Source organism: Zeus faber, assembly GCF_960531495.2.
Source record: "Zeus faber genome assembly, chromosome: 3".
In the NCBI taxonomy this organism is placed as follows: domain Eukaryota; kingdom Metazoa; phylum Chordata; class Actinopteri; order Zeiformes; family Zeidae; genus Zeus; species Zeus faber.
Genome location: NC_137190.1, coordinates 6,769,992 through 6,834,991, shown reverse-complemented (window position 1 = coordinate 6,834,991; position 65,000 = coordinate 6,769,992). Strand labels below are relative to the sequence as shown.

General features: G+C 44.4%; 4 protein-coding genes across 5 annotated transcripts in view; 1 reads left to right on the top strand and 3 right to left on the bottom strand.

Annotated features, from left to right (window-relative positions):
• Positions 1–9,415, top strand: part of slc7a6os (solute carrier family 7 member 6 opposite strand) — a 10,530-nt gene extending 1,115 nt beyond the window's left edge. Inside the window, exons 2-5 of the mRNA XM_079998199.1 lie at positions 546–881; positions 5,851–6,054; positions 7,306–7,438; positions 8,441–9,415. Coding sequence (XP_079854325.1) covers positions 546–881; positions 5,851–6,054; positions 7,306–7,438; positions 8,441–8,574 — 807 coding nt within the window. The 3' untranslated portion in view covers positions 8,575–9,415. The remainder of the gene's footprint in view (positions 1–545; positions 882–5,850; positions 6,055–7,305; positions 7,439–8,440) is intronic.
• Positions 9,416–13,254: 3,839 nt separating this feature from the next.
• On the bottom strand, positions 13,255–19,237 carry slc7a6 (solute carrier family 7 member 6; the record flags this gene model as incomplete). Of its 2 annotated transcripts, XM_079998223.1 has the most annotated exons (9): positions 13,255–13,340; positions 14,183–14,366; positions 14,883–15,032; positions 16,023–16,119; positions 16,544–16,647; positions 16,889–17,012; positions 17,144–17,288; positions 17,590–17,715; positions 18,829–19,237. In XM_079998223.1, 9 exons carry the CDS (start codon positions 19,235–19,237, stop codon positions 13,273–13,275), a joined length of 1,407 nt encoding a protein of 468 aa, XP_079854349.1. In that variant the 3' UTR covers positions 13,255–13,272. The 2 variants fall into 2 exon arrangements, with proteins under 2 accessions (XP_079854349.1, XP_079854348.1); XM_079998222.1 differs by lacking the exon at positions 13,255–13,340 and having other exon boundaries at positions 13,839–14,366.
• Positions 19,238–29,082: 9,845 nt separating this feature from the next.
• adgrg1 (adhesion G protein-coupled receptor G1) lies at positions 29,083–41,689 on the bottom strand. Its single transcript, XM_079997062.1, has 14 exons — positions 41,601–41,689; positions 40,632–40,897; positions 39,709–39,895; positions 39,171–39,219; positions 38,751–38,865; positions 38,121–38,243; positions 37,287–37,403; positions 36,929–36,971; positions 36,633–36,739; positions 35,682–35,797; positions 35,256–35,515; positions 34,664–34,763; positions 32,641–32,915; positions 29,083–30,601 (listed from the first exon to the last, which is right to left on the bottom strand). The coding sequence occupies exons 1-14, from the start codon at positions 41,662–41,664 to the stop codon at positions 30,447–30,449; spliced, it is 1,977 nt and encodes a 658-aa protein (XP_079853188.1). The 5' UTR covers positions 41,665–41,689; the 3' UTR covers positions 29,083–30,446.
• Positions 41,690–58,656: 16,967 nt separating this feature from the next.
• LOC307228326 (synapse-associated protein 1-like) overlaps positions 58,657–65,000 on the bottom strand; it is a gene marked incomplete at its 5' end in the record, with an annotated part of 7,492 nt that continues 1,148 nt past the window's right edge. The window contains 6 exons of the mRNA XM_079997964.1: positions 58,657–59,887; positions 60,182–60,329; positions 60,767–60,816; positions 61,826–61,998; positions 62,092–62,231; positions 62,572–62,645. Coding sequence (XP_079854090.1) covers positions 59,757–59,887; positions 60,182–60,329; positions 60,767–60,816; positions 61,826–61,998; positions 62,092–62,231; positions 62,572–62,645 — 716 coding nt within the window. The 3' untranslated portion in view covers positions 58,657–59,756. The remainder of the gene's footprint in view (positions 59,888–60,181; positions 60,330–60,766; positions 60,817–61,825; positions 61,999–62,091; positions 62,232–62,571; positions 62,646–65,000) is intronic.

Sequence of the window (65,000 nt, the reverse complement as noted above, 5' to 3'; positions counted from 1 at the left end):
TTACAATTATTCAAACACCGACGGACGCAGCCATCAGGAGCAATGAGGGGTTAAGTGTCTTGCTCAAGGACACTACAGCATGCTAGCAGGAGGAGCCTGGGATCCAACCAGCAACCTTTAGATTACTAGACCACCAGCTCTACCTCCTGAGCTACCCCCCCTCCCCCCTAAAAATCAAAAACTGAAATTTCTCATTTACATAAGTATTCCAGCCCTTTGCTGTGGCACTCCAAATTGTGGTCAGGTGCATTGGTCAATAAGATATCTGTTGGGCGGAAGCGAGGTGGCATTTATAATGTGATTATTTTTTTTTTTTTTGAGATTTCAGTTTTTGACTTTTAATAAATTTACAAGAATTTCTAAACATGTTTTCACTTTGTCATTGTGGGTTATTGAGTGTAGATTAATGGGCAAAAATGGCATTTTTATCCATTTAAAATGACATCTACAACACAAAGTGTGCCAAAAGTGAAGGGGTCTGAGTATTTTCTGAAGCCCCTGTATGTGTATATAGAAGTAATAAGCTCCTTCCCTTCTCCTCCCAGGATGCTCCGGTTCAGAGGCAGGTGCGTGAGGCTCTGGCCCGGCCCCGTGTTGCGCACGCGCTGCGTCCCTCCGCCGGCAGTTCCCACCGCATCGCAGGGGACCTGCGCAGCGCCAAGTGGAGCGCGCGGCGGGAGGAGCGCTACCGGATACTCTCCAGCCACCGCAGCGGGCTGCCGGAGCCGGCGGAGGCCCAAACCCGGCAGACTGACGTCGCGGGGGACACAGAGGACACGGGCAACAAGCAGAAGCAGCAGGAAGAGGGCCGGGCCCTCGGGGGCGTGCAGGTGGTGGATCTGCTGCACGAGGACGCGGCCGCGCCGGACAAGACTGGAAAGGTGAGTGAGTGGGACCACAACATGCACCTCAGCGTCCCTTAAGGACCTGAAGCACCTGGCAACTTTCAAATGGAATTTAGGCCATAACATGGAAACAGAAAATAAATCTAGGTCCTCTGTTTCATCAATGTTTGGTAATTTTATTGCAAGTGCAGTTCAATTCATACATAGATCACAAGATTTTTTTAAATCAATTTAAATGGATCACAATAACCCAAACCGCACGGATAAAATAATAAATACAAATTTAATACAGATTTATCTTCACTCCTCTCCAGCAACCTAATATTATCATTTTATGTTTACATTTTTTAACCCTGTCCTTGGGTATATTATATAGGTATTCTTCAACTGCTGCAACTTATATTCTAAAGCAAACTCCATGGCCTCCTCCTTTTTAGATTTGAATGGTGTTGAATTCACTCTGGAATACTGTCATCAGATTCTGGATTTTATTTTGAATTTCTTCCACTGCAAACAAACAGCGTATCACAATTAATGCATAGATTACCGTTGCCTGTACTGTATTATACACTTCAAAAAGTAATCCGTAGTATATGGTAGAGATGGGAGGTTCGACTCTCTTTACTGACTCAAGTTTTTATGAGTCACTCACTAAAGAGAGTCGGGTTTTCGAGTCACCAAGTCAGTGACTCGGGTGACTGGGAAATCCCTCTCCAGCCCCAGCCCCCAGAGCATGCGCGCCAGAGGCCTCTGCAGGCCTCGAATAGGATAAAATAATTTAATGGTGTGGCTGTTCAAGACTTTCCAAATGTTATCGGACCAAATGGATCAAATTGTGATCTTGAAACGAGTCATTTCGCGGGGGGTTGTGAAATGAATCCACCATTTTCCAGCCGCTCCTTTTCCCATGATTGTGTGCGGGGGGGGGGGGAAATGCTTTTTACCAAGTCAAATTGGCCTCAAAGCCCGCCGCTGTTCCTGGGGACTTGCGCAGAAGAAGCCCTCAACCAATCAGAGCCAATCTCACTGACTCACAAGTCAGACTCAGAGCTGCTCAGCTCGATTTACAGCCGAGTAACAAGACATCCGGTCACTCATTTTCACCCGCTGAACCAGCCGGTTCCACCCTCTCCCGGTCTCCACTGGTCCACACGATCCATCACGGGCTCGCCGCGGGAAAATGATCCATCTCATTGTGATAAAAGATTGAAAGACCAAGAGTTCTCAAAGGCAAAATATAATTTTCTTTTAATCAGTTTGAATTAAATAAATTTTATGGCTAGTGATTTGTATCCCGTGACTCGAGCGAGTACTGAGTTGAAGCAAGGTGGTTCCTTTTCCACAAATACAGTAAGTATGAATAGTGTGAGTGAGACGTGGCCTGGCTAGTAAATTCCCGAGTCAAATTCCTGATCGTGGGCGATAGTGGCGCCGCCCCTAGCGGTCGCCTGCGCCGGCGCTCCGGTTACTTTCTTACTCTTTAGTATTTTTTTCCTTTTTTTATCACAATGTTCGCCAGAAAAACATCAACAATTAACTCATACGACCGCGATGCACTCATGGATATAAAAATTTCCCTAAACGAACAACTTCGGGACTTTTTATCCGTGGGAGCAGAGTGGCCGGCGGAAATCCTACGCGGGAACACTCGCAACAACAACTACAACAAAAATGGAGTCGCTGTTCCACGAGCGGGCCCACAGAGGAAGCACCGAGGTAAACGAGGCGGCATTCGGGTCAGAATGAGGACGCAACCTTACCGTCCACCTCTGCCAAGCATCCTTCTTGCTAACGTCCAGTCCATGGAGAACAAGATGGATGAACTTCGAGCGAGGATTCAATTCCAGCGAGACACGAGGAACTGTTGCGTCCTCTGCGTCCTCTATGGCTGAACCCACTGGTGCCGGATGAAGCCATACGTCCAGCCGAGGCCTTCTCCGTGTTCCGCGGCGACAGAACGGGAGAGTCGGGGAAATCCAAAGGTGGAGGCGTCTGCCTAATGGTAAACAACCGCTGGTGTAACGCCAACACCACCAAATTCCTCTCCCACTCCTGCTCGCCGAACCTGGAACAGCTGACCATACTATGCCGTCCATTTTATCTCCCCCGGGAATTCAGCACGGTCATCAATACAGCCGTTTATATCCCACCGCAAGCGGACACCGACGCAGCTCTGTCGGTTCTGCACGATGTGTTGTGCGGATTTCAGAACAGACATCCCGACGCGGCTGTGGTGGTGACTGGGGACTTTAACAGGGCCAACCTGAAAAAAGTTCTGCCGAATTTCCACCAACACATGACGTGTGCCACCAGGGGAGACAGAACTCTGGACCATTGTTACACTCCTTACAAGAACGGATACAAGCCCGTGTCGCTTCCTGCTTTCGGGAAATCAGATCACGCCGCGATCTCGCTGCTTCCTGTTTACAGGCCTCTGATCGCGTGGGATCTGGTGATGACGAGGGAAGTGAAGCGGTGGACGGACCAATCGGAGGCTGCGCTTCAGGACGCTCTGACTGACGTAGACTGGGACATGTTCCAAACAAGTTCAAGTGACGTCAGCGAGTTTACGGAGGCTGTAGTGAGTTTTGTGGCTACGCTGGCGGATGAAATCGTTCCCACGGTGAAAGTTCGGATATTTCCAAACCAGAAACCATGGGTTGATAAATCCATCCGCTGCGCTCTGAATGCGCGCACGGCCGCTTACAACGACGGTCTTGTATCTGGTAACATGGACAATTACAAAGCCGCGTCGTACAATCTGCGGAGGGCGGTGAGGGACGCTAAACGGACGTACAGAGACACCGTGGAGCTGCAGATGGAGCGGGGGGACACAAGACGCTTGTGGGAGGGGCTGCGAACAATAACAAACTACAAGAGCAGCTCCTCCCCAGCCACGAGTGCGGACGCCTCCCTGGCCAACCAACTGAACTCCTTTTATGCGCGGTTCGAGTCTGGCAGCAACACCGCTAGCTCGCCGGCTAATTGGAGTTACACCGCTGGGGATGAGCGCGCACTCTCAGTGTCCGTGCACGAGATCAGGAGGGCTTTGATGCGGGTGAACACCAGGAAAGCTGCGGGCCCAGACGGCATATCTGGACGAGTACTGAAGACCTGTGCTAACCAGCTAGCTCCGGTGTTCACCACAATATTCAACATCTCCCTGGCTGAATCAGTGGTCCCGTCCTGCTTCAAGAGGTCCACCGTCGTTCCTGTCCCGAAGATCGCCTCTCCAACCTGCCTGAATGACTACCGTCCGGTGGCCCTCACCTCGGTGGTCATGAAGTGTTTCGAGAGGCTGATTAAGGATTACATCTGCGCCTCCCTCCCCCGCACCTTGGACCCGTTGCAGTTTGCGTACCGGCAAAACAGATCCACGGATGACGCGGTCTCCCAGGTACTGCACACCGCGCTCACACACCTGGATGGCCAGAAGGGGGCCTATGTGAGACTGCTGTTCATTGATTATAGTTCAGCTTTCAACACCATAGTTCCCACCAGACTGGCTGTCAAGCTGATGGAGCTAGGATTGAATGGTCCGCTGTGCACCTGGATCCTGGACTTCCTCACAGGCCGCCCCCAGGTGGTCAAGGTGGGGAAGTACATGTCAAGCTCCCTCACCCTGAAAACAACGGACTGTTTCAGCTGCTGCGGTCAGGCAAGCGCCTCCGCAGTCACGCAGCGAGAACAGAGAGACTGAGACGGAGTTTCTTCCCTCAAGCCATCAGAACTGTCAACGCTGACCTCACCAGGGGTCCTAACTGAGCCATACACTAGGCTCCACTACCTACTGTACTGTATGTAGCATACTGTACCGCATACTGTATCACTGTTCAGGGTTGTTCGTGATGCCGTATTGCTGCGCCGTACTGTTGTATACTGTGCTGTATTATCCCAAACACTACTCCCTCTATTCACATTCACATGCCACTTTAATTCACATGCCACTTTAAATGCACATATCTGTATATACATAGGCATATTCCTTCTATCTATTCCATTTTATTTCAATTTATTTTTATTGTATTTTATTCTTTATATTTTTATCTTATTCTATAAGTATTCCACTTATTGTATTACGTTTTAGGAGTCAGTTAGTCGGTCTATTAGAAAGAAATTTTTCTACTTTTTATTTTATTTTTAATTTTTTCCTAGGACATATTGTGTGCTATCACCGGGTGCGTTGCATTACATTTCACTGCATACATGTATGGAAGTATGTATATGTATGTGACAAATCTTGAATCTTGAATCTAGTAGCAGGTAGGAGGGTTAGTCAGTGAAGGGGTTAGTGGAGACGAGGACTAAAAAGTTGTTTGTTTCGAACGATTCTTTCATGGCTCGTCATCGCTAGTATATCGCCAGGCTATGGTTCTGGAAAACTAGACCCTGGACCATCACACATTTCCAATCAAATTGAAATAAATACACCAACTATATTCTTTTTCATTTTCATCATTTCTCAGTGTTTGGTACGTTGGGGTGCATGACTCATTTTAAAGTTATTCGTTCATGTTTTTCTCCAGAGAATGAAAACTTTGCACTCACTCTGGGATATTTGCCAGGATCGCTCACAGATACAAATACTGAAAAATTTAGGTGATCACTGATTTTGAAAACCCTGTTTTTGTTTTCATTAAATGTTTCATTTGTTGCTCCATTTTAAAAGGACATGGGATGGACAGGGTGTGTGCAGGTCTTTATTTAAATTGTTATTTGTGTGTGTGTGTGTGTGTGTGTGTGTGTGTGTGTGTGTGTGTGTGTGTGTGTGTGTGTGTGTGTGTGTGTGTGTCCCAAATCCACCATGTTGGATTTGACCTTTGTACGCAAACCCCTCTTCATGAAGCTGCTGTAGGAGAAACCTGAGCCTTTCAGAATGATGCTTTCGTGGTTGGTAGTTGACAGGAGTGAAACTCTGTTTGATGTTTTGACATGTATATATTTTTTTCCCCCCATGACGATTATTTCCTTTTTTGATTATGACGGATCATTTCCTCTGCCACAGACGTCCTCGGACCCGGAGATGATCCTGTGCAACAACATGAAGATGCTCCGGGAGCGTCTGAGCGTCTCCCAAGAGCGACCCGGCGCGGAGCATCGTGAGCCGGAGGACGACTACGTGTACGACCTCTACTACCAGGAAACGGTGACGCCCGGCTGGATCCAGGACATCCTGTCTGTCCGGGCCTACGCAGACGAAGGAGAGCTGGTGCGTGGATTGAAGGAAGGAAGGATGGATGGAGGGATTGGAGGACAGGCAGACAGACGGATGAGTGATGGATTTGTTGCAAACTTGAGTGAGTGGTGTGAGTTAAATGGTCGACAAGTTGTACTTTCCCTGTCTGCTGATGACATGGTTTTAGACAACTTATAAATCTTACATCATATAGAGATGGGACCGATCTAATACCGGTATCGGGTGCCGATACTGACGTCCTTCAGACTGAGGTCGCCGATCCAAATTACCTTCCATAGCTTGCGCTGGACCATGAAACCGCCACTTTATTTTGCGAATTGAATGTTCCATTAAATGGACTCGGCAAATAATGAACCTGTAATGAACGACTAGGAGCTGTGTTGGCGCTCAAAATAATACGTCAAGATTGAGACGTATACAATAGGTGTCACCATTGAGATGCTGCGAGTTGTAGTTCTGTTTGCACAGCGCCACACTGAAACAAATCACCGGGTGAGGATTTTAAAACTACACAGATACGTCCTTCAGCTGCCGGTTGCGTCCTGGCCTGTAAACGAATACAAGTAAATGGGTTTTTTTCCTGCATGTTTTCTCGATAAAAATCCAACGTTTACATTTCTCAACCGATTTCAGTAAGTTGTTTTATATTCAAGGATTTATGTTCTACATGGAGTACAAAAATAAAAAAATCCTACTCCACGAGCGTTCCAATATGGCGTTGACGTTAACGTACAATCCAAAGGTCCAGATCCAGTTCTTGATGGTTTTAGTTGAGTTAATAAGAAGTGCTGTTGGTTTACTACAGCCTCGACGACGACAAAGACAACAACAACAATAACCTCTGTTATGGACACATATACCGGATCGGAACTGAAAAACAGTGGATCGGTGCATCTCTTATATCTAAACACATGGGTTCCCAAACTGGTGTCTGCTGTCCCCTACGGCCCTGTGGAGGAACTGCAAGGCACTCCACAGCAAAATACATATTTTCAGGCTTTTAATTATTCATTCATTTTCTTTAGGGAACCCCTGTCTGTAAAAGCTCTTATGTGGAGGACTGTAAGCAACGGTGGTTTGTTTAAACTCCACCAGAAAACAATCTCATAAATGTTAGACATTATTTACTCCCTAAAAACGTTCCAACTTTGCGAGTACCAGCCGTCTTAAGCTTTCGAAGCGGCGCCCTTTCCCCGTGGGTGCGGGCCTCGGCTGCTCCGCGTTGTTCAGTCCAAGGAACGCGGCTGCTGCTGTTCTTCACAGGTGCCTGACCTGGTGGCTCACGAGGAGGAGGTGTACGAGGATGAGGACGACGAGAACGAGGAAGGCAACTGGAGGAACGAGTATCCCGACAGCGAGAGTGACGAGGACGGCGAGCGAGAGGAGCGCTACGGCGGTGCGTGGCTTTAAAAAAAACAAAAAAACATTACGCTGTAGTGAGGAGAGAACAACCCCCCAGAGTGGAGACTAGATATCGTCTGAGACTTCATGGCGTTAAATGTTGTCTCTAAGTTTCATTACGGTAAAGTTATATAGTGGACGCTCTAATCTGTGGTTATATTATCCAGTAGGGTTGGGCCGGTTAAAAAACAAACAAACAAAAAACGTTCAAACCGGTTTAATATGAAGCCAAACACGGGACCAATACACCCAGTTTAACCACTGGGTGTCGCACTTGACTCAGCAGCTGCTCCCAAGGTGGCGGCAATGCACCGCTGCACTAAATAATAATTATAATAATAAGACCACAGTCAGCAGGACAACTTAGTGACACGTCGCGTTTTTAATTTCTCATGACGTTTCAACTTCTCTTTTTTTATTTATTTGATCTCCCCCATGTTGCCGTCTTGGCTCGGCACTAAATTCAGACACTCGTGGCTCCGTCAGTCTGTTTATAAACAAACGTAATATTATATAAATCACGTTGTCATGTTGCCTGTAAGCAATGCAATGCAAGTTGGATTTAGCGCCGTGACGCTATCGGCTCAGGTTGCCGACGTAAGCTGCTTTTTGATTTGCCAGAGCGTCGCATCATAAGACAAATGTGGGTTCAGTGCGTTTGGGTAAAATCAAAGCGGTTTAGGCTCGTACGGCAAAAACCGGAAACGAACCCAACTCTAACATCCGCATTACTAACGGACGTTTCTCCGGCGTCGCGCTCGCGCGTAGATGCTGCCGATGTTGTGAAGACTGTTTTGATTCTGATTTCAGGGGCACAATCCAACAGGGAAATCAAAAGTCCAGGCCACTTTTAATTTTATAAAAAAAAAAATAAACAAGTCCTAGCCCCGCCCCCTGCCGTTCTTTTGACCCGCGGGCCAAAGCACGCCGGCCCGAAGTGTGGTTGCGTCCGTCGTCGGCCGCTTTGACCGACGACGTGTTTGTGTGGGGCCTCCAGGCTTCTGGGAGGAGGAGCACTCCTACAGCCGGCCCAGCTGGGAGCGCTACCAGAGGGAGGTGCTGCAGGAGCTCAACCGCCACAGCCAGGAGCGCGACGGCAGCGGCGACGACAGCCAGTACGACTCCGAGTGACCTGCGCGCGGCCCCCGCCTCCGCCCCACCGGTGGATGTCTCTACTGCCCCCCCGCCGCCCCCCCTCCCACCCCCACCCCCCCTCCGTAGAAGAAAGCTTCTTCTCTGTTAACGTTCAGTTTCAGAGGAATCGGCCGCTGTAGCACTTTAGTGGATTTTTGCTTTAGGACGTTATGGGATGGAGAAACCCAGCAAAGCTTGACCCCGGTGACGGGCCGCTCCTTCCCGGGGCGGCTGCAGGAGGCTCTCGGTCTCCGTGTCGCCCCAAAATGGTGTTGTGCAAATTAAAAAAAATTATAATAATAATAATTTTATGGTAAAATAAAAATTGGCACCATCCCATGATTTCGGTCACCAGTTGAGATGAAGCCGCGCCTTCTTCTGCGGAGATGTTTTAAGGGGCCGAGGTGTTTTTCCTGGGAAGGGTTTTTCCTGCGTGTCTTTGCTTTTTTCTTTTCTTTTTTTTTTATTTCTTTTTAACTATGGTGGAGTGAACTTGTGTGTGTTTGTTCCAAGTGGAAGTGTGTTAGACGTGCTGTGCCTCGTATGCTTAGAGTCCGTGTTGGAGGCCACACGTGTTTGCAGTTTAGGGTGTTTGCCTTTTGTGGTGCATGGTAGTGTGTCAGTGTCGGCGCGTGTTTAGATTGTGAAAATACGAACGCGTGGTGCAAACTTTTTGTTTAGTGCGTGTGCGCGTCGGGTTAAACATTCCCCACCACCACCACCACAATTCCTCACATATGACTTGTTCTCATGAATGCTTACTGAATTAAAGCCTTTTTTTTTTTGTAAATATGTAGATGTGTATAAAAAAAAAAAAGATTTCAAAATAAATGGAAAACATCTGAAATTGCTGGTGTCATTGACCATAAACACTTTTTTTTCCCCTAAAAAGTCAATTTTGAAATTTTACCCCCTAATTTTACCCCCTAACACTATATAAGAGTAGAGAGTATTTGCAGTGGTTCTCTCGCTCTGTTGCGACGAGTTATCACAGACTATACAAGTTTGCTTTCTATTCCGCCATCGTCAGATTTCCACTGTAAGGGAGTCGCGGCAGCCAAACAAATACCGCATTCTCTCATGTTCTATTTTGAACTTCAGAACAAAATCAAAACAGCCTGTTATTGGTTTTGAGTTTGGATTTGTATGTAATAGATTAGTGGCACTTGGGAGAGACTGCACCTCTCTGGCGATTGGGTGTAGTTCCTGCGGCGACACCCCCAACATCTCAGAGCAGAGGGAACTGCCTTTTTGTTTTTGCAGGAATTTTTAAACCTAATTATATATACTTGCTGACTTTTTTTTTTTTTTTTTTTAATCATTCAAATTTGGCTGGGTGGCTAACTCTTTTCTGTGGCGAGACAAACTCAGAACACATTTATTGTTGCCTTACATGGACTTCATGTTTTGCAACATAACATTCATTAAATAAGACATTTCAGAAAGTTGTTTTTTCAGATTTTAAGAAACAATGGAAACAAAATTACACTCAAAATTAAAATTTAGAGGAATAAACAGTTAAATGACTTTTCTAATGCTTGTATGATTTTTATTTTTTAATTAACTCTTTCTGCCCCTGAAAGAGTAAGAGTTTCCCCCGTTTCAGAGAATAGTAGCTCAGTTACATGAAATTCAGGCTCCTGTTCCTGGAGTCACATCGTATAACTTCTCTGGGAGGTTGGCCACTGTCAGTGGGGAAAAATACTGTGTACACAAAGTATATGGAGCAGTTATCACCGATCAGCCACAACATTAAAACCAGTGACAGGTCAAGTGAATAACATTGATCATCTGGTTCCAGTGGCACCTGTGAAGTGGTGGGATATATTAGGCAGCAAGTGAACAGTCAGTTCTTGAAGTTGATGTGTTGGAAGCAGGAAAAATGGTCAAGCGTAAGGATCTGAGCCTCTTTGACAAGAACCACATTGTGAAGTCTGGTCTGATCCCACAGAAGAGCTACTGCAGAACAAATTGGTGAAAAAGTAAATGCTGCTATGATAGAAAGGTGTCCGAACACACAGTGCATCGCTTGCTGCGTATGGGACTGCGTATCCGGAGAGCGCCACTGCTGACCCCTGTCCGATCCGATGGAGCATCTGTGGGATGTGCTGGAACAACAAGCCCGATCCACGGGGGCCCCACCTCACAACCTCCAGGACTTAAAGGATCTGCTGCTAACGTCTTGGTGCCAGATACCACAGGACACCCTCAGAGGTCTGGTGGAGTCCATGCCTCCACGGGTCACAGCTGTTTTGGCGACACCAGGGGGAGCTTCCCAGTATTAGTGGTTATTAGTGGTGGTTTTAATGTTGTCGCTGATCTGTGTATATTTAAAAAACAGTGGATTTAAATAATTAAATTGAAACATGAGAAAACAAGAGAGGATGGCTTACCATGCAAAATGTGGTAAAAATGGGGAGAAAAAAAAGGTTTTATTAAACAAACTAAAACCTATTAAGGGGCTCTTCCGCAGATGGGTTTAACCTAAATCACAACTAAACTAATCCTACTTAGACATTTCAAAATGCCTTCCTGAGACGCTGCCTAACTTAATAGTTTTAGACTGAGATAATGAAGGATTAGTTGGCTCCTAGTCCAGATAATCCACTTCCTCTTTCCTCTTTGTCAAGGTCAACCTGAAGGCCACACCCATTAAAAGAAAGTTATAATTATTTTAACCCTTTACTTAGACCTAGATCAGCTCTAATCTTCCCTCTGGTAATCAGATCTTTTTTTTCCTCCCTCTAAACCAAGACTAGGGCAAGTCTGAGTCTATTTTAAACCATGACTGAGAAATTGAGTGAGTCCAAATTAAAAGTGTGATTTTGGCCTAATCTGTGTCTGCGAACCTGCTCCTTAAATCAGGAGAACTGGACTTTACCCAGCCAGCACCCGAGTACAAAGTCCACATAATGTCCAAGTGGTATGTGTGAACAGAGCAGGTGATTGTCCGGATCATTCCCAGTGTGGGCGTGTCGCGTGTCGATGACGTCTCTGCTTTCTTTATATTGTGGATCTGTCCAAATACATGGAGTATCAACCCAAAAAAAAGACCAACTACTGATAGGTCTGTTGCCTCGCCCACCATCTTGGGTGTGCTGTGAAACCGCAGCGTCATTGCATCGCCTCCTGCCTCCTGCAGGCTCTACCCAGGCTCCGCCCCTCGGCCGACACGGACAATCTCCGGTTTTTTTGCTACATGTGTGAAAGGATGAATCTGGAAGATTTCCGGTGGTTTTGTTTAGACGGCGTCGACTTTGGAATTTCACAAAACGATTCAAACAAAAAGAACATGTAAGCAAGTTTTGCATGGCAAGACATTTAACTTAAATTACAAGTTCAGTAAATCCAACCAGATGTTTCGTTCTTTCTGAGTCACTTTATAAATGACTCAAATATCTTTTGTCCATTCTGACACACTCCCCACATTTTCTAAATATGACAATAAGAAAAGTTCTAAATTGCTTGAAGGCTACATCTACATCGCTGACATTGGCCTGTTCACAAGCAGCTCCATATTGTTTGAGAACAACAAAACAAACTTTAAAATGTGCGCAGGATAAGAACCAAGGGGCTCGTAATGATTCACCAATTTTCCTTTAAAATATAAATAAATACGGATTGGAAAAAGAAAAAAAAAATAAAGTTGAACACAACAGATAAGACACCGGTCGGTAAAATAAACTTGAAGAGAGCTCGAATCAAAGCCAAAGGTCCCTTTGAAAGTGACAGAAAAGTTTTTGGCAACACTGCATTTTGTCCCTTTTTCGTCTTTCCATACAACAGCGTTGGTCATAGAACCAAAACTCCTCTTACAGTGTATACTTTATATATTTACTACAAAGTAAAAAAAAATAAAAAAATCTCAGGCACATTATGTGGGAGGCAGGATCAAGCTGCCTACAGTTGGTAAGGAAAGGTATTTAAATGCAGATTATTTAAATGAGGATTAAAGTCAACAACATTGACTCGTAACAGCTTGAAACGTGTAAATCCACGACACGGTGGAGGGTGGAGGGCGGAGTTTGGAGGAAACATCCATTCTCCGTCGCGTCACTTTTTTTTTGTTGTTTTCTTTTTACCAAGACACTCCCTCTGGCTGGTAAACTGCAGAACAACATTCATATTTAATTGAGGAAAGCTGCACATCCTGGGGACACGTCGTCGTCCTCTGTCCCGTCATTACTACGGGAGCTGATCAGCCAGCGAACCCAAGTGGAAATATGGTTTTGAAAGAGATTAAAAATGAAACACTGCTTCCTGTGGCTGTGTTTAAAGTAACGCAGCGTGATCTGCGTTTAGCGATTAAAAAAAAATAAAATAAAAAATAAACAACAACAAACTGATTTCTCACAGGCTGTAACTAAACAGCAAGAAAAAAAAAAAAAAGATTTTTTTTTTTGCTGTTGGTAATGGTCAGAATCTTCCTCGATATGTAAATAAAAGATAAGAGCGACGTCGAGGAAGATAGAAATGACACAAATGAAGAGCGGCCACGGCCACGGAAACGGTCGCGTCGGTCCTGTGAACAGCCGCTCCAGCGTGGTCGACGGTAAATAACGTGTCGCACATCATACCTCCCCCGGGCGCATCGCCGGCGGCGGCGGCGGCGGCGGCAGCTGGCACCACTTTGAGGGGGGAGTCGCGGGGAATTCTGGGAAGAGTCGCTTTGCGGCGCCCGGGGAGCGCGCACGCTTATTGGCGTTTGTCCGCCTCTGTGAGCACGCAGAAGCAGGTGCGCTGGGTGAGGTGAGTGACGGAGCCTGGAAGCAGAGGGAGATGAGGAGGGTTAAGCACCTTTCGACCTGCAGTACTTTTTGATGGAGGTGTACTCATTCACTAGATGAATACACCTGTGTTGATAACCACAACCAGCGCGGGGATGTCGGCAAAAGGTTAAAGTGGTAATCCGTAATATTATTTAATAAAAAAAAAAAAAAAAAAAATCAATCGAGTTTGTCTATTTAGTTTTTGCCTGCACTTTTTAAGTAACGGTCATTCAATGTAACTGTGTTAGTCCTTTACAGTATATGCTGATTCCATTGTTGGTGGCAAGAAGTACAACATAATAAGTACATATAAAAAGTTTTGGATCCAGTATTGTGATAAAATTATTAAGTATTACATAATCTATGCGTCCATTACATTCTTCACGGAGCCCTGAAGGTAACACTCAGAAATTTCCGTTGCCATAAAAAAAAAAAGCCATATTACTAGATACTTTTTGTTGAAATTTTTTTTTGTTTTTTAGATAATAATAATAAAATAAAATAGAACAAAAACAAAAGTTAAAAAATAAAAATGCGAAAGACACACAAATAGCCGAAAAATACAAAACAGAAATAGTCAAATATGTAAAAACATACAAATGTGATTCTATGCACAGGATACGTTACCGGTATGGGAATACAGGGTATAACTGATAAATTATTGCTATGTATTAACTTAAGTTCTTACAGTTTGTACATTCATACAGAACATACAGTTTCTTCATGCTGTTTCCTTTCCCACCATGAAGTGAAAGGCGTCCGCGGAGAATGTTGTTTAAACCGTCCCTTTTGGACTGAACGTAAATGTTTGCAAAGGAGTGTGTGTGTGGCCTCACGCAGCAGCCAGGTGATGAAGGGCGGCCGCTTGGACTCGGGCAGGTGGACGCCCAGGAAGTAGACGGGGACGCCGGACAGCGCGATGCCGATGCCGATCAGAGAGTTGACGGTGTCGCTGTAAAGCGGCACGGCCACCAGGAAGACGGAGCAGAGGCAGAACAGCACCGGGTACAGCAGGCTCAGCTGGAGGGAAGGAGGGATGAAGGCATCGTGACCACAATGAGTTTGTTCCGTCAGGGGCATTTACATCAAGGAATTTGTCACGGTGAGGATTGGTGCGTTTCCACAGACGATTGGCATTAAAAAAAAAAAAAAAAAAAGGTTTAACAGTCTGAGAAAAAAAAAAAAAAAAAGTAAAAAAATAATAATTATTGCCAAAAAATACAAAATTGAAATAAAAATATCATATACTGTATATCAGATATATAAATATCAAATTTGTAATGTTAAATATTATTAATGTAAATACCACATATGGCTTGGGCCTATAAATACAAAATAAAGTAATTTATTTTGCCATGTTTTATGTTTGTAAATAAATCAAAATACAGCAAAATTAAGTAACTTCAACCAAAGATAATTTCTGTCGTTGTCAGACGGGACCAATGTGACCTATCATCACTAATGCAACAGTAAACAAAGCTCTTTTAGTCAAATCTTTGTTTCCTAAACCTAAATCCAGCTTATGCCAGGCCTCACCTTGAGCGGCCTGGGCCTGTTGGGCTCCTTCCAGCGGAGGTAGAGCTGCCCTGCGATGGACAGCCCCATGAAGAACCAGTAGCTGAAGCTGTAGTAGTTGATGAGCTGGAACACGTCGTCCACCGTGAGGTAGATCAACGCCATCACACACTGACCACGGGACACAGACACGCTTTGTTACCACCTCACCGCTCTTTGGGTTGGGTAGGTTGGTAGATGAGCTTTGAAGCACATTGACATTTACTGTGCTGCCTTGAAGAGTACGACATCAGGACAAACATGAATATATCCAAATGAAACATTCTACACAATCGGAGCGTTTGAAGACCGTTCATCTCATTTTAAGATTAAGGTTTTTAATGGAGTGTTATTATATTACCAGTCACTTAGAGTGGGGTGTTTTTCAACCAAAGTTCTGTCAAAAGGTTTCAAATTCCGCTTATATTAAAAAAAAAAAAAGAAAAAAAAAAAAAAAGAAAATTGCTCCAGTGTTGCAAGATCAAAATTGCGAGGCTGCACTTATTAATCAAATCAATCTGTTCCAGCAGAATTTCCAACCAAGAGTAACGTTAATTTTCTTGTTGTGAGGCTGTTGGCCCTTTAAAAAGTGACTTAAAATGTTAATATCACTTTGAATCGCAGTTTTGTTACTCACACAGCTGTCTTGTCATTAAAAATGCAAATACTACTGATTAAGCAGCATTCTCTCTTGTTAATGTCTGACCATGTGTTGCTTCAATTATGCAAATTAAAATAATTTCCATTTAATCCCAACACCTAGATGTCGATTTTTTTGGATGGCAGTGCATTTCACTTAGAGATGCATCTCCATCACATGACACAGCAGGAGGTCTTTGTTTTCAGCCCAGAAGAACAAACATGTTTACTTGAAGGTGCCGCTGTGTGGATGTTCAACCGCTAGATGATACACCTGCTCCATTAAATATGCAAATATATTACTGATAACATTATAAAATGTAATCATTTGTGGGAATAAAATAAATAATAATAATTTAAAAAAAAATTCCATGACCCCCCCCCACTGCAATTCCTTTGATGACCCCTAGGAGGTACGGACCCCGGCTTGGGAACGCCTGACCCTCTTGTATAAACGTTGTGTTTTTTGAGCCGCGCCCTTACGTTGAAAAGCAGCGCGGGGATGGGCGTGAACCTCTGGATGTGGATCATGGACAGAGCGTCTGGCAGGTGACCTTCACGAGAGCCCACAAAGAACAACCTGGAAGAAACAAAACCAGGGACATTATGAAGGCTTTTCATCTGTTAGGGGGTTCTGAAGTTCAGTCTACCTGCAGGGATCAACTAACTTATTAAAGTCAGTTTGGAGCCCCACTGTGGACCCCGTGTTTTACCCCTACAATGTCAACGTCCCCTTCTTTACAAGTATGAATGCTACTTTTCCTTTTTATTAGAAACAAACTGAACGTGAGCCCGTGCAGCCTTGGCTTGAACTAAAAGGATTCAAAACTATAAAACATACAGTCACAAGACTGTTTAATGAAATGCAGACACTGTACACTTAACAGTTTCAATTGAGGGAAGGAGCTTTAGGGCGAAATGGTTTACAAAGGAATGAACGTCACCAAAGCCATAAAGCATGGTGGGCCCTACAGTAGGAGTTTTTTGGTCCGTGTGTAAATCACCGGGACGCTGCTATGATGGAGGAGTTGAGGCCGCCGTAGCAGGACAGCGCCACGGCAATGGGGATGATCCAGCTCATCACCCCGAGGGTGTGATCCGCAAACGTCTGGAAAACACCAAATCAAAACGTCAATTCAGACCTGGAGTCCTGCATCCAGGTGAACAAAATACCAATAAGACGTTATCAAAAGTATGCTCATATTTATTACAATATTGATGATGCAAATTTAATATATACAAGTCTCGCAACTGGCTGCAAATATGAACGTAATTGAATGTACAGAATGTATTTAGGACACACTCACACTCACACTCACACTCACACTCACACTCACACTCACACTCACCACTGCCACAGCATCACTTGCCAGTATGGCACTATTGTCCAGGACAGCGTAATAGGCCACATTGGTCAGGATGTAGATGATGGTGACGATGGGCATGGAGATGCCGATGGCCAGAGGCAGGTTCCTGTCACAGACATCAGCACCGGTCACTGAAGAAGCACACGGATGCAAGGCCTTCCGCTCCTTTCAGACCATTTCTCCCACAAACTCAACACAAGCGGAAAACCTTAAATCAGGCTGAAGTTTGAAGCGGACCTTTCGGGGTCTTTGATCTCCTCCGTGACAAAGTTGAGGGTGTCCCAGCCAGAGTAGGAGAAGAGCGCCGAGTAGAGGGCCAGCGCGATGGACCCCGGGTCCGTGGCGGAGTCCTGGAAGGAAGCCTCGAAGTTGGCCGTGTAGCCTGGTGACACACATGTAAAATGACATCTCAGGGCAGGTTCAGGGAGCGGCGTACACACCGCATCCTACTTCCTCACAGCCGGCCACAGTTCTGCGCAGTCGGATGGAAAACAGAACTTTTGGTTTTCGTGACCCGCGGCTCAGTTGCAGCCGTTAACTAAGTCTGGGTTGTGAAATCTGCAGGAATAAGATCAAGATTTAAGATCCAGCTATAGGTAAAAATAACAGTTCAGTGCACCTCAGAACCGCTTGATATGTACGCACGCACGCACGCACGCACGCACGCACGCACACACACACACCCTGGCACAGCTTAACGATGCCGGTGATGATGATGACGATGAGCGCTGCCACTTTGGCGTAGGTGAAAATGTCCTGCACCCGCGTTCCCCACTTGACGTACGCGGCGTTGATGAACGTCAACAGACCTGGGGTGGGAGGGGGCACAGAGGATTCAAGATTCAAGAGGTTTATCGGTCACATACATATCCATACGTTCACACATATATGCAGTGAAATGCCTTAACAGAGGAGGAGGGCATGTAAAACAGCAACGGGAACCTATCGGGAACAAATTGACTCTGTTGTATGTGCAGTTGGTTAACTTCACACACGCAGGATATAAAGGATCTGTATTAATCTCCAAGCAGATGTGACGATGGCATTTTCATCTTTACGGATATCGCCGGATGCAAATCTTTGGAGATCGCCAGGGTCTGTTTACTGAGAGTGATCAAAGGCTGCTCATCTGGTTTCCATTGGCAAGAGAAGACGTTCTTTTAACATTAGTGACTTGTGTTTTCATCCAATTATTACACACGCAGTAACCTGGAGCTGCAACTTAGTCGCCATAGCAACACCGGCACCCGAGATCACCATGTCAAGTCCTATCGGCCGCGAGCATGCGCCTGTCGATTTAGTATGGTTCAGATTTATCAACATATGCACAGAGCGTGGACATACTGTACAAGTTGAGTTACTCTTCCGCAGATGAGGGCTGTAAACTTGTCTGAAACACCTTGAGGCGTAGCGTTCACATGTGGTAGTCAGACACACCCTGTTGGCGTGTTGGCAGTAGGGGTAAGATTGTGATTGAGTGGGTGTGTGATGGATGTTGTTCTATTGCGGTTGCAATGCGTGGAGTGGCCTATTTGTTTAGCTCCGCGAGGTTGGGCGTGGATGGGATGCCGGGATGGGTGAAAAGCAGAGAGCCAGTTTCACCATTTGAAGCATGTGTGTGTGTGTGTGTGTGTGTGTGTCGGTCACATGGGTGCATGCTCTGCGGTGTGTGTGTGTGCAACTATAAAGAATCTTCTCTTCCTCTCCGGGAAATGTTTGCCATAAGTGGGTTAACCTGAAAAATAGGTTTTCTTGGCTCTCTTCTGTTTAAACCTTTTTTTTTTTTTTTTTTTTTTTTTTCTCTTTACTCCTCAGCAAAAACAGGGAGAATAATTCAGAGAGCGAGAGTGAGTAAGGCGTAGGGTTGGGAAAAATAAAGTGATTCAACGGGAACCACGGCAAAGAACACAAACACCACTCACACAGACAGGCGGCGGCGATGAGCCTACTGGCGGCGTTCGGCGGCTCACAGGTGGGGAACAGCGGCTGCACCAGGTAGTTGGCGAAGGTGATGGCGATGATGGCCTGGCTGGTGGGCTCGATGATCAGCAGCGACGTCCACAGGCGGATGAAGGCGATGAACCCGCCGAACGACTCCAGGATGTACGCGTAGGAGGCCCCCGACTTGGTGATGGTGGTGCCCAGCTCGGCGTAGCACAGGGCCCCCACCACGGAGAACAGGCCCCCGATGGCCCAGATGACCAGCGACAGCCCGTAGGAGCTGCTGTGGATGAGAACGCCCTTCGGGGAGACGAAGATGCCCGAGCCGATCATGTTGCCCACGATGAGGCTGACGCCGTTCAGGAGGGAGATCTCCTTCTTCAGACGCATGCTCTCTTGTTGCTCGGAGCCGCCATTGGGCCTCTCGTTGCTCTCGTTCCTCTCCCGGTCCTCCATCGTGTCTGTGCCTGTCACGGGAGCTGCAGGCCCCTCTCTGTGGAGATAGAAATAGTGTGCTACAAGGAGAAAACAAGCTCCCTTAATTAATTTGCATTGGTTATTGCCCTGAAGCAAATCCATCGCAATCCATTTCGAGATCTGTAGACATTGCGTTGTTGACATTCCAAACCGCAAATTTTCTGTGATCCGGACAAACAATCCTGGGGTTAAACTTGTTTCTAAGAAAATGCCATCACAGGCTGGCCAGGCTGTGCCGCGCCCTGTCCACATCCAGGGGCAGGCTTGTTGTGATATAACATTCTGTGTGTATGTTTGAACACTTGTATGTAAAGTACAACGGTAAATGAAGGTTCAGAGCGAGAGCGAGAGAAAGTCCACCTCGGTCTCAACGGGGCTGCTCGAAAATTATTGTCTTCCTTATCCGCACTTCCTCTTCATTATAGTTCCCGTTTGGAGCCACGATTGCAGTGCTTTTGAATCGTTCATTTTACCTCCGCTTGTTCCCATCACAGTTTGAGCTCGTACAGTAACTACTGGTTATTATGGACGCCACGAGAGAGGACGAATGCCCCGTGCTACGTCCATGAACAAAAATATTACACGAAAGGCAAAATGTTAGTTTGTTAGTATTAGTATTCTTATGTGTTCTTAAATTAATTTAGTCAATTTTTCTTGTCTTTATCATTGAAATGGACATCACTATTAATTCAGTCACTTCAAAAGACGGCCAACTAGATCATGACAGTAGGAACTGAGGGAATTAGGCAGGAGCATGTCACGCATGAGAAAAAACGAGCGCCATCATCCGTGAAAACCTTTTCCTTCGTCCTATTCAAATGAACGTGTTAAACACCTTCCAATCCGTCTGCTATTTCATGTCCCCACTTAAAACGCTGTTCTCATCCTTGGCTATTTATTCTGTCGTTTCACATTTGCACACCCTTTGATCTCTCGAACTTTGACGTTGAAATGACCTGTGGAGTGGATGCAGGTGTGGAGCCGTGCACTGACCAGGCATTGGCGCCATCGAAAGCTGCTGCCACACAGTGCATCCTGCGTCGGTGACTAGGACGGCAAAGTGCAGAGACATGCGTTTCGTGGCCTCGGTACTCTGTGCAATGACAATTAGTTCAATCCAATCTAATCATGAATCCTGCGTCACGTTGTTTTTTAATGATCAAGCACCGAGTCACGCGACACACACCAACTGCAGTAGTTGTATGTACATAAGCATAATATAAAAGGAAACATAAGCATTATATAAATTATATCCTCATTTCATTTGCAGACACTAAAAACACGGGGTTTTCTTTATACAACAAAACTATGACTATGATGTGTCTAGACCCTAATCACATCCAGTTGTTTTAATTCTCACTCGGATCAAATACGGATTAGAGACGACCCAAAAGTATTCCAATTATCTCTGCCTGCATATGAGGTACTTTTATGAGTTCATTAGTATTGTTGCGTCGGGCTTACTCAGAAAAACCAATTCACCAATACAATACAAAACCACAAGGTCCGAGGAAGCGTGGAAACACAGCGACCGACCCCAGTGCTTCGCTCTGCGATGCGAAGCGTCCACCGGCGGAGAAAAGACAACAACGACAAATGACCACCACCGCCGGGCCACCGTACCGTACACAGGGGCTCCTCCCGGTCACGGCTCGTCCGGCCCCGGTGAACCGACTGGTTTCCCGTCGCTCGCCTGACGCGGCGCCTCCGCACCCGTTCGACGCGGCGTCGCGCGAGCGGCGTCAACGACTGGATGGCGGCGGCGCGCGAAGCGGCGCGCGAGCGCAGGGCGGTCACGTGACCCCGGCGTCCGGCGGCGCTCCGGGCAGCGCGCGCCTGCTCTGCTGCCATTGGTTGTTCGTTTGTCCCGATTTGTATTGAGTCATGTGTTTATGTCTCATCTGAGTTATGACGTCATTTACCTACGTGTCAATGTATTATGTGCAGTATGTATGTATGTATGTATGTATGTATGTATGTATGTACATTATGTATGTATGTATGTATGTATGTATGTATGTATGTATGTATGTATGTATGTATGTACATTATGTATGTATGTATGTATGTACATTATGTATGTATGTATGTATGTATGTATGTATGTATGTATGTACATTATGTATGTATGTATGTATGTATGTACATTATGTATGTATGTATGTATGTACATTATGTATGTATGTATGTATGTATTTACATTATGTATGTATGTATGTATGTATGTATGTATGTATGTATGTACAGTATGTACGTATGTATGTATGTATGTATGTATGTATGTATGTATATATGAACATTATGTATGTATGCATGTATGTATGTATGTATGTATGTACATTATGTATGTATGTATGTATGTATGTATGTATGTATGTATGTACATTATGTATGTATGTATGTATGTATGTATGTACATTATGTATGTATGTATTTACATTATGTATGTATGTATGTATATATGTATGTATGTATGTATGTATGTATGTATGTACAGTATGTACGTATGTATGTATGTATGTATGTATGTATGTATGTATGTATGTATGTATGTATATATGAACATTATGTATGTATGTATGTATGTATGTATGTATGTATGTATGTACATTATGTATGTATGTATGTATGTACATTATGTATGTATGTATGTATGTATTTACATTATGTATGTATGTATGTATGTATGTATGTATGTATATATGAACATTATGTATGTATGCATGTATGTATGTATGTATGTATGTACATTATGTATGTATGTATGTATGTATGTACATTATGTATGTATGTATGTATGTATGTATGTATGTATGTATGTATGTACATTATGTATGTATGTATTTACATTATGTATGTATGTATGTATGTATGTATGTATGTATGTATGTACAGTATGTACGTATGTATGTATGTATGTATGTATGTATGTATGTATGTATGTATGTATGTATGTATGTATATATGAACATTATGTATGTATGTATGTATGTATGTATGTATGTATGTATGTATGTATGTATGTATGCATGCATGCATGTATGTATGTATGTATGTATGTATGTACATTATGTATGTATGTATGTATGTATGTACATTATGTATGTATGTATGTATGTACATTATGTATGTATGTATGTATGTATGTATGTATGTATGTATGTATGTATGTGCTTGCGTGTGTGTATGTATGTACGTATTATGTACATTATGTATGTGTGTGTATTTATATATTATGTACATTATGTATGTATGTATGTATTTATTGTGTACATTATGTATTGAATACAGTACATTGCGTATGCACTGTATGTATATATGTATTAAGTACATTATGTATGTATGTATGCATGTATGTATGTGTGTATGTATATACATACTGTAAGTTCAGTATGCATATATGTATGTATGCATGTACAGTATGTATGTGTGTATGTATGTATGTATGTATGTATGTATGTATGTATGTATATACATACTGTAAGTTCAGTATGTATATATGTATGTATGCATGTACAGTATGTATGTATGTATGTATGTATGTATGTAAATATGTATGTATGTGTGTATGTATATACATACTGTAAGTTCAGTATGTATATATGTATGTATGCATGTACAGTATGTATGTATGTATGTATGTGTGTATGTATATACATACTGTAAGTTCAGTATGTATATATGTATGTATGCATGTACAGTATGTATGTATGTATGTATGTATGTATGTATGTATGTATGTATGTATGTATGTGTGTATGTATATACATACTGTAAGTTCAGTATGTATATATGTATGTATGCATGTACAGTATGTATGTATGTGTGTATGTATATACATACTGTAAGTTCAGTATGTATATATACATGTACAGTATGTATGTATGTACAGTATGTATGTACATACTGTAAGTTCAGTATGTATATATGTATATATACATGTAAAGCATGTATATATGTATGTATGCATGTACAGTATGTATGTATGTATGTATGTGTGGCAGTTTCGCCACCACACACCCCTCAAGTGGTGTTTTCAGGGCCCTCCAGCACAGAGACACAGAAGACATCAACACCAGTTTATTGCTGGAATTATCCCAGCAGCAGATAGAACATGTCATGACACGTGCTCCTATCCTGAGTGTGTGGGGATGGGGGTTTTAACCTGTTGCTCGTTAGACCAGCCAACGAACAACAGGTATGCAGCCACTCTGATCCCAATCACCTAGTTCCAGATCATGTATGGCTACTCACCACACCACCACACCAAACTGAGGCCAGGGAGACTACCTGGCCATGGCCTACCCCCCAAGCAGAGAACAGAAAAAAACAAGCCTAAAATACAGAGTCTGATATAGGGTTACTATACGTAAAACACCGACTCTGACCTAGGGTTACTATATCTAAAACACTTAAACCACTGAACTCTGAAACAGGGTTTCCATACCTTAAAAAACGAATGTCCAAAAAAACCAAAACTGGTCGGCCCGGAACACCACAGTCGACCGGCTTCTTTCCCCCAGAGCGACGATGCAGACTCCCCTCCTCTCTTCAGGAGCGTGGGACCCCGAGCTGCTGTGTTGGCTGGTGAAGGCGTGGCCGGTCTTGGCCTTCCAGAGGACCTGGTTTCCCGGCACACCACGATCGACCAGCTCCCTTCCCCCAGAGCGACAATGCGGACTCCCCTCCTCTTCTTCTGGAGTGTGGGAGCTTGAACTGCCGTGTTGGCTGGTGAAGGCGTGGCCGGTCTTGGCCTTCCAGAGGACCTGGTTCCCTGTAACACCACTGTCGACCGGCTTCCTTCCCCCAGAGCGATCACGCAGACTCCCCTCCTCTCTTCTGGAGCGTGCGACCTCGAGCTGCTATGTTGGCTGGTGAAGGCATGGCCGGTCTTGGCTGTCGCGGGGGCTGCTTGGAGGGGTGGCCTGGCTCCTGGGCTGCTGGATGGTCACGGCGAAGCTAGCTGCCAGCGGTTACCTGTGGTGGTTGCTGCGCCTGCTTCTCCCCCAGTCCTCCGCCGGACCCCCTGGGTGCTGCTGCTACCAGTCGGGAGAGGGTTGGTGCTAGGGCAACCTGTTGAACCGCTGATGGCTCCAGGGCGTCTTTGAAGGGCCCTTCTGTGTCCCTTCCCCATGCTGGAGAGTCCCTGTACAGGTGCCAGTGTTCCAGTGTGGATGTTTTGCCGCCACACGCCATCCAGGTGGCGTTTTCAGGGCCCTCCGACACAGAGCCGCAGACATCGGGGGGTTGTCAACATCAGTTTATTGTAGAGAGTTGGCCAGTTGGAATTAGCCAGGTGCAGATCCAACATGTCATGACAGGGCTCCTATCCTGAGTGTGTTGGGAATGGGTGTTTTAACCAGTTGCTCGTCAGACCAACCAATGACCACCAGGTATGCAGCCACCCTGATCCCAATCACCTAGATCAGGTGTGGCTGCTCAACACACCATCCCCACACCACTGGGTACAATATGTATGTATGTATGTATGTATGTATGTATGTATGTATGTATGTATGTATGTATGTATATTTATATGTATGTATGTACAATATATGTAGGTATTTCTGTATTTCTGTATGTATGTATGTATGTATGTATGCATGTATGTACAATATGTATGCACAGAATGTATGTATGTGTATGTACGTATTTCTGTATGTATGTATATGTGTATGTATGTATGTACGTATGTATGTACGTATGTATGTATGTAATTATGTATGTATGTGTGTGTATGTACAGCATGTATGTACCATATGTATGAGCAGTATGTATGTATATGTATGCATGTACAGAATGTATGTATATGTATGTATGTATGTATATATATATGTACTGTATGTATGTATATATGTATGTGCAGAATGTATGTATATGTATGTATGTATGTATCAATGGTTTGTGTATTTATGTATGTGTGTACAGTTTGTATGTACAATACATATATGTACTGTATGCATTTATGTACAATATGTATGTCTAATATGAATGTACAGTATGTATGATCTGCTCTGATCTGTAGAGCAGGCCCCTCGGTCACACACCTGACAGTAAGATGTGATTTAACGCCGCTCGGTGCAATTTAACACTTGACACCTTGTGCAGAGCAGTTCGGCAATTAGACACGACCTGCTAACAAGTATATAGCAAGAGGGTTCTATAGGCCAGTGCTATTATTAAAAACTCCATGGAGGAGAATCTCCATCAGAATCCCTTTATTAAGTACATTTTCACATGAGGAATTTGTGCATTGCTGAACAAACAAAAAATATCAGTCAGAAAAAAATAAAATACAACAAGGATAGCCAAATGAACAAAAATAGCCACGTTTTCAAAGAAAAAAAAAAATACGAAATATACAAAAGCGATACTATGCACAGGTCAAGTTAAAAGGCAGTAGCTGGTGGCAGTGTGGTTGCTATGGTTATGGGTAGAAATAAAATACTATATAAATAAAGATGGATGTACTGTACAGATGATTAAATATGAAAACGATACTACAGAGAGCTGATCAGGTATAAGTTATTACCACATTATTACAAAATTATTGCAATGTTTACAGTGTAATTACAGTGTCATTGAAAAGATTACAATAATAATATTAAAACAACAATAATATGAAAGTATGACAATAAAACGTGGTACTGACCTTTTTTTAAGATGTAGGCCAAGTGCATGTTAAATACGTTACATCACATACATTCAGTACACAGGATGTTGACACAGTGGAGATATTTTGTCAAAAGCCAAAGAACACAGACATAGGAAAGTTTGTTTATTCAAGGTTAAGAGGCAGGAGGTTGGTCTGAAGCAACAACACAGCACGTCATTACCTGGGTCCTGGAGATAAGCTGCTAATCTGTTTACATTTTCAGCTTATATTTTTCTGTTGTTTTTTTTTTTTTTGGCTCACGTTTAATGTTTATCATTAGGTTTATTGTACAGTACCGTTGCTTTTCTTCTCTTGAGGTTTATCTTTCTGGTTCATTGTTGAGGTTTGTTTCATTAGTTGTTGTACGTGACCACATTTTTCCTTTTTATTTGTACAATTTTATTTTTTATTTTTGTAGTTTTTATTTGTTGTTTATCATCATGTTTAGTGTATATTACCATATTTTTATTGTGTGAAGTTAGATCAGGTTTTATTGTATATTTTCAAAATGTTCCATATATTGCCATTTTCTTTATATATTTTTATTCCATTTCTTTTTTATTATATTAGATTATTATTATTATATTATTATGGCCCATTGTTTTATGTGAGCTGCTGCGACACCGAAATTTAATGAAAAAAGGTCTATATACAGTGGGGCAAAAAAGTATTTAGTCAGCCACCAATTGTGCAAGTTCTCCCACTTAAAAAGATGAGAGAGGCCTGTTATTTTCCTCATAGGTACACCTCAACTATGAGAGACAAAATGAGAAAAAAAAAATCCAGAAAATCACATTGTCTGATTTTTAAAGAATTTATTTGGTTGTATTCGGTCAGAAGTATTTGGTCAATAACAAAAGTTCATCTCAATACTTTGTTATATACCCTTTGTTTGCAATGACAGAGGTCAAATGTTTTCTGCAAGTCCTCACAAGGTTTTCACACACTGTTGCTGGTATTTTGGCCCATTCCATCATGCAGATCTCCTCTAGAGCAGTGATGTTTTGGGGCTGTCGCTGGGCAACACGGACTTTCAACTCCCTCCAAAGATTTTCTATGGGGTTGAAATCTGGAGACTGGCTAGGCCACTCCAGGACCTTGAAATGCTTCTTACGAAGCCACTCCTTCGTTGCCCAGGCGGTGTGTTTGGGATCATTGTCATGCTGAAAGACCCAGCCACGTTTCATCTTCAATGCCCTTGCTGATGGAAGGAGGTTTTCACTCAAAATCTCACGATACATGGCCCCATTCATTCTTTCCTTTACACGGATCAGTCGTCCTGGTCCCTTTGCAGAAAAACAGCCCCAAAGCATGATGTTTCCACCCCCATGCTTCACAGTAGGTATGGTGTTCTTTGGATGCAACTCAGCTTTTTTTCTCCTCCAAACACGACAAGTTGAGTTTTTACCAAAAGGTTTTACCAAAAAGCTATTTTGGTTTCATCTGACCATATGACATTCTCCCAATCCTCTTCTGGATCATCCAAATGCTCTCTAGCAAACTTCAGACGGGCCTGGACATGTACTGGCTTAAGCAGGGGGACACGTCTGGCACTGCAGGATTTGAGTCCCTGGCGTCGTAGTGTGTTACTGATGGTAGCCTTTGTTACTTTGGTCCCAGCTCTCTGCAGCTCATTCTCTAGGTCCCCCCGTGTGGTTCTGGGATGTTTGCTCACTGTTCTTGTGATCATTTTGACCCCATGGGGTGAGATCTTGCGTGGAGCCCCAGATCGAGGGAGATTATCAGTGGTCTTGTATGTCTTCCATTTTCTAATAATTGCTCCAGCAGTTGATTTCTTCACAACAAGCTGCTTACCTATTGCAGATTCAGTCTTCCCAGCCTGGTGCAGGTCTATAATTTTGTTTCTGGTGTCCTTTGACAGCTCTATGGTCTTGGCCATAGTGGAGTTTGGAGTGGGACTGTTTGAGGTTGTGGACAGGTGTCTTTTATACTGATAAGGAGTTCAAACAGGTGCATTAATACAGGTAACGAGTGGAGGACAGAGGAGCCTCTTAAAGAAAAAGTTACAGGTCTGTGAAAGCCAGAAATCTTGCTTGTTTGTCGGTGACCAAATACTTATTTTACCGAGGAATTTACCAATTAATTCATTAAAAATCCTACAATGTGATTTCCTGGATTCTTTCCCCCCCATTCTGTCTCTCATAGTCGAAGTGAACCTATGATGAAAATGACAGGCCTCTCTCATCTTTTTAAGTGGGAGAACTTGCACAATTGGTGGCTGACTAAATACTTTTTTGCCCCACTGTAGCTATCCATCTATATCATTATTGATCTACATCAAGTCATACAGGCCAAGTGGTCTAGAAAGTAGAGTATGAACATGTTCTTCGGCAGAACAACAGATATAAGTGCAGCAACTCCAGGGAGGAAGCTCCTGGACTCGGATAAGGAAAGAGGACGAGGCCGCGCAGGAAAAAGCAAACGCTCAATCTGCTTACGGTGCACTGCAACCAATACACACGGCCAGATGGAGGACAGCGGGGTATATAATAGATGGACAGATAGATATAAAGTTACATGGATAGATATATAGATAGATAGATGGATAGATATATAGATATAAAGTTATATGGATAGATATATACTGTAGATAGATGGATAGATATATAGATATAAAGTTATATGGATAGATATATAGAAAGATAGATGGATAGAAATAAAGATAGATATATAGATAGAAAGTTATATGGGTAGATATATAGAAAGATAGATGGATAGATTGGTAGATAGAAAATAAAGGAATGGAATAAAAAATAAGAAAAAAAGAATTCATGGAAAAATGTGAGAGTATACAATAAAACCCAACGGTTGACACAGTAAAATGCTAAAACTTATGATAAACAAAATATAACCCGAAAAAATAAAAAAGTACTTACAGCGAGACTTACACCGAAATAAGTGAAAAAAAACAAAAACGCACAAAAATACCCCACTGACGTCACGTCACTTCTGCCTTCAACTTTAATATTTTTATTAAAGTTCAGTGTGCAGCACATACTGTACATCCATACAGAGACAAACACACAATAGTTCAAGAAAGTTTTTTTTCCTCTCAATATAAATCTCTATACAAGTGAAAAAAGAAAGTGCTACATCACAGTATCTCTCTGAAAGGAAAGGAAATGACCGGACTATAATATATATGAAGTTATGACTCCATGAAAATCAGTTTAATCGACTGAGTTGGGAACAAAAAAAGCTTGTCTGAATAATATCATCAGTTTACAGTATGTGTTAAAAAAAATCTAAATCAATCAATCATGTTCCCAAGATGTATTTAGGAATAAAATGGGAACAGAGTCCGCCTCAGTGACACTTTAATGTGGTCGACGCAAACTGACAGTGAAATGGACCAGATCACAAAAACATTCACAATTTTCTTTGACTTAATAAGTGAAAAAATAAATGTACAATTAAACACACACACACACACACACACACACACACACACACACACACACACACACACACACACACACACACACACACACACACACACACACACACACACCTCAAAATATAAAAAAAACAACCTAAAAATAAAACTTTATGGGTCGAGCTTCAATAACCAAAACCCTCAATGCAATTTGTTTTTACGCCACTTCAGTGGTCGAATGGGAATTGAGTGAAAATCTAAAGTGCTACTTGAAAATGACTGAAATTAACCATAAAACAAGAGCTTGCAAAGAACAAATAAAATAAAATGTATAAAAAGCTTATCAACGGTTCCCACAAAACTCAAAATATCCATTTTTCTTTCAAACTCAGAAAACAGTATTTATTTCGGGGAGCAGCGACCGAAACTTCCAGAGTATTTCAAGTGTTGACCCCCCCGCTGAGGGGGGAGTCCAGACAGCTTCTGTAAAATGGAAAGTCTTAAAAAAATAATAATAATTAAAAAAAAAAAAAAGGTAAGATTAAAAAAGACGGAACCCGTGTAGAAACCAGAGTCAATCTAGTGACGCCGCGCAGGATCCGGTCCCGCGCGGAGGAAACAGCGTCCATGACACACGTCACGGGACATTCAAAGTTAAAACTCTCTTTTCATTTGGAATCATAGTTGATGTCTCTGACTTATAAATACGTATCGACCTGCGTTCACCTTCTCCGCCGCATTGAGCTTCATGACAATGAGTCGCGCTCAATTCGGCGCTGGAAGCTCAGCTAAAACAAAATATGCAATTTTTATTATTATTATTATTATTTTTTTTTTTAAATCAAGGTTTGAAAATTAGGAACTTTCACCATTTTAACGCCACCTCACAACTGGTGAATTTAATCCTGGTACACAGAGACTAAAGGTCCCTGGCTAATATAAAATAAAATTAAAAATAAAAATTAAAAATCCGGAGGGAGCCGTTCCTGGAGACGTGGCCTCATCAGCTGCTTCCAGGACTCTGCTTCCATCCCGGACGTTTTTCGTCCCAGTACAGGAGTCGCATTTTTTCAGCGTCCCATGCTGCCGTGCTCGGGCTTCTCCTGGGCCTGGAGCATGTGCTGCCGCGTGGAGCCGCCGCTGCTGCTGCTCCCCCCCAGCACGGAGCCCCCAGCGCGCCGCCGCATCCGGTCCAGGAGGTAGAACCGCAGCATCAGGAAGAACCCTGCGAGGGAGGGAGGGAGACGCCGGGGATCAGGGGACACGCTCGGCCGGCGCGGGACAGCACACCGCGGGCTCCTCGCCGCGCCGAGTAGTCCATTGTTTTATTCATCTTTCAAGGTCGACGCACATTTCTTCCCGAACACGGGTGTGCTTCCAAAAAAGAAAGTCCATGCCCAGCGTTAGACTCTCAATTGTCTTTCTATTAGAAGACCAACAGAGATTAAATATAACAATGAAGACCCAGAACATTGTTCAGTTGTTTCGATTGTTCCGCCTGGTAGATGTATAAGTAATTCTAATTCTGGTCTGACTTGTGTAACTTGAGTCTTTGTTTATCTTGCAGTGTCTTCTTCATTATATGTTCTTTGTCATACATAGACAGTAAGTTGAACGTCAAACGGAGGTCGACAGTAGCAACCAAACGGAAATATGAAGGATATCTGGAGCTGTTACGCTTACTTTTATGACCTATCTATCATGATTGGGTGACAGATGTATACAACTTGGCTGCCATGACAACGGGACAAAAATAACAAAAATATCACGTATGCTTAGTTCGTTGTAGCTTGATATACCTTGTTATATATCTGTATATATACTGTATATGTATGTATGCACTTTAATGCATTCTATTGTCGCTCTACTTTGTCTTTTGAGGTGTCATGGAAAGCACCTTGAACAGCCTTGTGTTTGAAACCTGCTGTATCAGTAAAGGTGCCTCGCCTTGTCAAACAGGACATGCGTTCGGGGTCAAACATGACCTATGTACACGTCCCTCCGCTGAGCTTGCGTCACTCCACGCGGTTTGTCAATAGAGATCAATCCATAAAATCTATAGTTACAGCTCATCAGAGACGACCCGTCAAGTGTGGTGGTGGTGGTGCTGCTGCACCACCACCACCTGCTGCCGTCCCTGCTTACTTGTTGTAGCAGCACCACTGCAGATGTGAGTCTTTCCCTCAATGCGTTTGGTAAGGATTTAAATAAAGGCTACGAATGAATGAATGAACGAATGAACAAATTAATGAATGAATGAACGTACTAACAAATTAATGAATGAACGAACAAACAAATGAACGAATGAACGAACGAATGATAGAAAGAAAAAATGAATGAACGAACAAATGTATGAACGAATGAACGAACGAATGTAAGAACGAACAAATGTATGAACCAATGAATGAACGAACGAAGGAATGTAAGAACAAATGAATGAACTAACAAATGAATGAATGAATGTATGAACGAATGAACTAATGAATTAATGAACGTGCAGATTCATGTATTTCTAATCAGACCCTTCACTCATGTGTTGTCGAAACGCTCTTTCCTCCACTTTGTAACCCTGCCAACCTGGGTTTAGTCCTTGGGCTCAGACCTGTGCTTGAAAAAGGCAGCGCGGTGCACGTGAGAGGAAGCAGCTTTTCTTTGGACACGCGGCGCTAAGCGGTGGCCTTGACGGCAGACGGCGGGGCCATTGTATCTCGCACACAATGGAGCGCTGGCTCCAGCCGTGCCGAACCGCCCTGAATTTTTTTGTTTGTTTTTTTGTTTGTTTTTTTCCTGGAAATACAGTACGTCTGAGAAAGTGGTGTCGTCTTACATTCGGGGTCTAGACTTTTAACTGTTAATATACTGTAGAATAATGTAAAATAAAACGTGTGCATTCGGAGGAGTGTACATACAGCGGCTACAACTGTGGCACAACGCCGCCACACGCCCTCTTCCGATCCGACACTCGCTCTCCGTCGCTGCCGCCGCTCACTGGGAACCAGGAATGTTCCCACACGGTTCATTTAAAAGAAGCGGGCGGAGTCATCTGGCTCCTGCGTATATGAGCGACTCATAGTGGGACTGACGTGGAACTGCGCTTGTGAGATTTGGCTCCGTATTAACCTCGTGGTAATGTTCGGTACATCAGCCCGGTCCTGTGTTTGACTTCATATCAAACCGCTTTCGAATTTTTATTTTATTTTTTTATTTTTTTACACCAACCCCACCCTACAACACACCCGCGACGGCGACGCCGGCAGCACCGACCTTGGAAGGAGTTCAGGATGCAGGACAGGAAGAGGACGAGATCGGTGAGGGGCCCGAAGTCCAGGAAGCCGAGGCCCCAGGAGGTCCCGAACAGGCAGCTGAGCCCCCAGATGCTGAGGAAGGCCACGCGGTTCTGCCGCCATTCGTCCCGGGTCCGGATCTCCCGGTAGACCAGGAAGAGCATCACCAGGCCCGAGGACACCAGCAGGGCCAGTGCCGCCACGTTGGTCAGGTAGTGGGCCAGCTCCGCCTGGGGGCTGCTGCTCATCCAGCACCTAGGGGTCAACACACATGCATTCCATGAGCATTATATCACTATATCATCAATGTTGTCAATGGGACTGATTGACAGATCATGTAATCCAGTCGAAGACTCTACATTCACGGCGAAAGGCAGAGGAAGTGAAGGCGCTCCGCCTCCGTCCCACCCCCACTCGGGGGTATATAACCGCAGCTCACCTTCCCCTCTTCGCTGCTGGACGCCTCAGAGGGGCACCGCACTGCGGCAAAAGGTGTGGTCCCTTGTCAGGGAACCGTGGCTGCCTTAGCAACCTAACGCTCCCTATCACTCAGTGGGACCGTATACTTTCACTTAACAGTACGGTGATCAGCGAGGGAGGTCCGCGTAATAACGTACTCCACACTGTGGTGTCGTATCCCACTGCTTGTGGGATACTTTCCGTAGCATCCGGATACTCAAACCTGTGCGGCAATCACGACATCTGGTAATGTCCAACATGTAAAACCGCACAAATGTGTTTGGAGCGGCAGCTCCAAGAAGCTGCCCGACATTTATCCTCCACCGACGCGGCCCCCTAAGGAGGGCCCGTGAGGAGGACACTCCCCTGGTGGAGCGCCAATGGCTCCTTGGATAGGGGCCGATCCTCTGCCTGGGCGCTGAAGCACACAAACAGTTCCCGTGCCTTAAGTCCTTAGTGCGGACATAAGATGGACGGCTCGGTCAACACAACACTGGAGCCCGAACCGGGCACAAAGACTCAAACAGCGGTGGGGACAAAGCCGTTAACTCAATGAATTGACTCTGAAACGGGGGGTGGTAATGACCTTCGGAGCGAAGGATGCGTTAGGACTAGATGTGCCACCATTCTCCAAATCCACAACTCGATTTGACTTTTGATTTTTAAGGTCAAGATTCGATTTTCGCTGTAAACAAATAGATTTTTTTCAGCACTGATGCGATGCCATTGTTAGACGAGCCGGTCTTGATTTGTAAAGAAAAACACTTGCTTTTCAATGAGTAACTTTGAGTCCAGACACATTAAATAATTATAAATAATGATTTTTTTTATAATAAATATAAACCAAATATTTCATAGAATTTCATAGACAAAAGAAATGCTTGGGAGCCGTAAGAGATGAACCTTTCAACGCACTGTGAGTGCGTCTTTTGTCCTCCGCCGACTGCGTCTTTTTTTCCCTAATTCTACTCATCATATCACAGCATCCTGCTCCGTTGAACATTATTCATTTATCTTTATAACAATCCAAATCATATCCATAACCTTAACTACTCTTATGGAGCACGTACCAATGCACACCAGCACTTCTCACAAGCTGCTGGTATCTGTCCTGCCCTCTCAAGTGGACAAATAAAGTGGACATACTATAAAATATATGATTTTACTGAATCTGAGCGCACTTTTTCTCAAAATTATTAGAATGCACAAGCTGCGAGCCCCCTGCGAGCATAGCGCAGCGTCTCCGTCCACAGGTGGGCCAACGCATCTACGCCCAGCAGGGGGCCGCCCTTGGGTCCGACCATGACTTGATGGCCTGAACTCCGGCTGAAGGGAGACAGGCCGGGCGTGCTGGCTCGGGGTTCATACGCTTTTCTCCGTGTCGTTGGAGAAGCCTCGACTTTTCAGACGGGAAAGGGTTAAACTGGCCTCCCGACTGTACTTACTTTATTTACTTAACCTATCTTATCAGGCGACATCAAAACACTACAGAGTGATATGATTACAGAAAATGTCTGAAAATCTCCCAAAAACTTCCAGCTTACATCAGATAGGGGTTGGAGATGTCGTCGCTTTGAAACACCTCCCTCACACCGTAGATGTTCCCAACGGACATCAGGACGATCACCGGGACGGCAGGGAGACCTGGAAAGGAAGTAAAAGTCTATTCACTTTATACATATTCAAACATATTTAATATTTGTGCCACGATGGAAAATAACCGACATTTCCTTCCTTTTTGCCACACACCAATTTGATACGCACTGCGATTTCTTTGGCATTGTGATTGTGTGAGTATTGAAAATCAATACTACAATTTACTGAAAATATCAAAAGATTTACACACTTCACTTTATAAACTTTATAACTTTATATTCACTTTAAACTCTGAACTCAGTGGGAAACCGTTCTCCGTTGTTTAGATGTTCAAGTTTTCTTACTGGACAAACCAAGCAAAACATATTACATATTATCTTTCCGGTCCCCAACGCACAGACCGTAAATATGTAATGTGGAGCCGTTCGACAAACAGAATAGAATCAGCAAATTCTGCTAAAATGCAAGAACAATTTTGGCATCATGGGTGGTGATAGTAGAATCTAAATAAAAACTATGCACACCTATAAACAGACTCACCAAAGCCGATGAGGTTCCAGACGTAGCTCTTGGGCGAGGGGCTGAACACCATGTAGACCAGCCAGAAGGTGTGGAACACCTCGATGCCCATCCAGGTGAAGGAGCTGAGCAGGGCGTAGTGCAGCCCTGCGCCAACGTAGGGACACAGCGCCGGCCCCGCCATGTTGGCCAGCGTCCCCGTGAAGAAGAAGAGCACGTTGAGGGAGACGAGGGACACCGCCAAGCCCAGGTGGATCGGGATGGACTGCTCCTTCACTCTCCTGGAGCAGAGGGGAAAGAGAGGGATAGGGAGAAAGAACAGAGAAACAGGAGGGTTACAAATAAAATAGAGGTATTCGATAAAGGTATAACTGGATATCCAGGAATCAAATTAGATCATTCAATTAGACACAGAACTCCTCTTATTTCTGTCAAATCTCTCGTCACCTTTTCCTGCTGAGGAAGATGATCAGGGCAACGCAGCTTATGGCAGAGACGGCGCAGCCCAGAGATGTAATGGCGGTCAGGGCCAGCAGGTGGCGCACCGGTCGGGGCTCCAATCGCTGGGATGACAGGCACGAAAAACAAAAAAGGGAAAAACGTGTGAAGATTTGATCCAATTCCTTCAATACAACATTTTCTCCTCTCTTTCTGCACCTAATCCTTACAGTGCATCATGAAAATACACAAAAAATATAAAATACATTGTTCAAAATCTAGATTTCTGGGTAACGCTATCGTATGGAAAATCAATGATAAATGCCTTCAACTACATTAAATGGAACAAATTATCTTTTAGCAAAATAAATAATTGATTAAAAATATTCTGAATTAAAAAAAGTTTAAATATATTATTTATTAAGTACAAATTATATTTTGAGTAGGAGTGTTGAAAGACCTTGAATCTGAATAACTAGATCCTCAAAAGTCATCAGTTTATATATTTAGGTATCATCTAGGTTAAATTTAATAACTAACCTAAAAATAAAACTTGTTGGGGCAATTGGACAAATGTTTAAAAATGTGGATATGGATATCGTTCACTCAACTTGCTGCAGTTAACTGCATTTACTTCATTCTACCACAAGATGGCAGAACCCTAAAAGCATGTAGCCATTCCAAATTATTTTGATGCATTTTTTTTTTTTTGCAGCACATTGGCAAGTTCGAGCATATACTATATATAATTGAACCACAACAAAGTGCCGTTTGAAACCGATGATATCATGCTACTTTGATTTATTCTTTTCTCTTAAAAAAACATCCCAGTGGAAGCTAAGGTTATCTTTTTACCAGATTTTTCCAAAACAGTGAATATGTGTGTGTGTATATATATATATATATATATATATATATATATATATATATATATATATATAAGTTTTACTTGTTTCTCACCACCATTATGGCGAAGTAGGTCAGGTGATTGCACTGGCACTCGGTTTCTTCTGCTCCTTTACGAAGCGTCCAACACCCGTCCTCCTTCCAGTTGACTTTCAACGGATCTGCACCAGAAAAATGCACAGGAGTTGCACACAAGGCACGAGAGAGCATCAAACAACAGAACTCTGTCGTCATGACGTTCGACGGCAAATCACTATTTCAATATATTTACTGGATTTATATATATTATATAAATATTTAATGGATTATACTGTATATTCTATGTCTATGATCTGTGTCCTTCAACTGACCTCTCCTGGTGTCCCACGACACACATTTCCTCGAATGGGTTTCCTGTAAGGGAGATGAGGGGGGGGCGTGAGGCGCAAAGTTCACTAAAAACGAGCCGTGTGTGTGTGTTTGCGAATGTGTAATGTTTCAGCGCGTGTGTGTGTGTGACAGAGTGCGAAAGTATTTGAAGAATGTTTGTTCTCATGTGAGAGAAAACGGAACAGGAAGAGGCAGCGAAGTGGTTCCTGCGTGTTCCCCCTGTTGTAACAGCGACATTGAAGACGTGAAAGTTACACTTGCATCCCCCCCGGGTGTTCACCTGCGAGTGCTGTGCATGCAGATCAAAACACACACACACACACACACACCCCAACCTACAGGTATGGCGGTGTGATGGAAGCCGATCCTGACTGGTTCGATCAGGTTGGTGATGACCTCGTTCTCCACGGTGATTCCCACCACGTCTTCCAGGATCCTGATGTCCTTTGGAGCATCCTGCACGCACACGCACACGCACACACACACACACACACACACACACACACACACACACACACACACACACACACACACAGAGAGAGAGAGAGAGAAAGTTACCTACCTGTGATACAGATAGTATCATAATTACACTAAAAGCCACACAACAAAAAAACAACTCCCTCGTTGTAACGGACAGGAACAAAACACTGAAATAAAATACAAAAACAAAATGTGTGGTCACAGAAAAAAACAAAACGGAATAAATGGAAAACAAAGAGTTTTTTTATTTTGTGAAAACAAACCCTCGACTGAAACAATGAGCTTGTATAAATATAAGAACTCAGATAAGAACCAGCACTGCGATTTCCTTAGAGCGGTTTCCTCGAACCCGTCCATAATGCTCGCCGTCAGGACGAAATCCTTTCAAAATATGACGTAAGTAAATAAAGATATGAGTCATTCATGACTGAATTTCACGACTGAACGAGCTGCTCACACACAGCTGGCTGCTGTACAACTTTACAAAGACATTGTTCTTTCCCGAACCACCACTGTCCGTTTCATTTTTCTCTTCAAAAAATGAGTTGGTCGGGGTCAGGCGGTTTGTTATAGCGGGGAACCGCTTTTCCCAAAACTCCCGAAAAGGTTCTTTAAGGAAAGCGGCCCCCGCGCACCTGTGCACATACAGTAGTTACATACTAACTTCCGTTATCTGCCGAGCAAGGGTCGCACCTGGAACAGGGAGGTGTTCCTGAAGAAGGTGCAGACGACTTTGGCCGTCTTCTTGTCGGCGGGTTTCAGGGAGGGCGGCAGGTGGACGAAGGGGATGGACTCTGGAGAGAAGCCTCTGGGGACCTGAAGGGGCAGCGGAGACTGAGCGTCAAGTCCAGTGTGGTTTTCTACAGCCCCCAGGCACGGTGCAGTCTCAGAGGGCTGCGCATTTTACAGAAATCGACGGCATCCGCCGGTCTTAACCCGCACCTGGGCAAAGAGAAACTCAACTCCCAGAAAAAAAGAGGCCCTGAGAAGGGATCACAGAAGGACCGATCCCCCTTCCAGGACGACGCCCAGTGGGCAACATTAATTGCATTACATGACAAGTATTAGGATTTGTACTCCACAAGGAACATCTAGTCGCCTGAAGAGGATATCGAGTTGGAGAGGAAAGAGGGATTGTGAATGAGGTCAACTTTTAATGACGCCGTGTGCTAAATCGAAGTGACGATCGAAAAGGGCGATACGCTTTTCGTACACAAAAACACGGAACGAGTAACGGACGTTCCACCCATTGCGGGGGTCACGCTACAGCGGCGACAGAAACGTCCACGTGGTCGCCGGGCGTTTGCGTGCCGGAAGTCTTACAGGCAGAGTGACGTTGTAGCCTCTGAGGTCGTCCTTCAGCTCCACCACGGCGGTGAGGGCGCAGGGGAGCTCCACACTGCCCACGGCCTGAGACCTCATCACGGCCTCCTCGATCCTGTGCACGGCCCCACACACACACACGCACACACACAAACACACAAACACACACAGTGTTTCTTTTTGTCAGATTGTGTGCATGTTGTAAACAAAATGCTGAATCGACCACCGCCCTACTGCTCAGCTTCTGCTTCCTATGGGTTTATTTACTCGGCGTCTCGATGACACAGCGTTCCACAACATTCGCCGTCGCTTTCTCAGTAATTAAGACAAACGTGAGTAGGAGGAAATTGACAGCAAACGCCCCCCGCCGTGCTGGTGTTATACTGAGTGTGATGAGAGACGTGAGAAGGAGGAAATTACATGTTGACTTGACTGGATCCCTTGCTGGCGTCGTCACAGAACTCCTCTTCTGCAAAAGATGAGAAGAGTTGTGTACAATCATGATGTACACGATTCATTTCTAGACACCGTGGAATGTGGCTCAGCGTCGAGTAGATTGAAACAGACACGCCCACACCCAAACAACAACACTTGCACTGTTTTTTATTCCCCGGTTCTGAAATGTGTTTTGGAGACGGTGGCTTTCATTTTATTATTATTATTTTTTTTATCTTAGAAAAAAGTAGCAGGCCCCAACACTTACGGTTGCCCAGGCAACCACATTTGGGCCACTGTCAACCATCTTGTGTGGTCTGTATGTTAAAATAAATAAATAAATAAATAAAGTCAATAAGTACAGGATACCTCCAGATGTTTAGAAACTTCCACCAACGTAAACGAGTTTTCCTGCAGCATTGATTTACTCCAAAATTGTGAATCAAGGGAGAATATTGAATCCAACCAATATCTCGTCAAACTACACATCCACCCACCCACCCATCCATCCATTCTTCCTTACTGCAGTTGATGACTTCTCCAAAAAAGGTGTAGGCTCTCCGTGTTCCGGCGCTGGCGGGGTCGCCCCTGATGGAGGCGTTGAGGATCCCGTACGTCTCGACGGGCTGGTTGGGCCCCATGGACAGATCCGTGCAGCAAGGGCCCTGCAGGCCATCGGGCCAGCACAGGGTGTGGTTTTGGCCCCCCACCTGCCCCAAATACTAGTTATTTAACTTTGAGTTATACCAAAATGTCTGAACAAGATTATCTGAATGAATATGCAAGGGTTTTTTGTTGGTTGTTTGCATCTGACAACACAATTTGGATCCATCAATTGTTTTTTTCCTATAATAGCACGTTACATGTTACACCTTGTTGTATGAATAAAGCACATTGAGCACAGAGAGCTCCTGCTTCTTCATGTCGTCTCGTTGCTAAAATGTTCCAGTTGGTTAATACAGTGAACACGATGACAGACCTAATGGTTTCAAAGGAGAATTGTAGAGAAATACAGTCTGGTTTCCAGTTTAACAAACTCTGGACGATGCATGGCCAGCACATCTTGACCGTCTGGATGCAAAAATGTTTCCAGCATTTAGCAATGCCGCGGCATGCTTTTCCAGCATGTACATTAAACAACCTTCCTGGAAGTAAAAGTGAATGTTCTTTCATTACACATTATATGATTCAAATGTTCACTATTTTCCAACCCAGCCCTTAATAAAAGGTTGGCTCCCATCGTCTATAACTGTACTTAGCACAGCACTATGGTAGGTTTAGATACAATATTTTATCTGAAGGCTTGGGGTTATGTGCTTTCAGTCAAACTGTCCTGTAAAACCCCTTGAAACTGGAACTGTGATCAAGGGCTACTATGCATTTCAACAGGCTTCAATGCAGGAAAACCAGGAGCAAGAAAATTCAACACGATTCTGGTTCTGATACCTGCACCCAGAGCTGATCCAGCAGAGGCTCCCAGTACACGCAGAAGTCTGCCTGCTTGGCCCAGCCGCTCCCAGAATGCGCCAGGGTAACGACCCCAGAGCTCCGGCACCGGGCCGTGATGCGTCCCACCAGAGACAGGGCGCTCTCGTTGGCCGACACAGTGATGTTGCTGCAGCCGGGCGTCAGGCGGTAGCTCAGGCTCAGCGGGCCCAGGCCGTGGCGCCAGATCCCACACAGCTTGAAGTCCCGGTCGTTCTCACTGGAGCCTGGAAGAGACAGACACGTGGAGGTCCGCACTTCAAAGACAGACAGGTTTCATTGCCGGAACCTCATATCTCAAATCATTCAGCTTTCATTCTTGGCGGCACAAATAATGATTCATGTTTTTTGAGGCTTGATAGGTTCCATTTGGACTTTTCTGATATTTGTATTGCGTAAACCGCATCTTCGCCGATGCTGCAATATCCCATCCTGTGGAGTCTAAACGATTGTGAGGAGTAATAATGGTTAAAAATAATTTGCAGGGGAATGATCATGATCCTTCAAAGGTCTAAATCGATGACACATCTGAAAATGACTTGACTTGATTTTTTTTATAAAATGCAATTTGCTTCTTTCCCTTTTTTGGGCGCCATTTGATCGCCTTCAATTAGTGTAAAGCACTTTGAGGTGCATGTTGTGTATAAAAGGTGCTGTACAAAGAAAGGATATTATTCAAACCCAAGAAGTCATATTGAATCATGTTTTGCAATTGGTGTTTGACTTTGTAAGTCAAATTTCAGTACTAATGGAAATGGAAAAAATAAAAACATTTGTACAGTATCTTTAACAGGGTTTAAAGGTTCCATGAATATCTCCTTCATCTATACTGTAGGAGAAGACTGCAGAGTAAGAGAGTGTTGCACAGACAGACAGGCAGATGGACAGAAAGAGAGAGTGTGAAGAGGTAGTTCCTCCCAGCTCCCGTACCGGTGGAGAAGACGGCGAGCGAGAGGAGCAACGTCCTCAGGCCCAGCGTCGCCCGGGGCTCCATCGGAAAAACAGTTCCCCAACGGTTTCTCCTGAAAACAAACAAAACAAGGGCGACGCTGAAAAAGGGAGCTGTCAAAAATGAAAACAAAAAATTAACTCAAACGGGATAAATAAGAATTGGACATGTATAACGTATATTTCCACAGGGTTTACACGGCTGTCTTTGCTCCGTGTGACCAGTTACAGCCGCAAAACAGCAGTTCCAACTCAAACACTGAAATATCTTCTACATTCTCTTTTTGGCCATTCCAAACAAAAGCCTCTATCTGGAGGAGCACAGGCTGGCGTTATTCTTTATTGCTCTTTCTGGGAGATAGTATTCGCCTGCATCGCTATCAACGTGCTCTTATCACTGAATACAAATGGGCTCGGACTCAAAATACACACAGTGGCCTTTGCTACGCTGTTATCAATGGAAACAGTCTTCCTCTTCAAGTGGAACACAGACACACACACACACACACACACAGACACACACACACACACAGAAACACACACACACACAAACACACACACACGACCAGAGGTGATATTTTCCGGGGTTCTAATGACAAAGTATCACAGCTGCGAGGAGCAAACCGAGTCACTGCTCCACATTTACATCAATATAAAATGAAAGATCAGGCCATGAAAAGATTAAATGGCGACATCATTAAAAGTCAGGAATTTGGGTGCTGCTGCGGTGACTGGCGTGCGTCTTTCACAGAAACAAAACTGACAAAAAAAACAAAAAACAAAAAAAAACCCACAGTCGTTGGTGTGCTCGTCTCTGGCCGGATCTCACCAGTCGGTCACATGAAAACGCGGTGAGAGGAAGCTTTTTCCCACAGCCCTGCGTGTCCTTGGGCTTTTTGTGGGAGTCCCATTTACAGAAGTTGCATTATTTTATTTGTTTTTATGCCGACCGCAATTTCGACTTTGTAGCACAGTTAAAGATGAAGGAGGAGACGAAGGGGGAACGTCAAGTCAAGGTGGAGAAGTACAGAGAACCGTGCGACCCCAAAAAAATCCTTCTGCAAAGACAGGGAAACAAAAAGTAAGGAGAAAAGCCTTCTGCTGTGGAAGCATTTTAAGGCGAGCGACTTGATGACCTGGAATATCAGCCCAAAATAAAATGAAGCGAAACAACAACTTCTTCATCTGCCGAAAAAAAAAGAGCAGGACATGAAAAATTCAAGATTCAAGAGGTTATTTATTTGTCACATACGTATACATACGTTCATACATCTGACATTTAAACTTCTCATAATGAGTAATGATGGTGACGTTTCAGACTTTTTCCTTCTAAATGATTGTCAGACAGAAAGGCAGACGCTCAGCGTAGCAGCATCTGCGACCGCGCGGCGTCTGTGGTGTGTCTGTGACGACACGCTGCGTTGTGCGCTACAGTATGAAGCAGAGGAATTGGTTTTGGAAGGGAAATAATTTCAGCAGTCGTGGTTTTCCCCGAAAACACGAGACAAAACAGGAACCCGGTGAAAAACCCATGTACAAACCAGTGATGCAACGGTACAGTGGGCTCACGATTTGGCACGGATCACAGTTTTGGGGCCATTGTAATGGTACGGATATAAAAAATAACTTATTGAAATAAAACCTCACAGTCAGACCAGTGCGTGTTCTTTTCTTAAATATAAAAGATACTGAAACCGTACCGTGGCCCCGAAACTGTGATACATAGCGAACCGTGAGCTCACTGTACCGTTGCATCCCTAGTACAGACATTGAGAGAGAACCCTTATCACACAGCGCCTGACAGTTGGTGCCTCATCCCCCAAGTCCTTGGTCAACCACAGACAGAGAGACAGACAGATGGAGGTGTTTCTCTGTTTTCTGCCTATACGGACGCAGTTACTTTGTAGTGGTGAATCCTAAACTCTGAAAATGAATAAAAATGTGATTATGAATTTGAGCGGAACTCTTCCTCGTGAACACAAGGAAGAGTTCCATTTTTATTCACTCAGTTCACTTTCAAGTTGGAGTTCCCTTCTAAATTCCAACTGAAGTATTTAAACAACGTCATCTCATAGATCGGCTTTTCCTCTTCTGTGGAAAAGAGAAATAACTTCTGAAATGAATTGCATTCACTCTGAGCGCGGCGAGGGTCTGCGCCCTGGAGCGGAGCAGCAGGAAATCAGCGTTTCACCTCCGAAAACATAAACGTCACCCTGGAGTCATTTCACCGACCTGCCTCCAACTGGAACAAGGTTGAAATGAAAACTGGAGTAAAACCGCCTGGCAACAGGAGGCGGTATCCAAGAAACTCAAGTCAAGTGAAGGAGTGTTTTTTGGAGTGAGGGACTGAATGACCATCATCAATCTTCAATTTCAATTCATTTCAGACATAGCTCACAAAATAGATTAGATTGCTCTTAATTTATCTCATTTCATGTTCTATTTTCATAAAAAAAATTATAAAAAGGTACTCTCGGATTATCACATTTACACACATTGATCTTCCTTTTCCATGGGTTCAAACTACTCACCCTAATCTAAAGATGTATTCACATGTGTTCCCGACATATCAACCCTTGTTTCTCTGCAAGGTAAGAGTTTGGTGGGATATTATACTGACAGGAACCTGACTTTCAATATGAAAATGAATATTGTGATATGAAGTCCCCAGCCCTAACAAATGGTCATGTGTGTTGGGCGAAATTACTAGTTTGTGGTTTTGAAATGCTTCCTTTTTTCTTTTTCAGAGTTGTAGAAACACACCAGTCCTCACCATAACAAATTCCTTGTGCATGTCAAGGCACCTGCCAGAATTAAATAATTCTGATTCCGATTTCTAGAGGAAACAGCGTGTGATTTTCTGGACACATACACCTGATTCTTCCATTTTGCCCAAATCGAGCTGATGTGAGGTGGGATCCGCAGCAGTGCCTTTGCCTCCTGCTCAAAGTTTTATAATGTTTGCGTGTATGTGTTGTTTGGTTTAAGTTCAGTGTTTGTGTGGTTTTGTCTGTGTGTGTAAGTGTCTGGTTCCATGTAGCTCTGTGTGAGCATGGTTCAGTGTGTGTGTGTGTGTGTGTGTGTACACATTGTTAAATGCTAGACTTCTAGGGCTTCATTTTTCTTTTCTTCTCCTTCTCTGTTCCCTCCCACCCACCGTCTCTCCCCCTTTCCCTCTCTCTCTCCCTCCTTCCCTTTGTATTGTCGCAGCACGGCGCCCGGGCACGACTGCAGTGCAGCCAAAGAATTTCCCCTTTGCATCACTTCGCAGCCTTCAAGTGAGTGAATGTGACAGAGAGAGAGGGGGGGGGGGCATTAACCTCACCATGAGTGTTTATGTGCATGAGAAGTGAAGGTGGAAGTCAGACTCTCCGCTGATGCTCGGCGTGCATCAACCCACTGCGGCCACCCTGTAAAACCTGTTGCATCTTCCCAGCTCTCTGCACCGCGCTCTCGAACCAAACTACCGTCTGACTGGAAGCGCCCCAATCTCTCTGTGTATTTGCAAGTAAAAAAAAAAAAAAAAGGTTCTTCTCACGCCCGCGTCACCATCGGGGCATCGGGGGTTCTGACTCACAACGAGACTGTCTGGGCAACTTGTCATAACCACCTCATTATGCACCATGGCAGGGCAGCCATATTAACATGAGTCAGAGAGAGAAAGAGAGAGAGAGAGAGAGAGAGAAATAGAGCGTGAGCAAGGATGAGGCAGAAGAATGTGACCAGTTCCGTGACATCAGAGCCTTTGAAAGGCTGATGCCCACTTTCACACAGGTTGTAGCTTGCAGCCACATGCTAAGCAGAGAGTGTGTGTGTGTGTGTGTGTGTGGGGGGGGGTGTCGTGAAAGTGGAAGGCGCAGACACAAAATGGAGTCTGACATGACGCTCGAAAGAGAACGTTCAGGTCTACAATGACAGCGAGTGTCCCGAGTGGAAAAGGACTTTTGCAAGGGCCGCACGGTTATGGTTAAAACCATAATCACGATTAAATTGCTCAATATACAATAAGTTTTATTTCATCATGATTATTTATCCATTTAGGGGAGGCCAATTATTTTATTGCACTTTGCCAATCAACAGAAAACTGCTTTCACAATAATGTGTTTCATAAATAAATAAACTCAAATGTACAAATATTTCAATCAAAATAGGACTTTCTTCACGTGAACTCAGTCTTCCTAAAGCTAATATATAAATTACATTTAACCCAAACTAGAAGGTCAGTTGCATGACACCTGCAGGCTTTTTACAGCCTATTCAACACTTTAATTTCATTCAGCACTTTAATTGAAAATAACTGTGTACTGTGCGACAATTATTTGAAGTTTTATATTTAAGACTGATCATTCGTAAAACAGTTTAGGGCAGTGGCATAAATGCATACGTGGAGACAATACACACCTCCGCTCCACTGCGCGTGCCCGTTTCCCAAAATGAAACAAATAAAAACAGTGTGTTTTTATTATTTTAGACCTATCTTTTTTTTTTCATAATTGAACAAAACAAAACAAAAAAAAAAAAAAAAAAAAAGAAGCCCCGCGTGTCCCGGGTCCGGAGGCTGTGTGCGTGTGCGGGCTCCCGCTGCCGCACGGATGCAGAAATGATTTACTTTGCCACATGGATAACTGCCATCAGACGAAAAACAAGGGGCAAATTCCACTCAGCTGCAAAACTTTATCGGTGCGTTTGCACTGGCATTTAATGAGTGCAATATCTTTCGTGGGCCGGACGCTGAGACAGCACAGAAAGCGGACACACCGAAAAATAATAATAATCGTCCCCGGCCACGATCAATTTATTTTGGAGGCCAAGACCGACCTTGCGATTAATATGATTAATTGTGCCGCCCTAACTATCGCCCGAATCTCCTGGTCTGAAAGTGCGTCGGCCCTGGGAGACACTCTTCCTCTTTGTGAGAGAAGGCAGTGAATAGCAAGAATGTGCGTGGTCGGGCCAACAAAAGCTTTGTTGTCAGGCTTTTGAGCTAAAGTGACAGGGAGCGTGAATAGGGGTCATAGGTCACTGGCTGGTCCAGAGTCTATTTAAGCCGACTGTTTAAAGACGCGCGCGCACGCACGCACGCACGCACGCACACACACACACACACACACTTTGGCCTGTTGTCTTTCTAGACAGCAGGTGAGAAGTGAAAGTTCTGACCTAAATGGAGAAACCCGCTGCAGTATTTCCCCATTGCAGGCTGATCTGGGGCACAGCCCACCAGAATAACCACAGCGACATTGTTTGTCGTTGAACTAAATAAAATGGGACTTTAAAAGGGAAAGGTGACAAACTTGACTGTCACCCACTCACATACAGGAAGTGATTTTTTTTAAATTCTCAATTCAAAAATATTCTGCGAGACAGACAGAGAGACAGACAGACAAGAGCCACCTGTGACAACCTCAAACACCGACATCCGAAGACACAGCGAAAGGTAGTTATTCTGTCACTTGTATCCTTAGATTTGGCTCTCTATGCAAAAATTTGTCTGGCGTGAAGTACAATTTACACAAAATGTGTACTTATCTAGGTATTATTCAGAGAGTTATCTCTTCAGCTGCAGCTGCTACGGTTAAACAGGGTAAAAACAAAGCAGAAAGCATACCAACAGTTACTGTTTGGTACAATGTGTGTGTGTGAAGGCCGTTATGGTTCATTTTTACCTCACAAAGACAGGGGAAGCCACTGTTTGTATTTCATCCAATGCAGCCATACAATTGCATGCACAGGAGACTTGAATATTAAAATATTAAAAAATATATATATGCAAAACTATGCAAACACATACACACCAACATGCGCTGCATGTGACACTCGGGCTTGAAGATATTTTCCGTTTCTTTTTTTTAAATGATCGTATACTGGCAACATTGTATTATGAAAAATAAATCTCAAAGTTTAATTCGTCATATTGCTGTGGCCAATTGCTAAAACATTAGTAAAATATGGTGATTCCATTTTTTTATTTTTTTTATTTAAGTTCAGTTTTCTGGCCCGTGCCCCATGTCCTACCCCCATACAACCTTACTTTAAATTCTGATGTCCCACCCTGATACCAAGGCTGAGGTCACCAGTCGCCAGTCATACACAAACCAAGTGAAGCCACAGACATAACATCAGACCGTGAGACTTTCTAGATTTTCCAATCATAAGTGAACGACAGTGCACACAGTTGGATAATAGCACTGGCACAGAGTGACGTGCTGAGGCTCGTGCACATATCAGGAGTTACTCGTGTGTGAGTTGCGGAAGAATAAAAGGTCAGCTCAAAGTCAAGCAGGAAGATAAATATAATGAGTGGATCACAAAGACGTAGATAATTATTCACGCCGCGCCTTTTGAACTCAACGGACTGCTACACACGCCGAGGAATGCCGACGTTCATCCGGACGACTTGTATGGGAATCGTATCGGAGCCAAACAGAGCTGCTGCATCTCGTGACCGGGGGGGGGGGGGGGGGGGGCGCCGAGGTGCAGATTCGTCCCGTTTCGCTTTTAAAATAAATCATTGCGGTCTCCGGTGCATCGCCAGACCACAACCTGAGCTTGGAGGCAACAAGAGGAAAATCTATACGGAAGCTCCCGGAAGGCTCGTGTATACAAACAACAGCTGCTGTCTCCAGCATCTCCTCAGACATTCAGACAGAGTCAGTGAAATGTAATGCAGGCGTAGGTGTGAGTGAATTACTCGTGAAAGACAAAAAATAAAAATAAAAATGGAATATTGCGCTCGCAGCGGGGAGGCTGTCGTACGTGAACACCGCTTGCCTCCCAAAAGGTGTCCCGCGGGCTGAGTGGGTTGGAACCCGTCGGGGGCATTTCTGTGTGGAGTCTGCATGTTCCCCCCCCAACACACATGCACAGCAGGGTTAAGACACTCCTAATGCCCCCTGAGCAAGGCATTGGTCGAGATCTGGAGTCGGTCCCCGGCACCGCTACGTGGCCGGCCGCTGCTCCTAGATACGTCAGATACAGTACGAGGATGTGTCAAATGCAGAGAGCTCATTTCCACCAGAGTAGGCAATAAGGTATGAGAGAGAGAAAAAATAATAACAATAATAAGATGCTCAGAAGAGTTGCAAACCACAAAACGTGTTCAAAGCGGTCCTATCATCACCAAAAAAAACACTGTTTCCCAACTCAACAAGGCTTGTACTCATGCGGCGGCTAGCGCGTCGTGAAAGACGGACAGCAGAGCGTGACAGGCCAGAGTGAACCTAAAAGGTATGGACACACACACGAGCGGTGATTTCGTCCAGCTTCGCTCACGGCCCGCGCGTCACAAAGACCCCGACGGGAGCGACTCTGCGTCCCGAGTCCTCGGCACTGATACTGACCCTGGGTTAACGTCGACTGGGGAGTGAGACCCGGAAAAAGCAGCCCTCCGGATTGGATTCTCTCAAACCAACCAAACTACCGACGCGGCGGAGCAGAGACACCGGTCACAGTGCGGGGCTAAAGGGTTCATGTTTGCACCAGATCGTTTACGGTGCGGTGTGGAATGCTCCTTAGGCTACAGCTCTGCGGGGACTTTGCCTTCTGCATTCTTTGTGTAGTAAGAAGATGATTCCGTGTATTTATATGTGTGTGCGTGTGCGTGCGTGAGTGTTCATATGTCTGTGATCCTCTATTATCTGTGCACAGGTTCCTAGATCCGCGGTAAGGAAATTGGAGGAGCAGGTGGAATGCTGCAGACAATATATTTCCTTCGGGGCTATGAAAAGAAAATCAATAACACAGGCAGGCGAGCACACACACACACACACACACACTGAAAGGCGGGACAACATTAAATCAATCCAGCATGACCTTATAGGTGTGGGTCACATGGTTGATTCGGCCATCCAGGGCTTTCTTTTCCTCATTATGAACAATGAAGTCAGCACAAAGGAGCAGGGCTGAGCCTTTTATCACTGGCGTACAGCTGCTCAACACACTATTAGCACAAGCGACAAGACATTAATAAAACAACAATACAATTAGTAAAATAACGATAAAAAAATAATAATACATGAGGCGGCTGCTTTACTGCACTTGTCTGGAGAAAATAACGTGTTTTTTGGCAGTCACATTTATTTTTTATATTATCTAACTGAAATATTTTTGATTATGTAATTTATATGTTTATTTTCAAAGTGGATTATTATATGAACCGTGAGAAAAATTTAAACATTGTGTTTTTGGTGATTTTTCAAGGAACAATGGGGAAACCTCATGCACGCAGGTACTGCACGCTTCACTCAACACCTGCGATATGAAGCAATAACGGTTAAAGAAAAAACAGAAAAAAACCCAAACACACCCTCGTAAAAGTACAGCTTTCTCAACACCAACGACCAATACAACGCAAAGCTCTTTTTTCCCCCCAATTTTCTTCCAAGACAAAACACCGCTGAGTGAGTCAACTTAAAATGACGATAAACAAAATCTAAAATATACTTTAAACAAACATTACAGACACTACGGACTCCCACCGCGATGGTCGGTTGTGGTTGTTGTTGTCGTTGTCGGTGAATTAAAACACGGGCGCTGTACTTTTCTAAAAATAAACTGTGGATGAACTCACCGCGGCAGCTTTTGGCAGGTTCACCCGAAACGCGCACACACGCGACACGGAGCCAGCGACACGGACACAGCGACACGGACACAGCGACACGGAGACAGCGACACGGACACAGCGACACGGACACAGCGACCCTGGAGAAGGCAGAGCCGGGCGCAGCCCTCACCTGCCGGCTTGCTTGCTTCTTTGTGACGGTCCTGAAGTCCGGGCTTCGGCGGGTGAGTGGGTTCACGGCGCTACTTCCCACTCCGCATGCTCGGCTCCGTGTCAAGCGAGAGACCCGCGGGAGTTAGAGGGGTGGGTGGGTGGAGAGAGGGCCTTGGCGCCGCGGGCCGAGTGAGTCCGTCGCAGGGAGCGCGTCCCCCGGGGTGAGAGGCTGTCAGGTCCGGGCAAAGGTGCCGCGCGGTGGAGACTCAGCCCCCCGGGCCGTCCGGCGTGGAGGGGGCGGGGCCAACGCCAACGCAGGCCACGCCCCCTCGCCGGCGGGGTTCGCCAAGTTTGTCCTTGAACTTCCGGTTTCCGGCGGTTAATCGAACCTATAATAACTATACAACTAATCACGTTGTTGTAGTTAAGTCCATTTTTCCCCCCCAGTAGTTGAGAGGTTTTGTTTTTTTTTCCAAGTGTGTAAATTCACTTTGTGACGTATTTAGTCATTTTAAACCATCGTCCGCCGCTGCTGTAATTACTGTAAGTGGTACTGTCTGTAATGCGGCTCTTTGTAGTTTTCTAGTTAGTCTGTTATTTTACGCTTACTTAAGTATTCGACACACGTTGTAATCAACTCCTCTACTTCAAGGATCACCAATCCATACCTGTCGTCAATGGTATTTGAAAATAAGGGACCCACCATCCCGACGACTGGTGGGTGGCGTAAGGGAGCGACTGAGAAAGTATCCCCGTTACGCACGGTTACATGCGGGGCTTTTTAATCTCCTCATTCAATTACAATGAATACATCTACGATAGAAACACACGGTTATCTTTGGTCATGTTTGGAGAAAGGGGGAGGGGTGACGCACAGCCGAGCGGAGGTCGCGGAGATCAGCGGCGCTGTGAAAAATACGGGGATGCATGATGGAAAAATGAGAAGGGTAAAAAAATGGGAGGGGTGACAGCTGTCGCTACTGAGCACAAATCTCAAGCCCAAAACAAACTACGACGCGAGGCAGCGGAACCCTTTGGAAGCGCAGGAAATATTGCCCCACACAGAGCGATGCCGTTTAATAGTTGCCATGGAAGCAGACAGCGAGTTTTACTACGGCAGCTACTAGGAATAAACACAATAAGATGTCTGTTGAGGTCGACAAGTGACTTGATTATATTTGTTTATGTATGTGTTCATCAGAGGAGACACGGCGTCCCTAGATGACATCACTCACTGTTCATCATTTGAATGGAACTTGCTGTTCACCAAACAGAGGACAGCTGTGTTTGGTGACCAGAGTAAGGCAAGCCGTGTCAGCGTTTTTTTCACATTTTCAAACTCGCTGCTATTCTGAATGAACCGGTTGTAAAAATCTGTGCGATTTAAAACAACACGTTGTTGATGTCAAAAATGTGCTTCCTGATATCAATCGTTAAATTGCGTCTTTTGAGATCAAACCCTGAAATATTGATTCTTGGTATCAACCTTGGTATGTTGATACCAAGAATATATTTTTTTACATCAACAATTCACATCCTTGATGTCACAATTGCAATTCTGCATTGAAAGCAACAGGAAGCGCTTTATGATGTCAAGAATTGGCAATGTTGATAGCGACAATACGATTTCTTGACGAGAAGATTGTTTTTCATATCAGCCATGTGTCATTCCTATATCAAAGGGTAGATTTACAACTAGTTTGGTCAGAATTGCAACTAGTTTAAAAACGGTGAATAAATGCTCAAGCGGCTTGATGACCAGAGGGGCCGCCAACGTGCCCGGTTCCTCAGGTTCTGCCGTCTGGCTCTCAGGGTTTTGTCGCAAACCGCTGGCTCGGCGCGTGGACAATGGCAGATGTTTTTGTCAATTTTATTTGCGAGGCATCTGCGGTTACAGGTTAATATTCAAACAAACGGCGTTGGGATCCGCTCATTTCCTTCAAGCTTAGTGATTTCAGGCACATTTTCCATTTGCCTGGTTTCACATCCCTTCTTGTATCCATTTCTCCTTTATTCGGGCGTGAATAATATCCACTTACACGCTATAATATTCTTAAATTATGTGAAGTAAAGGGGAAGGAGAGAGAGATGTCTGAATCAGAGAAAGAAAGAAAGCAAGAAAGAAAGAAAGAAATCAGAATACAGGCAGTTAGGCAGAGCACCTGGCTCCTCTCTTTTCAATCGTCTACAAAGGCGTGTGTGTGTGTGTGTGTGTGTGTGTGTTTGTGTGTGTGTGTTTGTGTGTGTGTGTGTGTGTGTGTGTCTTGAGAACTATTTGATGAACTCTGCGGGTTGATGTCATAAAAGCTCCCCTATGCGGGTGATGACAGGTGTGTTTAAGAACAAATACACACACACACACACACACACACACACACACACACACACACACACACACACACACACACTAACCGAAGCGCACACATTTGGCAAACAATGAACAGTGCAGGGAAAGAAGGGGATAAAGAATGGAGTGTATGGAAGGGAGAGGAAAAAAAGAAAAACCGTTGCAGATAACCTTTCAGACTACGCTTGATCTTATCACCAATTTCCAGACAGAAGCTTTCGCAGATGTGACTGAGGCGTGAGCTCTCGTCCCTATGCTGGTGCTGAGTATCCCACCGCGTTTGCCTCCCTTTTTCTTTTACGACAGATGACCCCCCCCCCCCCCCCCCACCCCCCACTCGTGCGTCCTGAGCCAACACGGGTTTGGCAGCGGGATTTGGGGAAACGAAAACTGCAAAAGGCGCTCGAGGGATGTGAATAACCGCTGCGCGTGAGAGGGCGGTCAAGCTGCACGGGCAGAGAATGTCAACGCACCGCTCTCTAGCCACGTTTCAGTGGTTCTTAGCGCTGGGTCTCATCTGACATCCCGCAATTTGGGGGTTTCTCACCAGCTAGAAGAGTAATAATGAAAAATTCCCAGAATGCACCCACCCACCCGTCACAGTATATGCCTCAAATCCACCAATGCCGGTTTCGGCAACTACAGTGTGACATGTCATCCCCGGTGCAGGCTTCGCCCCCTTTGTGCTTTTGTGTGACTTTGTAAATTTGCGACCAACTTAAGAACGAGCGAGCTGTCCCCAACCGCTGGGTACCACACACCACCCGAGGTACAGCACTAACACATTGCCTCCTGTGGTTTGGCACACACACACACACACACACACACACACACACACACACACACACACACACACACACACACACACACACACACACACAGGCAGCTGCTTGTGAACTTTGAACACTTCAACGGAGCCTGAATCCTTGTGGCTTCCGAGTTCCTCTGCGTCGTCGTTTAAACGGGTTTTACGTGGGCAGCCATGAAAGTGCTTGGGTCTCTTTCACTTTCAAAACAGCGGTTTAATGGTGTTCTAATTTGCTTAAATTTATTTGCAAGCCAAACTCACAGAGAAAATAAAAACGCCCACATATGCCACCTCAGCCCTCGGACCGGAATCCAAGCCCAGTCCCTTTCTAACGCTGTATGTTCGATTTTGGCTGCGTGCAGTGCCGATGCAAGGCGGCGCCTTTTAAAGTCAGTAAATGCCCTGGCCGATACTGGCGCCAGACCTCACATGCCACAAGTTTATAATCTCAACGTCCTTGGCGGAAATTCCCTTCTCACCCATTCCTTACACGGGAAAACAATGGTGTCGGCCTGGAGGTTTGGGTGCAGCTCCACAGTGTTGTTGGCCAGCTGCCTAACAAGTGGAACCAGGCGTTATCGTGAGATAAGGCTCCGTACCGCTGTGACCCTTCTCTAACATCTCTCCAACCTCCCACCTCGCACCGTATCTCATCCCACCATCTCTGAAATCCCTTTTATTGATTGATTGATTTATTGATTGATTGATTGATTGGGTCATTTATTAATTTATTAATGTATTCATTCATTAATTCATTTATTTATTTATTCATTCATTCATTCCTCCATTTATCTGTTTATTTATTGGTCTATTTGTTTGTTCCTTCCTTCAGTCATCCATTTATTTATTCATTCACACATTCATTCATGTGTTAATTTATTGATGTATTCATTCACCCTCGAATGAATTATTCATAATTTCATTTATATATTCATTCATTCACTCATCCATTCATCCATTCATCTATCTATTTATTTGTTTGTTCATTTGTTGGATTATTTAGTCATCGATTTATTTATTAATTCGTTCATAACATTCATGTATTTATTAATTAGTGTATTCATTCATTCATTCATTCATTCATTCAATATTTTATTTATGTAATCACCCCTCCCATGCCCCGCCCTGGCATGGGGGGGTGAATACGGAGGAGGATGAGGAGGATGAGGAGGAAGGGGTGGAGGGGGAGGATGAGGAGGACGAGGAGGACAAGGATGAAGGGGGAGGGTGAGGATGAGGAGGATGAAGGGGATGAGAAGGAGGACGAGGAGGGCGAGTAGGGGGAGGATCAGAAGGATGGGGTGGAGGATCTGGAGGATCAGGAGGACGAGGAGGACGAGGAGGAGGGGGAGGACGAGGAGGAGGATGGGTGCAGGGGGAGAGTTGAGGATGAGAATAATGGAAGCATTTGACTTGAGGCCTCTGGAGAACAAACACCTGCATGTCTTGACATGAATATATTTACACACAACGATCAGAATTTCACCGTTAAAATAGCGGTGCACAGGTCAGCCCCAGTGTCAATCCCTGGTCTGCGTAACCATGGTGTGTGTTTTCTGTACGTTAGTGTGTATATGTGAGTGTGTATATGTCAGTGTGTGTATATTAGTGTGTATTCAGATGCAGTGTGTTCTGTCTGTGTATCAGTGTCAGCGTTTCAACACTGTCTGTTCATCTCCAATCTCATCTCGAGTCTGCTCTTTCTCTTTGTCCGTCTCATGCAAACAAGGAAGTGTGGTCAGAGACTGATGGGGATAGCATGCACGCACACACACACACACACACACACACACACACACACACACACACACACACACACACACACACACACACACACACGCATGACCCATTAAAATGCTGTTACTTTAAATGACTCGTTCTCCCTCTCTCTTCCACACACACCAACATATTTTTGTGAAATCACTTTTGCAGACACACACACACACACACACACACACACACACTCTTGATAAATTATAAATTACCATTACACACACACACACACACAAACACACACATAAAACACAGATTCTCGTTAAATTTCCATTACTCACACACACACACACACACACACACACACACACACACACACACACACACACACACACACACACACACACACACACACACACACACACACACACACACACACTCCACCAATCCACCAAACAGTCTTGATCAATAATAAATTACCATTATATACACGTACACGCACAGATTCCTGTTTGATTACCATTACACACACGATTTCTCTTTCTCTCTCTCTCTCTCTCTCACACACACACACACACACACACACACACACACACACAAATGATGGCATTAAATCAAGGCTCGGGACCTCATCTGTCAGGCGTTGTCACCATGGTGACCAATGTATCCTGCAGTAAAACCAGCTGGTGGGCCCCCGCTGTGAAAGGGCTGATCTGTGTGTGTGTGTCGGCGTGCGTACATGTCAAACGAAGATTAACAGAGAGAGGAAGAAAGCAGAGGGACAGGAAGGCAAAGAGCGCGGTTAAATGACTCCTCTACGCGGCCGACGAGCCCCCGGGATCCACCCGTAGACCCAGGGGCTCGGTTTCATTTCCGTTGTCGCAGCTGCACAGCGGCGTGCGCGCTGCGAAGAGCCCCCCGTGCCATCTGCGGGTGCGGGTCCGGGGGCCGTGAGAGTCTGCTGCGAGGAGGTGTGGAGGATGTGTGGGGACAGGCCTGGGCGTCTGGCTGGCACACCCTCAGCCGCCTGTTTGTTTCACTCCACTACCTGATTACAGGCTTCCTACACCCGGGACCTACTCTCCTTTCCATCGTTCCATACCTTCTCACTGACTCACTCTCGCTCTCTTTTTTGTTTCAGGCACGGCAAGGCAAAGTGCAATACATCAACACACCAAAAGCATTCAGACAAAGAGAAGCAAAAGAAACACGTTATAAAAGGACAGAGAATGCATGAATATAAAATAAAAAAAGAATGCAAAGAAAGCATGAAATCAAGTTACAGTGCAGTGCAAGAAATGTGTCAAAAGCCCTAAATTAGGTTCAGTAAAAGGCGACGGCAAACAGGAAAGTCTTCAGCCTTGATTTAAAAGAAGTGAGGGTAGCAGCAGACCTGCAGTTTTCTGGGAGTTTGTTCTAGATACGTGGTGCATAAAAACCCAACGCTGCTTGTTTAGTTTTGACTCTGGGGACAGAAAGCAGAGCTGTCACACACGACCTGAGAGCTCTGGATGGTTCGTAACGCAGCAGAAGATCAGAAACGCATTTTGGCGTAAACCATTCAGCGCTTTATAAACCAACGGTCGTATTTTGAAAATCAATGCTTTGACGGACAGGAAGCCAGTGTAAACATCTGAGAACTGGAGCGATATGATCCACCTTCTTGATCCCAGTGAGGACTGGAGCAGCAGCGTTCTGAATCAGCTGCAGCTGTCTGGTGGGGGTTTTAGGGAGACCTGTAAAGACACCGTTACAGTAGTCTAGTCCACTGAAGATAAATGCACACGTTTTCTCCAAATCTTGGAGAAAATCATCGATATATTCTTAAGGCTAGTAGTAGGATAGTAGACTGACTCTGTAATGGTTTTAATGTGGATGTTGAAAGGTCAGAATCCATGACAACACCGAGATTTCTGGCTCAGTTTGTGCTTTTTAACATTATTGATCGAAGCTGAGTGCTGGCTTTTAGACCTTCCTTGGCTCCAAAAACAATGGCCTCAGTTTTGTCTTTTGTTTAAATGGGGAAAATCCTGGCACATCCCATCGCTGATTCTTTCGGTGCACTTGCTCGGCGATTGTATTGCACCGGTCCCCTGGTGATATGATGATGTAAATGTGTGTGTCGTCTGCCTAATTATGGTAACATATTTTGTTCTTTTCCATAATTCTATAATTGGCCGCCTCCTCGTGTTTTTCTCCTCCTCTCCAGAATTCCTGCTCAGGCGTCGTAGCTGCACTATAAAAAACATCTATATATAGTGCGTTACTGACTAAAAAAAAACAAAGCAAACTGCAATGTGATACGTTGAGATAAGCACACGGGATATGTTGGCTTCTTAGTGGACTTCACACAAGGTCCACTTAATTATAAAATAAAATAAAATAAAACACCGGTCATCAAGTGGGAAACCGGGTCCATCTACCTCTCTCAAGGCGTCCAGCACTTGAGAAACTCATCCCACTGGACATCCCACTGGCGCCGAAAGAGCCCCTCGCTGGAGCATCTCCGACCGAGAAACCAACACGAGATGGCTTTCTTCTCCTTTCCCTGAGAATGAGGGTCATCTCAGGCAGCCGGTGCCTGTAACCACACAATCCCATAATAAAGAAGTGGCACGGGCCTACATCCATGGCCCACAATAACACAGATCAAGAGCCCTGGCCCGTGTGAAGCCGTCGTCCCTTTCTGGCAGAACGACGTGTGCTGGTTCCCCCTGGATGTGTCTGGGCAGCAGCACCATGGCCAGGGCTTCTCCCCTCCGAGTGGCAGCCCGGTAGCGCCATCCGGTGGAGGGGAGAATCCACAAAAACAAGACGAGGGGAGCGCATTAAAGCTTCAACGGGAGGGAAATTCTCTCGACCCTCCTTGTGTTTCAATATGTGAACGGTCAGGTTGATAATTATTATTTTTCAGTTCATGTGCCGTGCTGCCAGGGCCCCTGAGGAAAAGAGATTGAATCTCAAAGTGGCTACCATGGTTAATAAAGGCATAGTGTACACATTTGATATTGTCTTCATATTGAAAGATGTCTGAGCATTAAATTAATAAAAAATGTATTGTTTTATTATTTAACAGTTGCAATCAAGCTTTCACAAAACAACAAAAACATTTAATGTCTGTTTCAGAAATTGTTTAAGTTTTGTGTTGATAGGAATTGGTTTTCAGAATTTGAATTTCTTCTGTAAACATTTGTAAAGGATTTTGCAGATTATTTTTACATTTTGTTGTGGGCCAGTGAGATAAGACTGGATACGTTGATGGTATTTCAGACTTTTGTGTTTTAACAAATAGATGAAATTAAATCAAACACGGTTTAGTATAAATAGACGCACATATTGGTAATTAAATCAAATACAACAAATAAAACACATTTTCAACAGAGTCAATTACTTTTTACTTTCAGGGGGAACATATTTGCAATTTGAATAAAAAGCAAAACAAATTTTCACTGGTTTTTATTTATATTTTTATTGGTTTTGTTTTCCATTGATTTCCCATAATCTCTTTTTCTTCATGTTATCGTCCAAATAATTTGTACACTGATTTTCCTTAGTCCATAAAAAGAAAAAAAATATATATAAACATTTTAGCTTGGAACCATCCATGAATGCCATACATTCAGGAATTAGTTCAGGGATGAAACAAGAATTGAAATGTGTTTTAAAGCAGTCTGCAGACTCTTAATATTTTCATTATTTACACAGAACTATACATATGTGGCAGATTTAACTGTACAAGTTCCAAAAGACTCGCAGAACTTAATATTTACCAGAATGTGTTTTTTTAAATAATAGCTCCCTCACAGCAAGTAAACGTTTCTTCAGAACAAAATTTGTATTATATTACTTTTTCCTTCCAGAGAGACTATACAGTACGTGCTCTTGCTCTCTCTCTCTATATATATATATTTATTTTTTATTAAAAGTGAGATTACAGCCATCCCAAAAAAAAAATATATATCACGTTTGTAAATAGCAAGTTGTGCGAGTCTTCTGATCTTACACAACATTCCCTCTACTCTGCTTCTCACGGGTCCGCGCTGTGCGTCACTATACGGCGTCTAAGGCGAGGAGCAGCGCCGACAACCGTAGATTCCATGTTGATCTCTGACTTCAGCCAGAACCCCCACCCACCACAAAACACCCGGGTGCCCCGTGCCTGAGCGCACCCGGGCCGCTCCCCACTTCACCGCCCCAGAGGAAGGGAAAGAAAAAGGGGCGCGGGAGGAGCGGGACGATTAAAAACAAAAACAAGAGTAGAGCCACCAGCTCGCGCTGATTCCAGCATTGGAACCCAACCGCTATGCACCCGGCACCACGCCCCCCAGCACCCGGCACCACGCCCCCCAGCACCCGGCACCACGCCCCGCTACGTCCTCAAATCTACCGCTTCTACCTTTCAGCTCGGATACAACTCAAATGTGCGCAACTAACGTCGGGGGGGGGGGGGAGAGAGAGAGAGAGAGAGATGGACGAGGGATGGGCTCCCGCCGCGCCGTATCAGTCGGGTCGGGCGTGGGCCCCGCTGAGCAGCGCCGAGGTGGAGGTGGGGGGCGTCTAGCTGTCGTCGGCCTGAAGCATCTTCTCGATCTCCTGGTCCCACTGGTCGTCCCTGGCGCCCGACTCGCTCACGACCTCGTACTCCTGGAGCTCCTGCTGCAGCTCCTTCTCCCAGTCTGCTGGCTCCTCTGGTGGGGGTTGACGAGAGATGGAGTCAGAAGAGAGAGGTGGGGCGGGGGAGGGTGTTGAGTGTTAGAAAGAGAGGGAGGGAGGGTGAGTGTGAGTTAAAAGCGGGTTGTTGAGAGCTCAGAATCTATTTTTTTAGCGATCATTCTATGAGTAAATACTATTCAAATATGATTTAGAATGATGAAGAAATAGGCTCGCTGTGATTGGACGAGAGGCAGCGTGTGCCGACCCCAAAGGATAAAAGAAATTCAAATTAAAATAAATAGATAAGGAGAAGAAATCCCGCTTCGGACCGTCAGGCGTGGAGCCGCTGTCCTTCTTGTCCAGCACCAACTGCTCCATCTCCTTCCTCAGGTCCTCCTGGTTGATAGCCGCCGAGTCAAAGGCGTCGCTGACAAACTCGGACACGCCCGGGCTGGTGGATATCTCCTCCTCTTCCTCCTGCGGGGAGCCGGACGCAACGGGCCAAGGACGGAAAAACTTAATTCTTTCAAAACGGGGGGAAAACAGTTGGTAGGCATTATGAAAAATGCCAAAACAGTTGGTGTATTCAGAAGGTCTAAATTGGAGGTGGATCTTATTTGGGCTGCAGGGAAAATGATTACAAATAAAATAACAAATTTGTAAATATATCAAAAATGTGGAACAAGGACAACTTGTGCATTTTGTGACCGGCAAATCCCTTTTACTCTGCGGCTGTGCGTCTTTATTCTAGGTACAGTAACAAAACATGAGTACCAAGTAGTTACGTGTTTTTAATTCTCTTTATGAGTCCCCCCCCCCCCCCCATATGGCATAGTGCAAACATAAGAGCTCTGACAACACATGTATCCATATGAACACGCAAGCAAAGAACGCACGCTCAACCCCAACTTTACCTTCTGTATGCTGCTGATGGAAACCGGGGGGGTTTTCGGTCGGACATTTTCTGCAACAAGAAACGACAGTGAGCTACGGGTGACACGGCCAGAAGAGTACAATCATTTCGGTCAATTATCTTTGACTATTTTGTACATGTCTGATCAATTTAGGCTAGAAAATGACAGAAAGGTAAGGTTTATTCTCATCTTGAACTTTCTTCCAGACAGCAGTCCGAAACGCACTGTAGCTTTTCATTCTAGAACGAGGAACAAAGACAGAGACTAACTCGTTGTAAAAATTATATATATTGGGAAAATTACTACAATAACAACAACTATTTAAATAACTACGATGATAACTATGATTTTTATGATATGTCACTCACCCAATAATTAATTTGCTAAAATGTAATTGGTTTTCTGTGAAGCGATTAATCAACCATTCCATGTTTCCACCCCTAGATGACACTAAAGTATGTGACCACTGATCCTCAGCGTGATGGATGGTGGATGTATGTGGTTAAGGGCTCCACACGTTAAGAGTCTGGAACTTGGCGCTACAAGCATCTGTGAAGGAAGTATGTATTTTAACATAAAGAAAAATTTAAAAAGGGAGGAACACGCCCCAGGCAGTCCTCTGCATTTAACTTAGAAACGGTCATAAAAATGCGGGGGCAGAGGAGTGCGGACGTTTTTTTTCCCATTTGCCCCAAGAATGTAGAAGGCGGCGGACGACTTAAGGACAGAAAGAGAGGCAACAAAATAAGACACCGCGGTGACGACGAGTGAAGGGACCACAACACTGGGACAGAAGACGAGGGAGAGAAGCTCAAAGTGACAGAGGAAAAGCAATGACCTCCCGGGACCTTCTGAAGAGCCCTCAGAACAGAGGTTTCAGGGGCCGCTGCGTACAAGCCGGTGAAACCACCGGCGACCCAGAAGTAGATTGTGCGCTTGCTCCCTACGGGTTTTGCGGCGGCGGGGACCGTGCGGGCGAGCGAGTGGCAAAGATGCCCGCTTTGGGTTTAGAGCAGCGCTGCAGGTGGAGGGGTAATCCATCACGCCGAAAACACTGACCTGTCAGGGTCACGTCCTCGGGCGACGCCCCCGCCCCCCTCTCGTCCTCCCCTCCCTTCTGCTGCTGCTGCTGCTGCTGCTGCTGCTGCGCCGCCAGCGCCGTGAGCTGCGCCGACTGCTTGATCAGAGACAGCCGGTAGAAGTAGTTCCTCCAGAACACGTCCTCCTTCACGCTGAAACGCAGACGGACGTTTAGATATTAGTGTGTGCAGCCAGCTCACGCACGCACGCACACGCACACACACACACACACACACGGCACTGACTGCTTGGGGACCAGGTCGAAGCGCATGCGGTTGAGTAGTTGGTCCTCCTCCAGCATGACGCAGGCCAGCGGGTACATCTGCTCCATGTCGAAGTGGAACTGGACCCCGGCGGGCGGGTCGCGCAGGAAGTTCCTCTTGTCCTGCGACCAGACAATCACCAAACAGCACACCTCAGATTTTTTTTTTTTTTATAAATAAAAAGGGAGAATGAGGGAGGGAATAAAAACGACAAATGACGCATCTGCAAACTCAAAACCAATCAACTTCGCCCAATCCCAGTGAGTGATCCCAACAACAGACCGCTGGGATTATGGGTGTTTACAGAGGGCTGATATCCTTTTCTTCCCCTCCGTAGTTACTTTTCTCAATCATGCACCTGAACCGATATTTTGGGTCCGAAGTGCCAGCCAGTAACTCTTTCCTCCTTTCACTCTTCGAGTATTTACAAACATTATTACTAATGTCATCCATATTGCTTACGGCAGATAGAGCGAGAACCTGCTGTTGGATGGTCTCTTCCTCATTGTAACCGACCCAGGGAGGCACTGCAGCATCTAGACACAAACACAAAGATGTTTGCACTCAAATGGAATGAAAGGACCGATGGACACAATAGCCTGTGGCTCCCTACTGTGATTTCAGCGGGGGGATTGCATAACAACATCAAATGCCAAATAGCCTTTTTGAACATAAACCCAGCAGCAGGCAAGAGGGATAACTGGGCCGTCTCTTATGGCTGAACAGCTCAGAATAAAAGAATAAAACTCCTGGTACACTGAGATGTGATATAATTAGAATGGCAAAGTCTGTTTGTAGTCCGCTACCCTCCGGCTGTTTTTAAGTTTTTATTATTTTTATCTTTTTTAGATGCACCGAACATTCAATGTCCTAAACTTTAAGTACCAGATGATTCTGAACGCCTGTCTGATCTGTTTGTTTTCCTGAACAGTACATACTGAGCATATAGTAATTAAAGTAAGAACTAAACCAAGAGCTAACTGAGAAGATTATGATTGTCATATAATCATATCTTTCCATAACAGAAATCTCACATGTGAATACGTGCCATAAAAATCTGAAAATGAAATTGCAATCAATATATTAGTTTCATGAAATACATGTTTGTATTGTGTTATTCTCAGGTGGCAATGTTAGCTTTTTTTTCCACTAAGACGTTAAAAAGAGCTACAAAGGTCACTTCAGGCGAGGTGACAGGCTAAACAGTTTATAGTAAACCCTGGTAAAATATAATTTGTTTGAATAGCGACATAATAAAGTCAACTCAACTTTATTTATATAGCACCATTCATACATGCAGCCAAAAGTGCTACACAAAGCAAAATTAAAAGAACGCAGACAATTCACAACAACGAAAAAAAAAAAAAAATCTATGAATAAAAGTCAATAGAATAAAATACAATTAACACCAGGCATAAAAATAATGTAAAAAACAATGATTAGAACGTAAAAACTAGGACTGCCATGCAGTCAAACCCTCTCCAAAGAGGGGGGGGATTGGTGGTGGTTCTGTGTAACAAAAAGCCGTGCACCGGTCATCCCACAGGACGTCCATAGGACAGAGTTGTTGCAACAGTTCATGGTGAATAATGAAATGAAAGTGGCATTGCAGGTTGAGCAAGTTGAACTCCGCTTGCAAATTAACTCTGTCCGAGATGCAATGGAATACAAATACTCTGTGTTGTATGCCAAGCATGCTGATAGCACAGGTAAAAAATAATAAGAATATTTTTATTATATATATATATATATATATATATATATATATATATATATATATATATATATATATTCACACAGTGGTACCTCGACTAACGACTGCATCTACTTACGACTAATCCAAGACACCGGCGCATTGGCAGCCAGTCAGCAGTCACTCAGCAGTCAGTCAGCGTGCGACCGACATGGTGTGTGTACGTAGTTTGTGGCTTATCGATATTTTTTTTCATACTTACTGTGTTTGTGCTGCGTATTTTGTTTATTTTCACCCTTCATGATTGCATAATTTATGTGGGAAAAATAACTTTGACATACGACTGTTTTAACATACGACCGTTCTTATAGAACCAATTACAGTCGTAAGTATATATATATATATATATATATATATATATATATATATATATATATATATATATATATATATATATATATATATATATATATTTGATCGAATGCTGCACTGAGCTCTAAGAGAAGAAGGACGGTGACATTGTTTGCATTCACAATTCTCAGGTTGTTTACAACTTTCAGTAGGGCCGTGTCTGTGCTGTGGTTTGCTTGATGACCAGAGCGGAGCTTTTTTTAAATGCTGTTGTTTGTTAGATGAACAAGTTGTTGATTAAAAACTCTTTTCTCTAAAGATTTACCAAGGAAAGGTAAATTAGAAATGGGTCTTTTATTCCTTAGCTCTGAGTAATTGAGATTGGATTCCCCGAGGAGAGGTTTTACCCTTTGAGTCTTGAAAGCTGTGGGAAAGATTCCTAAATTAAGACTGGAGTTTACTATACTTGTCGTTACTTGGGAGAGGCTTTGGAAGCAGGATTCAAACAGCTTGGTGGAGATGGGGTCTATAACACACGTGGAAGACTTTGTCACGCTAATTAGTTCCGCTGATGGCATCTTCTGACTTCATATCAAAGGATGACATCAGAGATGGAGGCCCCCGGGCAGGGAGATTGAGTAAAGAAATTACTACAGCTCCCATGATCATGTTGACTCCTTCCAACTTCAGTGTTATTCCAAATCATTACTGCTTTTTACTTAATAGTGATTTATTTGTATTTTGCTCTTCTAGTAAATACATAATAAGCCTGGAGGAATGAAGGTCAATCTGTTCTCCACTTCATCATCACCTTGTCCAGGATTGACTGATAAAATCACATCCGCTG

Excerpts from the sequence above, each read along its gene's own strand:
- adgrg1 (XM_079997062.1), bottom strand. The coding sequence starts at position 41,664 with ATGGAGCCCCGGGCGACGCTGGGCCTGAGGACGTTGCTCCTCTCGCTC. Across the intron at positions 38,244-38,750 it reads GCTACAACGTCACTCTGCCT|GTCCCCAGAGGCTTCTCTCC; the intron begins GTAAGACTTCCG and ends CTGCCCCTTCAG. Across the intron at positions 36,740-36,928 it reads GTCGTGGGACACCAGGAGAG|ATCCGTTGAAAGTCAACTGG; the intron begins GTCAGTTGAAGG and ends TTTCTGGTGCAG.